Genomic DNA, 70,236 nt, shown 5'->3' with positions numbered 1-70,236 from the left:
TCTTTTTTTGCTGTCTCAGCCCCTGTGTGTGTGCAGGTGTACTAAGTGAAGGATGGAACGGGTCTACTGGGGGGGATGTTCTCCTTCTGTAGTGTTTTTAGTTTTGTTGTTGTTGTTGGATTTGTTTGTTTTCTTGGATGGGTTTGATTATTGCGGTTTATAATTTTAAATTTTGTTTTAATTTTTTAATCATCTCCTCCTGGCAGCTGTGGGCAGAGCTCTGTAGCTGTGTGTGACACTTGTGTGTGGCACAGTGAAGGTGTCCAGGGGGGCCTTGCCCGAGCTGTGTGCAGAGGAATCCCCATCAGGCCAGGCTGGGGGTGCTCCGTGGCCGGTGCCTTGCGTTGACTGGAAGCTGCCATGGAGCGTCTCCAGGGATGGAAGGTTGGGGCTGCCAGGGCTGTGGTGTCACAGACAGGGGAACGCTGGGGCTGCCACAGCTGCCGTGTCCCAGAGAGGGGAATGTTGGGGTGCCCTGCTCCTGGCCCGGCCCCAACAGCTCTGCCAGCTCCTCTCAAGGACACAAAGGCTGAGCCAAAGGGTGAGAATTGCGGGAGGGGCTGAGCTGGGAGGGACCCGGTGGGATTATGGAGTCCAGGGCCCTGCCCTGCACAGACAGCCCAACAAGGGGAGGCTGTGCATCCCTGGGAGAGGTGTCCAAAGGCTCCTGGAGCTGTGCCAGCCTTGCAGCTGGGAGCATTTTTTGGGGATCCTGGTCAGTGATGGAGGATCTTATGGTAGGGGGAAGGAAGGAAGGAAGGAAGGAAGGAAGGAAGGAAGGAAGGAAGGAAGGAAGGAAGGAAGGAAGGAAGGAAGGAAGGAAGGAAGGAAGGAAGGAAGGAAGGAAGGAAGGAAGGAAGGAAGGAAGGAAGGAAGGAAGGAAGGAAGGAAGGAAGGAAGGAAGGAAGGAAGGAAGGAAGGAAGGAAGGAAGGAAGGATTAAGGATTCCAGGAAGGAAGGAAGGAAGGAAGGAAGGATTATGAATATTATTCTACTTATCCAATTTATCAAACAACAAGATTAAATTTAGTAGCAGATTTTTGATAGTAATATTTATAAATTTATACAATCAAAGTATTTGATCTGAATACAATCAAAGTGTAGAATACATATAATTCAGGATATGTAAAATTTAAGTGTAAGTAATTTAGTATAATTGAGGTTCGTATAAAGGCTCGCCCTTCCTCTTGTACCAAAGCATCCAGGCTAACAATCCCACTTATATACTGTAGGCTACAGAAGTTTCTAGAAAACTCCTCCTAGTTTCTATTCCTAAAAATATACATCACTGTGTTGTTTGGTGCATGCTCTACTAATGGTTAGGGGTCTCTCATCCTTTTGAGGGTCTTGTTTCTGATGAAGGCTCATCATCTTCATCAGTGTCTGCTGTGTAACCTTGCAGGTAGCACAAGCACACTAAGCTTGGGTTATATAACTAAGTATAAGTTCCCACAATAAAATTAAGTTCCATGCCTGGAATCATCCCAATTTGACCCATTCAAGGTCAAAACGTTTATTTCTAGATGCTGCTTATCAGACCTACATCCTTCTACAATTCCCTTCCAACCTCCTTCTTCAACTCCCAACATCTGGAAGATGTCCTTTGCCCTGTCTCACCCGTCTCCCCCCTCACTCTGTAGCCATTGTCTTCTATTGATCTAAATACAATTTTGCTAATACAGTTACAATTTAATTAGCACAAATCACATTTATCACAATTCCCCCATTTCTCTTTTTGATCATATTGATTCGTGCTCTAAAAAGTTGTTGCTTGGTATTCTCTATGTTCCTTCTTACTAGCCTCCAATTTTTCTCATATTTCTCGTGGTGCATTCAGCTCTTCACACTCCTTCTCAAATTTTATTAACATTTCTCGTACCAGGGTATTGTCTTTGCATTCAGTCACCATTTTCTCGATCTCTCTCCCTCGAGTGTGAGTGGATTGTGTTTTCAGTACCATCAAGAAATTCAGTTTTCTTCTTGCTGTTGATTCTGGATCCATGGGCATGGCTCTAAGTTGCATTCCTTGAATTACTGAGTGGATTAGTCTAATTAGACAGGGTATCATGCAAGGCAGAAACAATAGTCCTAAACCAGAACATAATAGCATGGATCCCAATTTTTTCCACCACACACCCCCGAAGAGTTTATCCCACCAATCAGCTTTCAGGATAGAATTCAGTTTTTGAACTGGTACATGTGCCACTCTTTTCATTTCATCAGCAAGTTTTGTGATGGCTTCCCCATGATCATCTATTTCCACACAGCACTCAGATTCATTAAACCTCCCACAAACTCCTCCTTCTTCTGCCAGCAGATAATCCAGGGCAATTCTCTTTTGATGTACAAATGCTCACATTTGTGAATGCTGTTTGGCCAACAACTTTAAAGTGTCTGCCCTATGGTTTGAGATGACTTCCACTACTGCCTGGAGCCTTATCAACCAATTTAACTGGTAAATTGGAGTTCTATATCCCCAAGACCCATCCTGAGCCCAAGCAGCAGGTTCATAATGTGCTATAATTCTTTCTGCAGGCCATTCGTCATCTTTCCATTTTTGGTTTCCTCCTGCCATTGGAAAGTCAAGGTTTAGTTCTCTTTTCTTTCTTTCTAAGGTTTCATAAAGTGGTGTTCCTAGTATATTGCCCTTAGACCTTGGTCTGACAAAGAAGGAGGGTCGTAGAACTCCTAAGGTACAAGTTCCTTCCCACTTTTGGGATAGTTCACTGTATGCTCATTGCCCACAAATCCAATATATTCCATCAGGGGCTTTCCATCTGTTTCCTGTGTTTTCTGTTTGTTCCCAATAAGATTTTAAGTCTTTTATGGATTGGGAGGGATTAGCTCCAGGACTGTTATGCCAGCACAAATCAGTTTGGTTATTCCACTCACAATCCATTTCTTTTGCTATTCCCCAATATCCAGTAGGACTCTTGGGTCGCCAGGTCTTTGTGTTATTGTCTGAATTTACTACTAAAGTAGATAGGCAAGGAGTATATCCCACCACTTCAGTGTATTTTCTCCCTTCCCGAGTTATACAAACTGTTCCAATGACTTGATGACTCAGGACCCAGCCTTCAGGCCGTCTTAGGGTCTTAGAAATTTGTGTATGATTTCATTTTAAAAATTGTTCAGGAGCCAAACCCTCACCTCTCCATGGCCATCTTTCAGCCATCCTAAGTCCTCCACAAACAAAACATTTAGATAACCCTAATTCGGTGGCAATTTCTTGCATTAGATCTACAAACAAATATTTGTTTGAAGTTGGCAAGTCCCAGTTGCTATAGTGCTGTTTTAATTGTTTATACAGCTCATCCAGTTCTTCTAACTCTTTCCTTTTGATTATTTCCCTATCCTTCATTGTTTCTTTTTGTTTTCCAATTAGTTTTTTCTTTGGCCCTTTTCCTTTTTCATCCTTTTCAAAACACAAAAAATGTTCGTATCTAGGACCGAGTTGATTATCATTAGGGTAAGGAGCTCGTCCCCTGAATCCCAAATTTTTTCTTACCCAATACAATTTTGAACTTTTTACACAAATTTCTAAGAAGCTGTTATGATCATAACAAGCTGCACTAATATATGGGTGTGCCACAAATACTGATTCCATCTTATTCTTGACCCACATGGAATGATTGCATTTGTCACAGGGATCAGGAAGGGTTCGTGTCTTTATTTCTGCTTCTTGAGTGGTTTGTCATCTTGTAATTTGTTCCTGCATGACCTGTTCTTTTCCATTCCATGCAGTCTTACTGTTCTGGCCAGTTGCTAGAGGTATTATTGTAAGCACCATGAAAAGAATCCTCAGGAATTTTAACTTTCTACCTGTCTCAAGGCCCCTTGGGTTGCAGCCAAGGGCCGAGATGTCCATCTTCTCGGTAGCAAAGTTTTTATCCTGGGATTTATTTTTCTTTGGTACCCTTGGCCTCATAAGGTTCGCACGATCTATTTTAACTTTTTCTGTTCCAAAGATGGCACAAAATATTTATAGTTCTGCAGCACTGCCTTATCTCTTTCCCTAGATTGATTAGCTAATTTTTTTTTTTTTCCCCAATTTACTAAAGCTCCGGAGATATGCCAACCACAACAAAATTACACTATTTCAATTAAATAGTTCTTCTTTTTGGTTTTCTAAACCTTCTTTTCCACCAATAGATATACTCGCGATGCCAATTTGCTGGTGAGACGTATTTACTACGTGGCACATAGACTTCTTCTCCACAGCAATTGCCAGTTATGATACTCTGATTTATAATATTTTGGATTGCTTGTTCTTTAGCCTGCACAAAAGTTAATATGGCAAGGAGTAGTTGGTCCTGATTCTCTATTAGTTGAATTGCGGCATAAAAGGTCCCGTTTTCATGTCTCAATGGTTTTCCATAGAAGTCACTAAAAAATTTTTCTGCTGTTAGCTGATCATGTATACGCTCTGAACAACTGAAACAAAGCAATTGTCTCTCTTTTTCTTTTGCCCTAGTTACTCTCCACCATGAATTAAAACAGCAAGTGCAAAGAATACTAATCCATGGGTGGCATTCTAAGCCATGAATACAACATTGCCAATATTCTAATTGTTTTTGGGCCTCCTCAATAATAGGTGTTACCAGTCTCTTTCTCTTGAGTTGCAGCTCCTCAAATAAATCGGTTAACTTTGGAGGTCGGAAGGTCTGGAGAAACTTTTCAATTTGTCTGGGATTTTCCCACTGATCAAGGAGGCGTCTGATTCTTTTCCATCGGCGCTGTTCAGCTTCTGAACTTAATGGGGTTCCAGTTGGCAGCGAATCCAGGATGTCTAGACTTTAACAATATACTATCTCAAAACAATTTTAATTGCTATTTTAAGCAATAACAACATACAATAATATATTTCTCTCATATATATATATATATATATATATATATATATATCACACCTCCCTTTTGGTCCCCAAATACAATGACTTTATGCCAGTTTCTTATCAATACTGCTTTGTGGTGTCAAGTTTTCCTTTCCGCCTAATCATGAAGTTATTACAATTAATCAGTTTTCAAATTCCCTTTTTAATTTGATTTTTAGGTCTCCTGGTGCTGAAATAATTTTCCATCCTTTGTTTTGTATTGGTCCTTTTACTCTTGAAGCATGAGTCCAGCCTTTTTCTGCTGTTCGGACTGCTGCTTCTGTGGTTAAAAGAACCAGAAATGGTCCCTCCCATTGAGGTTCTAAACTCTCTCCTTTCCAGCATTTTATCAATACATATTGTCCTGGTCTGATGGAATGTATTGGAAAATCCAGAGGAGTGGTTTGAGCTAAAATGCCTTTCTCTCTTAATTCCCTCAAATTGTTTGCGATGGTTGTAAGATCCCCCTGAATGGTTTTGTCCCCAACCAGGGAGGGATCCATTGTCATGCCTTGGGGGTAAGGCAATCCATATAACATCTCATATGGTGAGATCCCAGTTTCAGAGTCGGGCTTGGTTCTTATATTTAACAGGGCTAAAGGAAGGCATCTGGTCCATGGTAATTTAGTTTCTATCACTTATTTAGTTTGTTGTTGTTTAATAGTTTGATTCATTCTTTCAACACGTCCAGAGCTTTCAGGATGCCATGGGGTATGGTATTCCCAGGCAATTCCTAGTGCTTGACTTAAATTGTTAATTATTTCGAGGTAAAATGAGTGCCCTGATCTGAATCAATAACTTGCACTAATCCAAATCTTGGAATAATATGCTCCAATAAAATTTTAGCTACTGTTTGAGCTGTGGCTCTAGCTGCAGGAAATGCTTCTACCCACTGAGTCAACTGATCTACTATAACCAGCAGATATTTCCACCTGCCTACTTTAGGTAATTCAGTAAAGTCAACTTGGATCTATTTGAATGGCCAATAGGCTGTCTGAGGGCCTCCAGAGGGAGGACTCCTCAACACCTTTTTGTTCATCTTCTGACATGTGAGACATCCTTGAGTAATTTGTTTCCCAATTTCGAATATTCCCATACACCCTTAAAATTTTAAAAAGCAGTCACAAAGTGCTCTTGTGTCCCAGTGAGTTCTTCGATGTAAATTGCCCAGGATCTGTTGGGCTATGGGTTTTGGGACTACTTTTCTACCATCAGGTAGAATCCATTCTCCTTCCTTCAGGGTTGGCCGTAGTTTCTTTATAGTTTCTATTTCTGTTAAAGAAAAGTATGGTGTTTCAGTTTGTGCTCCTGTCTCTTTAAAAGTCATAATTATACTGTTGTTTTCCCTTAGGGCAGCTCTTTTTGCTTCATCATCTGCCAAATTGTTTCCTCTTGTTTTAATGTCTCTCCCCCTCTGGTGTCCTTTTACGTGTACAACTGCTATCTTTTTTGGACCTTTTAAAGCCTCAAGTATTTCACTGACTAATCTTTGGTGTATTAATCCTTTCCCTTGAGTGTTTACAAATCCCCTTTCTTTCCAGATTTTTCCAAAGGTATGCACAATCCCATAAGCATACTTCGAGTCCGTGAATATCATTCCCTCTTGATCTTTTAATAGCAACAATGCACGGAGTAATGCATAAAGTTCACAGGCTTGTGCTGACCAGGATGAGCTAAGAGGACCAGATTCTTTTACTTCCAATTTTTCTCCACTAATTATGGCATATCCAGATTTTCTTTTCCCATTTACCACTTGAGATGATCCATCAAGAAATAATTTTTCTCCTGTTCGTAGTTCCTGTTCCCTTAAATCTGGACATATTTTTGTTTGTAATTCTATGACTTCTATGCAATCATGTATTAATTTTTCCCCTGGGACCCCGTACAGAAACTGGGCTGGGCTTTGTACATTTGTTACTTTCAATTCTAATTCTGGAGAGGTTATTAAAATAGCCTCATACTTTAATATTCGACTGTCTGTTAACCATTTTTCAGCCTTTTGAGCAAGAATTCCTCTAATATTATGGGGAGTATATACTTCCAGTGGTGCCCCAAAAGTTATTTTTTGGGCTTCTTCTACTAACAATGCTGTTGCTACCAGAGCTTGTAAACATGTTGGCCAGCCCTTGCTAACTGGATCAAGCAACTTGGAATAATATCCCACTGGTTTTTGACTTCCTGCCCAATCCTGAGTCAATACTCCATAAGCTGTTTGATAGGTTGTATTAACAAATAATTGAAATGGCCTGTCTAAATCAGGAAGGCTTAAGACAGGAGCTTGCAGCAGAGCCTCTTTAACTTGCTCAAAATTTTCCTGATCCTTTTCAGTCCATTTCAAGTGATTTGTAGTCAATTTTTCATATAAGAATTTTACTTTCCCACTAAATCCCTCTATCCACTGCCTACAATAACCCAGAAGACCCCAAAACTCTCTTATTTCTCTTTTAGACTTCAGGGGTCCCATATTCAATATTCCTGAAACCCTTTTCAGGGGGTCTTGTTTTTTCCTTCCCTTACTGATCCAGTGACCTAAATAACGTACTTCTGACTCCATGAATTGTAACTTTGACCTGGATATTTTAACCCATTTTCTCCCAGAAAATTTAAAAGATTTATAGTACCCTTCCTAGTTTCTTCTTCAGTTTCTCCAGCTAGTAACAAATCATCTACATACTGTAACAACTTAATCCCTCTAGGTAACTCAAAAGACTTCAAGAGATCTTCTAATGCTCCCCAAAAAGGTTTGGTGACTCAGTGAAACCTTGGGGTGTTACCGTCCACCTAAGCTGTTCTCTTCTGCCTGTGTCTGGGCCCTCCCACTCAAAGGCAAAATAGTCCCGGCTACTCTCATCCAGAGGGCAAGTCCAAAAAGCATCTTTTAAATCCACTGCACTATACCAAGTATAATGAGGGGCCAATTGGCTTAGTAAAGTCCATGGATTGGCCACCACTGGAAAACGAGTAATGGTGCTTTGATTGACTGCCCTGAGATCCTGAACTGGTCGGTAACTGCCATCAGGCTTCTTTACCGGCACAATGGGGCTGTTATGTGCTGACATGCAAGGAATACAGAGCCCAGCCAGAAATCCCCCCTGAGCCAGCAGCTCTGCAGTGGTGGCCACCAGGCTGGCTTGCCCAGGAGGCTTCTGGCCATGGCCTGCAGGGAGCTGCTGCTGCCAAGGTGCCTTTGGTGCCTCAGGCTCTGCCTGGCACAGGTCCCACCACGGCTCTCTGCTCTTGTGCCCGAGCCCTTCCCTGTGCTGGGGCTGGCCTGGGGCTTTTCCTGCAGCGGGACCTGGGCTGGCCATGGCACAGGAAAGGCAATTCCTGCTGGAGCAGGAGGCTCTGCCTGGAATGGGCTCAAACAACTCCAGCAAGGCCCTGTTTGCAAAGCCCCAGAGGGAAATGAAGAGGGGGAATCACGCTGGTTTTGGGGTGAATAATGCTGAAACCAGCCTGCCTCCTCCATCCCAAAGTTCAACATCCTGAGAGGGAGCTGGAGCTGTGGCAGAGCTGGTAAAATCCCCAGAGAAAGGAACAACCAAGTGACACCACTGAGAACTTGTGCAGAGCTGCTGAGCTGGCACAGCCTGGGCACATCTGACTGACAGGGCAGCACTTCAGACTGGAAAAGCCCCATCCCAAATTCTACTGGCAGCATCTCCTGACATTTCCCTTCTTGGGTGGGTGCAGAGATTCCTCCCTGCAGTGGAGACACCCCTCAGGGTCACTGCTTGAGGCTGAGCTAAAGGACCCTGAGCCCAGGGTCGTTGGTCTGGGGGAGTGACACCCATCTCTACTTAGTTCTGCTTTGATACAATTGCTACAAGTGCTGCAATTTCTAGAGCACTACATTAAAATAGATGTTACAGCTCCTGTACTGTGGAGTAAATAAAAATTATTAAGATCTTTATGTCTAATCATGATCATAATCAATCATATTTCTATGTATATAAATACTTCTGGTTTTCCATTCTTAATGTTGAGGGACAAAGTTGTACAAAAGTTCAATTCCACCTGTATAATCCTTTACACATAAATCCTTGACAAAGTCTGGGGCTGGGATTGGATCCAGGCACTCCCAGGCTCCTCTCACAGAAGGAGTTTAGAAAGCCTGGGGGTCCTGATTTGGGGGAGCTTGGGGGTGTAATTGGGGTGTTGGGGGTCCTTTCTGCACCCAACAGGAGCTTCTCTGATGAACTTTGCCTGAAGCTCCCACTGTGCCCATGACAGGAGCCCCTGTGAGTGTCTGTGACAAATTGTCTCTTTGGCAGCCTGGGCACTCCTGGGGTGTCACCCTGGAACCCCTGTGAGTGTCTGTGCCCTCACTGTTCTTTAGGAGCACAGGAATGTCCCCACTGCACTCCTGCCACTGCCTGTTCATTTATTGCCAGCAAACCAAAAGCAGGCACAGCTCCATAAAAAACAGAATTCCAGCCCAAGGAGTGCTGGGCAATGGAGCCACATCCAGGGGTGTCCTCAGGGCTCAGGACTGGGGCCAGGGCAGTGAAATCTCTTTCTTGCTGATGTGGACGAGGGCATGGAGGGCACCCTGAGTCAGTGTCCAGGTGAGGCCAAGCTGGGTGGGAGTGTGGCTGTGCTGCAGGGCAGGAAGCTCTGCAGAGGGATCTGGACAGGCTGGAGCCATGGGCCCAGGACAATTGGATGAGGTTCACCAAGGCCAAGGGCTGGCTCCTGCCCTGGGCTCACAACCACCCCAAATCCCTGGCCATGCCCTTTCCTGGTCCCCACTGCCTCATCAGGTTTCTGTGCTTTGGGGTCAGGAACTGGTAGGACTTGAGAGGCTGGGAAAGGTTTCTCTTCATTGCTAACATAAAAATGTAAACATCATAAAATTTAATAAACATTGAAACTTTTCTCTCAACAATGAGAGACATCCCAGCAGCATCTGAGAGGTCCACCATCCATAGGGGATTTCTCTACAAAGTTGATTTTAGGCACAGATGATGCTGTGATAGATATAAAAACAATCAAGGTGTTGTATCAGAATGCTCTGCTTGGAGTGGGGTTAAAAAAGCTTGAAAAAAATCTTCTACATGCAAAAGTTTCAAGGTTGATGGAGCAAGGGAATTCAGGCTGTGTTTTGTGTTGTGGAAATACTGAAACCAGCCTGACTCATTTAAACTCCTGTCCTTGCTGGCATGAGGAGCCCCTCAGCCTTCCCTGCTCCAGGCTGGACAAGCCCAGCTCCCTCAGCCTCTCCTCACAGCCAAAGGGCTCCAGCCCCACCTTGGAGGCCCTTCCCTCACCCTGCTCCAGCTGCCAGACATCTTTCCTGCCCTGTGCAACCCAAACCAGGCCCCAGTGACCTGGATAATCCACGTCCTTGATGTCCTGGTCACACAGCCCTGGCCCCTTGTCCCCGTGTCAGGCTCTGGGGTTGATTTGTGGAACATCCTTGGGGGAGGCTGTGGCTCCAGGTGGAGCAGGGGGATCCCGGGGGACAGGGGACCCTGCTGGGCATGAACAGCATTGGACTTGTCTGGGGAAACTGTGAGGGGGGGCTGGGGCAGAGTGACCAACCCAGTGACCTCACACAGCCCTGCTGTGATGTCACACAGCCCCTCCTGTGATGTCACAGCCTGCCATGTGATGTCACACCTCTGTCCTGTGATGTCACAGTCAGCTCTGTGATGTCACAGGGACAGCCCGTGATGCTCAATGGCCTCGCATACCTCACTCTGTGATGTCATAGCCCACTCTGTGACCTCATGTTACCAGATGATAAATTGCCCATCCCAGCTGAGCTAACACAATTCCTGTTCTCCAAAACCACTGGCCTCTGGAAACTTCACAATGCTCATTGTGTGAGAAAGAGAACTGGAAGTTCCCCAGCCTCAGTGTCCTGCCAGCTCAGCCAGGCTGAACTGGAACATTGGGGCCCACGACCACCAGGGACCACCAGAGAGATGCCCCAGGACAGAAGAACCCATGGGTAAAGGAAAGGGAAAATATGTTCATGATTTTGGGGAAATGATTAACATATGTGTGTTTAGTCCAGGACAGTCAATGAATAAGTTTGCAAAGTACAGAATATAAACAGAAACTTTCCTGTACTTGGCTTTGGGAGGAGCTGTCCCCTGTGTATGCAGCCAAATAAAGAATGCTGCTTTTTAATGCTATATTGGTGTTTGGGAGTTTTTTATTTTACTGAATTTTTGGTAACACTCCCACTGCCCAGGAAAGCTCTGTCTCCTGCTGTTCACAAACAGAGAAGGGTTGGTGGGAGATGTGGTGGTCAGAGGCTGTTTGGGGTACAGTGACCCTGAAATTATTGAGTTCTTAAATATTCTGTGAAAGAAGGAGGGGCATCAACACAATTTCTACACTGCCCTTACAGAGAGCAGAATTCAGCCTATCCAGGATACGGATTTGGGGATAACTGACTTTTTCAAGGGAAACAGTCCTTAAAAACAAAGCATTCCAAGAAGGATGGAGACACTTGAGGAAAGAAATCATGAATGAGAAGGAGGAGCATGTCCCAGTGTGCCAGAAGTCAGCTAGTGAGGAAAATGACTGGCCAGGCTGTATATGGAGCTTTTTCCAGGCACTCAGGGAGAAAATAGGGTGCATCACCTTTGGACAGATGTGCAGGCAACTCAGGAAGTGTTTAAGGATGTTATTAGGTAATGCAGAAAAAAAATGAGAGAAGTGAAAACTCAGTTAAGACTTAACCTAGACACTTTTGTGAAAAATAAGAGAAAATATTTCTATAAATAAGTTATTAGCAAACCATGGGATAAGGAGAATCTCAGCTTTTTATTGGATGCTGTGGGGAATAGAGAAACTGAAGATGAGAAAAAGGCTGAGCTACTTAACCCATTCTTTGCGTCAGTTTTGAACAATAAGCCAGGATGTCCTCAGGACAAGTGTTCTCCTGAGCTGGGAGATGGGGACAGGGAGCAGAACAGACCCCTGTAATCCAGGAGGAAGCAGCTGGGGACCTGCTGAGCCACTCAGATGCTCACAGGTGTCTCTGGCACCAGATGGGATCCATCCTAGGGGGATGAGGGAGCTGCTGGATGAGCTCCCCAAGCTGCTCTCCATCATTTCTCATCAGTGCTGGCTCAGCAGGGAGGTGCCAGAGGACTGGAGGTGCCAATGTGAGCCCATCCCCAAGAAGGGCTGGAAGGAGGATGTGGGGAACTGCAGGCCTGTCAGCCTGACCTGGGTGCCTGGTGAGGTGATGGAACAGATCACCTTGAGTGCCATCACAGGGCACCTACAGGATGGCTGAGGGATCAGAGCCAGCCAGCGTGGATTTCAATATCTGCACTGATGATCTGGATGAGGGCATTGAGTGCACCATCAGCAAATGTGCAGATGGCACCAGGCTGGGTGTGAGTGTGGATGTGCTGGAGGGTTGGAGGACTCTGCAGAGGGACCTGGCCTGGATCAGGAATGGTGTGGCCAGCAGAACCCGGGCAGTGATTCTTCCCCTGTGCTCGGCACTGTTAAGGCTGTGCCACAAGTGATGTGTCCAGTTCTGGACTCCCAGTTTAGGAAGGACATTGACACTTGTGATACCAAACCAACTTGGTGTCACCACAGTCTCATTAGGCCCTAGAATATCGTCATTATCTCCATGATTCCTTGAGGCCTTCCAGTGTCACAATGTCCCTTTGTTCCATGGGAGCCCTTGGTGTCACAAATTTCCTTGGAACTTTGGGCTTCATTGTGTCACAATGGTCGCCTTGGCTCCACAGGCACTTGCAGTGTCACAATGACCCCCTGGTTCCATGAGACCCTGTAGTGTCATAACGATCTCCTTGGCTATGCAGGGTCACAGTTGGACTCCTGGTCACATGAGACCCCAAAGTGTCACAATGGATCCTTGTTTCCATAAATTCTCACTGTGTCATGATATTCTCATCTGTTCAATCAGGCCCCACAGTGTCCCAATGTCCCGCTTGGCCTTGCAGCTTTAAAATTCCCCTTCCACGCTCAGGGCATATTTCTGAATTCCTCCTCTGTAACTTGTCCTCACTTCCACCTCCTGGTCGTTGTGCTGTGGCTCATGCCTGTCATTTGTCCCTGAGGCAGCACAGCCCCCCTGGCCAGCACAGGCCCCACATCCCCTCATCAGACACGGCACAGCACAGGGAGTGTTTTGGGTGGGCAAATGTTCCCCACCAGAGTGTCCACTCCACACCTCAGTGTCCAGTCCCAGAACACACATCCCGTGACAGGGATGACAGAGAGCCCTGCTCTGGGCTCTGCCAAAGGCTGGGTGAGGAGGGAGCCAGGGCAGGGCTGATGCTGCCCCTAGAGCAGTGCTGAAATGGGCAGGAGGAAGGAGATAAGCACAGAACAAATAGACCAAGAAACTGGGGTGAGTGCCCAGGTCTGGAAGTGGCTGATGGAAGAGGCTGGAGGGATGCTCAAAGCCCTGGGGCACCTTCTCACACTGGCCATGCCACCAAGGCCACAGACCAAGCTCCTCAGTGCTGCCCCTGCCTGTCTGAGATCCCTGCCAGGGGACTGGCACAGCAGCACACACCTGCTGGAACGTGTCCTGGCCCTGCAGAGTCACACAGCTCAGCTGACACCAGTGGGTTTTATCTCCTGGGCACTTCCCAGTCTAGCCCAGCTTCTGCCCAGCTCTGCCCACCTCCCCTGCCCTCACCCCAGCCCAGCCCATTCTGGGTGAGCCCCATGGCAGTGCCCGCTCTGGGGTGCTGCAGCATTGGGGGCACTCACCCCACAGCCCTGGCCCCCTTGAAGGGCTCGGCAGCTGCTGAGGGGCAGAGAGGGAGCTCAGCCTCCACAGCAGCCCCAGGGCTGGAGCTCCCCATGGCAGGGGAAATGGAGCTCAGGGACAGTGCAGAACTGCTGGTCCTGGCTCCAGGAGATGCCCAGCACAGGCTGCCTCTGCCTGCTCAGTGCCAGCCCCTGTCTCTCCCCAGGCCAGCACAGCAGCCCTGGGCAGGGGACTGAGGGGCCTGGCCAGAGCTGGTGCCTGCAGCAGCAGCTTCCTCTGCATTCCTCCCTGCAGGCACAGAAACGCTCCCTTGCTCCTCTCCCTGCACATCCCTTTCCCCAGCTGAGCGTGTCCTGCCTGGCCAGGCTGGCTTGTCCTGCTGGCCCAGCCCCTGCTCCCCACAGGGCCCTGAGCTGGCCGGGACACACCAGGTTCTGCTGCTGTCCATGGCCGGGGCTGCAGGGAAGCAGCAGCTCCAGGGGGAAGGTTGCAGAAAGGCTCTGGGCAGGGAGGCTGAAAGGGACACCCCAGGGTCTGCAAGGTCTCTGTGTGGGAGCTGAGCCTGTGACCCCTTGAGCCCTCCCAAGAGCTGGGGCTGCACCTGCAGCTCCAGAGGAGATGTGACAGATGGGAGCAGAGATAAATGATTCCTGCTGGATTCTTTAGTGTGTTTGCTTCTACAGGTGACCTAGATCCATAGGTACAGGAGGGAGGTGTTCTGTGTCAGATAACACTGCTAGAGTGATAAGAATAATAATTTTTAGATGAAAATAATATTTAATTCATAATACACAATGAGAAATAAAAGACATATGATCAGAAGAGCATCTGAGTTTTTCAGAGGATGAGAGACTCATTGAGTTCCAGTAGTCAAAGCTGTTCAAATACTTTCCTCAGGGCTTTTTGAGATGAGAGGTGACCACCAGGAGCCAAACCCTTCCAGAGCTCTCTGTCCTGTCCTGGCAGCCTTAGTCTGGGAAAACCGTTGCATATAGGGAATTTTTCAGGGGGAGTATGAATTCTGACTGTTGGTACCTGGAAGGACAGACAGTTCTTTTCCAGTAAGAGAGAAAGCACAGGGCCCCTGTGCTCCAGGGGATGATGAGAGGCAGCCCTATGACATTCCAAGATTAGCCAGACAGGTGAGGTGGCCCCCAGGAAGTGAAGCCAGCCAGACCTGTTCCATCTCCCCTTGGTTCCACAAGGCCCCAGAGTTTCACAATGTTCTCCTTGCTTCTGCAGTGTCACAGTGGCCCCTTGCTGCCATGAGGCCCTGCAGGGTCACAATGGCCCTTTGGTTCCCCACAATGTCACAATGGTCTCCATGATTCCATGGGGCCTTGCAATGCCACAATGGTCTCCATGAATCCACGGTGCCCTGCAGGATCACAATGGCCCTTGGGCTGCACCAGGCCCTGTAATGCAGCAATGGCCTCTTGGTTCCACAAGGCCCTGCTGCTTCACACCGGCCCCTTGGCACCCTGCAGCCCAGCAGTGCCACAATGATGTCCTTGGTTCCACAGGGTCCACACAATTTCACAATGGTCCCTTAAGTTCAGAAGGCCCCACAGTGTCACCATGGTCTCCACAGGAAGGAAATCACAGAGCCCAGTGTTTCAGGGGCTGATGGACTGCAGCCACCAGAGGCCAAGGTCAGACAAACATCTCTGTCCTGGAAGGTTTATCTGGGAGCAACTCTTGGATAGTCGAAATTTTGAATGTTGAATCCCAATTTCCGCCATTTTTCCCTGGAAGAGAAGGCAAGTTCTTTTCCATAGTTAGGAAAGCACACAGCCCCAGTGTTTGGAAGGCAGGTGAGAGCTGGCCCTCAAAAGGCCAAGGCCAGCCAGACCTGTCTGTAATGGCAGCTTTTGTGTAGGAGTAATCCTTGGATCTAGGACTTTTGGAGGTGGAATCCCAATTTCGGCCATGGGCACCTGGGACGAAGGATGGTTCTTTTCCATACAAAGGAAGACACGGAGCCCCAGTGTTTCAGGGCAGAATAGAGGTGACCAGCAGAGGCCAAGGCCAGCCAGAGCTGTCTGTCCTGACAGCTTTTGTCGGGGAGAAAACCTTACGGATAGGAATTTTGGAGGAAAAGTACCAATTTTTTGGCCATGGGTGCCTCTGGAGGAGGGATGATTCTGTTCCATATGAAGGAATGCACTGAGACCCAGGGTTTGAAGGCAGATGATAGCCAGCTCTCAGGAATACAGGTGCAGCAAAACTTGTTGGAAATGGCAGCTTTTTTCCAGTAGCAGTCCCTGGATATTGGAAATTTTGGAGGAGGAATCCCATTTTGGCCATGGATGCTTGAATGAGAAGGACGGTTCTTTTCCATTGAAAGGAAAGCCCAGAGCCTCAGTGTTTCAGGGACACACTAGAAGAGACTCTTGAAAGGCCAAAGGTAGTTGGACCAGTCAGGCCAAGCCAACCAGACCTGTTACCTGTTCCCTTGGATCCCTGGGGCCCCGCAGTGTCACAGTGGTTGTGTCATATTGGATCCTTGGTGCCATGAGGCCCAGATGTGTCACACTGGCCTCTTGTTTCCAAGGGGTTCCACAGTGTCACAATGGTCTCTTGTTTCCATGAGGCCTTGCAATGTCACAGGGATCTCCTTGTTGCTGCAGTATTCCAAAGGTCCCTTGGTTCCATGGAGACTCACAATGGCAGAAGGGTCTCCTTGGTTCCACAAGGTACTGCAGAACCCCTTGATTCAAGGAGGCCTCAAAGTGTCACAAGGATTCCATGAGGCCCTGCAATATCACATTTAACCTTTGTTTCTATGGGATGCTGCATTATTCCATGAATCCTTAGTTCCATGGGGCCCCGTAGTGTCACAAGGGACTCCTTGGTTCCATGGGGCCACACAGTGTCACAACAGTCTCCATGGTTCCATGAGTCCCTGCAGTGCCACAATGGTCCTTTGGTTCCACGAGGCCTCAAAGTGTCATCATGGTCTCCAGGGTTCCATGAAGCCCTGCTGTGTCACAACGGCCTCCTTTGTTCCATGATGCCTGGTACTGTAACAAAGTTCTCCTTGATTCCATGGTGTCAGAATGGCCCCTTTGTCCCATGGAGCCCCACACTGTCACTGTGGTCCCCTTGATTCCATGAGGCCCTGCCGTGCTACAATGGCCCCAATGGCTACAATGGTCTCCACTGAGACTCTCTACAACCACCTGAACAGAGGCTGTAGTCAGGTGGGGGTCGGTCTTTTCTCTCAGGCAGCCACTGACAGAACAAGAGGACACAGTCTGAAGATGAGCCAGGGGTAGGATATGTTTGACATCAGGAAAAAATTCTTCACTGAAAGAGTGATTGGGCACTGAAATCTTCTGCCAAGGGAGGTGGTGGAGTCACCATCCCTGGAGGTATTTAAAGAAAGACTGGACGTGGCACTCAGAGTCATGGTTTAGTTGATGAGGTGATGTTAAGTCATAGGTTGGACTTGATGATTTCAAAGATCTTTTCCTACCTCATTCAATCTGTGATTGTTTCATAATAGTCTCCATTGTTCCATGAGGCCCTGCAGTATCACAAGGGATCTTTGGTTTCATGAGACCCACAGTGTAACAATGGCCCCGTGGTTCCATGTGGCCCCTCTGCCGCAATGGATTTTAGTTCCATGAGTTCCCACAGTACCAAAAATCCCCTTTGTACCTTCAGATTCCGTAGTGTCACAGTTGACACTTTGGTACTGTGAGGTCCTGCTGTCACCAAATCTCCAAAACATCAAAATAAGACTCCTTAACACTAATTTGGTGCAGGGCATGGACACCGTAGGACAGCCTGGGCTGCAGAGGCCACAGGGATGGGCAGCAGCTGAAAGGCCCTGACAGAGCCAACTCCTGCAGCACTTGGGCCATGCAGGCTGGCCCTGGGCCTGAGGCCAGCAGGGGACAAGTGAGCCTTGCTGTGCTGGGGCCTCATTGCCTCCTTGTCCCTGCTCAGCAGCCTGGCAGGGGCCGCCCCATGGTGCTGCCCTTGGCATTGCACATGGCCAGAGCCCAGTGGCCCGGGAAGAGCCCTGAGCAATGAGGGAGGGACAGGATCTGCCTTGCCAGGGGCTGGGGCTCAGCCCTTGGCCCTTGGCATTCCTGAAACACATCCAGGTGTGCTCAGCATCAGAGACACCTTTCCCTTGTTTGTCCCCACCTGTCATCACTGCCTCCAGTGTTCTGCTCTAACTGGAACCTGGGTGTTGGAATTCCAACTGCAAGGAATTCTCAGAACACTGGGTCTGTAAGGCAAAGCTTAGAATTAAGCATAGTTGTGTGACAAACGTTATTCGTGCTAATTAAATTGTAACTATATTAACAAAATTGTATTTAGATCAATAGAAGACAATTGTTAACAGAGTGAGGGGGGAGATGGGTGTGATGGGGCAAAGGACATTTTCCAGATGTTGGGAGTTGAAGAAGGAGGTTGGAAGAAAGTCAAACAAGAATAGTAGAAGGATGTAGGTCTGACAATCAGCATGTAGAAATAGAAAGTTTTGATCTTGAAATGGGCCACAATGGGATGATTCCAAGCATGGGACTCAATTAAAGTCTTGTTATGGAAAACATCTGCTCAGTCACACAGGGCGCCTGCGCTACCTGCAGGTCACACCTCAATCACTGATGAAGATGATGAGCCTTCATCGGAAATAAGACCCTCAAAAGGATGAGAGACCCCCTAACCCATTATAGAGCATGCACCATACACACAGTGACATAGATTTTAGGAATAGAAACTGGGAGGAGTTTTCTAGAAACTTCTGTAGCCTACAGTATATAAGTGGGATTGTTAGCCTGGATGTTTTGGTACGTGAGGAATGGGAGCCACTCCCCGTATCCCCGGTCGGAGGGGGGCCCCTCCCCAGTCAGTTTTGCTTATGCTTTATACGAACCTCAATTATACTAAATTACTTACTGCCAAATTTTGTATATTCTTGCATATATGCACTTTGATTGTTTCATCTCCAATACTTTGTCATCTCCAATACTTTGATGGTATTCATTTTGTTACTATTAAAAATCTACTATTAAATTTAATCGTGTTGCTTGATAAATTGGAAAAATAGAACATCATTCATAACAGTTGAGTTGAGATTGGTTTAGCTTTAGAATTTAAGATATAGAAAGGAAAAAGTTAGTTACAATGGTAACAAGTTTTAGAGTGCAGCAATGTACGTTTCTATGTTATGATATAATTGGCTACGAAAGTTCACACTGTAGTATGACTCAATAGGACAAAATATTTTAGTATTGAATTAGAAGCATAAATATCTCTGTTGACAGTGTTTTATTGGATAATAAATCCTGAAAAGCCATTGTAAACATAAGTGTTTTGACTTCTAAGTCATGCTGTGAACATCTGTAAGACCACCGTAACTTTTCTGCCTGTATAGAAAATTAAAAAAACAAGCTACACTTTCCAAAGCAACTCAGAAGTCCCATCTCTCTGCTTCATTCAGAAAAAGAAAAAATCCCCACGAGAATTGTAACATAAAAACAGTAAGCCCACACTTAAAAAATACATCGTAAAAAAAATAAACATACACTTTAAAAATATAATGTAAAAAGAATAAACCTGCACCTGGGGACACTATGTCAGTCATGTCCCTCAGTGGGACCCATTAGAACTTCAGGAAACTTTGAACTTTGAATCTGACTTGGAATTCTTGAGAGGTTTCTTTTCCTCCTTTACCCTATTTTTTCCAACCTGACATTATTGTCATCAATTTTCTGCTCTAATTCAGCCCTTGGGAAACATTCTCCTTCATGTTTATCCGTGGGACTCACTAAAAGTAAGAGAAACCTTGGAGTTTGAATCTGACTTTGAATTCATGAAAGGTTTCTTCAACTCCCTCTCAGGGACTGATGTTCAGGGACTCAGCCCCAACCCCGAGAGGGTCATTAAAGTCCTTGTCTGTGTCTGTGCTGCTGAGCTGGGCCGGGCTCCTGGCAAAGGCAGCACTGCAGAGAGAGAGCCAATATTTCCAAAATATTATTTGGAGCTGCTTGGCAGCGCCAAATGCACCACGGCTCATTGGGATCAAGCAAGTCCTGACAAACCATGGCTCTGCCTTGATTTCCATCTGGTCTGGTGCAGTTCATTAGGAAGGTTTTCAACTCCAGTTATGGGGAAATATTTCAAAGAGCTTCTTAGAAATATCCATTCCTATATTCAAGGGTGTATTTTATTACTGTTCTCTTTAGAGCAGAGGTGATTGCAGCATTCTGTGATTGATATGGATCCAGGCTCTCTCCTCAGGAGGTCTGGCAAAGAGGGGTTTTCTTCTTTTTCTTTTTTTTTTCTTTTTTTTTTTTTTTTTGAAGCAATCTAAGACTCCTAATGTTCCCCACTGCAAACAGACACACTCCTCAGGTGTGTGCCAGCCCAAGGTAACACCAAAACCACTGCAGAGCTGCCCTGGGCCAGCTGTGAGGGTGGATCATCATCCCAACCTGCCCTGGGCCACTGCCAGGGGCTGTGGCCATGGACACTGCACTGACCCCACTGCTGGGTTTGGGTGCCACGGGAACCGGGAGAAGTTCAAGTTTCCTTGGAAACACTGGGGAGCACTGGGATATACTGGAGAACACTGGGAATGCTGTGGGAGACAATGGGACACACTCAGAGTGATACTGGGGAGGACTTGAACATAGTGGGGAACACTGGGAATGCTGAGAGGGAATCTGGGTGGGCTGGGATGGAATGTGGGGATACACAGAGACACACTGGGATATACTGGGGAACACTGGGACAAGATGGGAAGATGGGACGTGAAGAGGGGGAATCTGGATGGACTGGGATGGACTGTGGGCTGCACTTAAAAATACAGGGATATCCTGGGACATCCTGGGATTGACAGAGACTGACTGGATATGGGACTACAATGACTCTCATGCCCTGCACCCCACAGAACCCCGGTATCCGTCCCCCACATGTCCCTTAAGTGTCCCCCAGACCCTCCAGGATTCTGAAGTGCCTCCTCAGTACTCGAGCACACTCCTCAGCACACTCCAGACCCCCTAAAAGTGTCCCCAGATCCTCTGAATGCTCCCAACCCCACAGATTCCCGTTACAGTCACTTCTGGGAATTCATCTCCTGTAATCCCCTACGGCCTCAGAGTCTCTCATAACACAGTTCCTACCTAAAAATCCTGCTGTGCCCTGTGCCCTAAAGAGCCCGGTTAGAGCTCCCCAAGCTCCCCCCAAGTGCTCCTGAACTGTTCACATTCCCTCCTGAGCACCTCAAGTGACAGCTCGGACGCAAAAGTGTCCCCCAGGTGCCCTCCCGGACCCCCAAACGCCTCAGCTGAGCCACTTCCGGGACTACAGCTCCCATCATGCTCCGTGGTTCCCATAGAGTGCTATTGCAGCCATGACTTCACCTCCCATCATGCACCGCGCCCCACCGAGAGACATTGTAGCTGCACCTACAACTCCCATGATGCTCTGCGGCCCCATTGAACTGTGTTATACCTGTGCCTACAACTCCCATCACCCCCCGCGCCCCGGAGAGCCCCGTTAGAGCCCCCCAAGTGCCCGCCCGAACCCCAAATGGCCCCAGATTCTCCTCCTTGACCCTCAAGTGCCTCCCTGGACCCCCAAGACCTCCCCCGGACTCTGAAGTTTCTCTCAGAATCCTTAAATGACCACCCGGCTCCCTGAAGTGTCCTCCAGACCCTCAAGTTCTCTCTAAATTCCCTCCCCAGACCCAAAACTTCCTGAAATGTACCCCAGAAATGTCTTCATGGATCCCAAAGTGGCCCCATTTTATCCTGTCTGTGAAAATTATTACAAAGATGAGAAAGAGATTAAAATAGGACTAATTGTCATAAACAGGGAGAAATCAATGGCCGATTGTGGTCAATTAATTCACGAAGGGAATCGTGTTACTTAGAACCAATGACCATTAATTTTTCTGGTTGCTAAAATTGTATCGATTTTTTCATATAAATATAAAAATCAGGTATAAAAAAGAATAATAGCATTATAAAAATAAAAGCATCATTATATTTTAATTATTTAATTAAATTACAATAGTAATAATAAATTGATAGGGGGTTTTTATGTTTTAGGATGTCAATCCCAGAGAGGCAATGTCAGACATGGTGAGGCTGGGGGTGAGGAGCAGGTTGTCCAAATAGGATTGGCCAGCAAGGGGCTCATTCGTCTGCATGCCCAGACTTCCTAAGGAGACATTCAGCATCAAGATCACTTAAGGAATGCTTCAGTCAGCCCTTCCTTCAACTGAAAAATAAAAATAATATGCCCTTGATTAAAACCTAAATTCCTTCTCTTCCCACTCGCAAGGAAAGCTCAGTCTCCTGCTGTTCACAAACAGAGAAGGGCTGGAGGGAGATGTGGTGCTCAGAGGCTGTTTGGGGTACACTGACCATGAAATAATGCAGGTTTTTAATATTCTGTGAACGAAGGTGGAGAATCAACAAAACTTCTACACTGGACCTACAGAGAGCAAATTTTGGCCTATTTAGAATGTAGATTAAGGAAAAAGGAACTGATTTTTTTACAGGAAACAGCTCTTAAAGGATTCCAGGAAGAATGGAGGCACTTCAAGAAAAGAACTTTGAAGGAGCAGAAGCAGCATGTCTCTCACTTTCCTCAGAGAGGAAAGTGTGCTAGGGAGGAAAATAACTGGCCTGGCTAGGCAAGGAGCTTTTACCAGGAACTCAGGGAGAAAATAAGGTGTATTACCTTTGGACAGAGAGACAGGCAACTTAGGAAACGTTTAAAGAAGTTGTTAGGTCATGCAGAAAGAAAATCAGACATGAAAGCTGAAATTAGGAGTTAACCTGGCTGCTTCTGTGAAGGATAACAAAAATGATTTTATAAACTCATTAATGGCAAAAAGAGGGACAAGGAAAATCTCCATTCCTTATTGGGGGGGTGGATATGGTTACCAAAGATGAGGAAAAAGCTAAAGTATTCAACCTCTTTGTTGCCGTAGTTTTCAACAATAAGACAGGTTTTCCTCAGGACAAGTGTTCTTCTGAGCTGGGAGATGGGGACAGGGAGCAGAACAGACCCCTCTATTCCAGGAGGAAGCAGCTGGGGACCTGCTGAGCCACTCAGATGCTCACAGGTGTCTCTGGCACCAGATGGGATCCATCCAAGGGGGATGAGGGAGCTGCTGGATGAGCTCCCCAAGCTGCTCTCCATCATTTCTCATCAGTGCTGGCTCAGCAGGGAGGTGCCAGAGGACTGGAGGTGCCAATGGGAGCCCATCCCCAAGAAGGGCTGGAAGGAGGATGTGGGGAACTGCAGGCCTGTCAGCCTGACCTGGGTGCCTGGTGAGGTGATGGAACAGATCACCCTGAGTGCCATCACAGGGCACCTACAGGATGGCTGAGGGATCAGAGGCAGCCAGCGTGGATTTCAATATCTGCATTGATGATCTGGATGAGGGCATTGAGTGCAGCATCAGCAAATGTGCAGATGGCACCAAGCTGGGTGTGAGTGTGGATGTGCTGGAGGGTAGGAGGGCTCTGCAGAGGGACTCAGACACCACTGTGACACTGACATTGCAGGGTGTCATGGCACCAAGAATCCATTGTGACACTGCAGGATCTTGTGTCACCAGGGGTCCATTTTGACACCGTGCAAACAAAGAGTCCATTGTGTCACTGTGGAGCTTTATGGAATTCGGGGGCCCCTGTGACTCCATGGGGCCTCATGAAATCAAGAAGACAGTTGTGACACTTTTTGTCCTTGTGGAAACAAGGAGACCACTGTGACACTGCTGGACCTTATATAACCAAGAGGCCATTGTGACACTGCAGGGCCTTGGGGTGACCAAGGTGCCATTGTGACACCTTGGGGCACAAGGATCTAAGAGACTTTGTGACACCCAGGGGTTCCATGAAACCAAAGGGACATTGTGACACTGGGAGCCCTCATGAAATTGTGACACCCTAGGGCCTTATGGAACTGTGCTGACATTAAGCTGGGTGTGAGTGTGGATCTTCTGGAAGGTAGGAGGGCTCTGTACACAGGCCTGGACAGGCTGGATCCAGGGCCCAAATCCAACAAGGTGAGGTTTAACAAGACCAAGTGCTGGGTCCTGAACTTTGGTCACATCAACCCCTGCAGTGCTCCAGGCTGGGGACAGAGTGACTGGACAGCAGCCAGGCAGAAAGGGACCTGGGGGCACTGATGGACAGCAGGCTGGACATGAGCCAGCAGTGTGCCCAGGTGGCCAAGAAGGCCAATGGCAGCTGGCCTGAATCAGGAATGGTGTGGCCAGCAGGAGCAGGGCAGTGATTCTTCCCCTGTGCTCAGCACTGGTTGGGCAGCACCTCGAGTGCTGTGTCCAGTTCTGGGTCCCTCAATATAGGAAGGACATGGAGGGTCTGGAGCGTGTCCAGAGAAGGGCAACAAGACTGGTGAGGGGTCTGGATCACAAGTTTTGTGAGGAGTGGCTGAGGGAGCTGAGGTTGTTGATCATGGAGTAGAGGAGGCTCAGGGAGTCATGGTAGTGTCAGGGCACAGGGTGGACTTGATGATCTCCAAGGACTTTTCCAGCCCAGGTGATTCTGTGATTCTCTGAAACCAACCCTGGAGCAGTTGCAGGATGAGCCCGGGGCCTCCTCTTCACATGGTCCAGCAGCCCTGGTCCCTCAGCTTCTCCACACTGGCCCCAAAGCCCATCGTGTCAGTCCTGCAGAGCCTCTCCAGCCCCTCCTGATTGCCCACAACAGGGAGCCCCACACCCAGACACAGCAGCCCAGATGTGCCCCCCTGGCCTGTGGTGCCTCTGGCAAGGGAGCAGCACGAGGCCCTGCAGGACCCTGCAGACAATTCCTGAAGCACTTGGAGGATGATCCTGCTCCCCAAGGGATGTTCCCATGGTTGCAAAAAAAAGATTCCCAGGGGAATGGGGATGCCATGATGGGCAGTTGCTGGGTGGGCCCGTGGGTGTCAGCTCCTGCTCTGGGTGCCTCTGATTTTGGGGTGACCCAGGGCCTCATGCAGCCTCCCTTGGATGTTCATTTCCTGGGCAGGCATCACATGAGGGTCCTGGGTAGCTCTGCCTCTGTGTCCTCCCCTGCCCTTGAATTTTCCTCTCTTTATTTCTCTGTTTTCCTCATTTTCCTCCCTTTTGTGCCATGCTCCCTCATCTCCAGTTCCTGGCTCAGAAATCCTGGGGAGCACCTGGGCAGGGAACGGGTTGGGGGGACCCCAGGGAAAGAGAAAAAAGGGGGTGGAGGGTCTGTATGGAGGGGTGGGGAGGCTGTGGGGGATGGGGGTGTCCGGCTGAGCCCCCCCAACGCTTTCCCTTTCTCTCTCCTGCAGCAGAAGGAAGAGGCCGTTTGTGCTGAGAGTCACACGGGGGCGGGTTCTGTCCTGGGGGGCACATCCAGGGGGTCCTGCCTGAGGGGATCCTGTTCTGGGGGTGACACGTTCTGGGTGGATTTTGTCCCAGTGGTGACACATCCCAGCAGGGGAGATCCTGTCCTGGGGGATGGGGGTGCTGGGCAGGGTCCCTGGGCACATTCCCTGAGAAAGTCCCTGTCCAGGGTAGGGCACATCCTGCAGACCCGTGTCCCGGGTGGGTGGGGGGCCCTGGCGACCCCCTCTGTCCTCAGTGGGGCACTGTGACCTCTGTGACCTCTGGGGTGCCCCAATTGGGGGTGTGACCCGCCCACTCTACATCCCCTCATTGGCTGCCCCCGCCCATCTGGGAGCCCTCCATCCCCATTTGGGACCCCTCACAGGTGCAGCACCTCGGCCCCATTGCACAGCCCACCAGGATCATTCTGTGGGGGAAAAACCCCAGCGGGGCTGACTGGGGAGGGGGATGGACATGGGCTGGTGTCAGTCAGGGGGGGCACAGACACCCCAAAAACACCCAAAGCCACCCCCACACCCAAAAGCCCTGCAGGGCCTCAGTGCTGGCAACCAGGAGAAGGATGAGACCCTGCACATGAAACACTTGAGAAGCTCTTGGGGGGCTTCCCCCTCCCTCTCATGCTCCCCATAATCCCCCCACGGGGTTTCTGTCCTGAGGGGTTGGGACACTTTGGGATTAATGGGATTTGGGAGAAATCCTGTTCCACACTTCTCCATTTTCCCTCATCCCCTGCAGGATCTGAGCTGGCAAGAGCAGCTCGGGAATGGAGCCCCAGGCAGGAAGAAGCTCCCAAACTGCTCCTCCTTGAAGCCAGTGGCCATCCAAGTGTGGGGCCCAGCCATGGCCCAGCCCCACTGCACAGGGATGGGCATTGGCCAGCCCTGCTCTGGCCAGCCCCAGCTGGCAGCCAGGACCTGAGGCTCCCCCCGCCCCCTTGGCTTTGATTCTCGCAGCTCTCGAGCTGCTGCAAAGGTGACAATTCTGGGGGGGAAAAAGGCGTGGCTGTGGTTTGCTCAGCTCTGCAAGAAGCACAAAACCCAGGGTGAGCCCAAGCAGTGGCTCTGCGAGGGCCTTTGATGGTTTTCAGAGCAGGGCTGGCTGGAAACCCTCCCTGCAGGGGCAGCTGCAAGGGAACCAGTGCGGAAATGCAGCAATTGATCATTTGGTCCCTGTGCCCAAGGCACTGAGAGAGCCCCAGAACTGCTGCAAATCCCACAAGGATCTGCTCAACGACCTGACCGGGACCCTCCTCCTTGAACAAAACCTGAAGCCCTCTGGAACCTGCCAGAAAGAATGTTTGTGTTCTGGATGTGGACAGCAGAAGAGAGGGAAAAGTGTGGAAATATCGAGCAGGGGCTCCACCCGTGGCTCTGGGGCACAGGGGTGTCACAGCAGGAGCAGGGAGTGCCCAGGCAGGGGAATTGAGGGCAGGCTGCAGTGGATTTACCAGGGAATCAGACCCTGAGGGACACACGGGCATTGCCACAGATTGCTGTGCCCTGCTCAAAGGATGGACAGAGTTCCTCCCTGCTTGGGAGCAGAATCCATGGGAAGTAAATCAAGTTTGAGAGTGGGAATGAGAAAAATGGGAAGAGTTCCTGACTATGGCCCAAGGAAAGCCTTCCTTAGGGCTGGGTTGGTGCCCAGCAGGCAGGGAACAATCCCATGGAGCTGTTGGACACTCAGGGACATTCCACCCTCTGTGTTATCCACAAGGAAATGCTGCTGTGGGATGGCACCAATGGGCTCCTAAAGGGAACCAACAAATCTCATTGCTTTGTGATTTGTTTGTGTTTGTATTGTGAGCGACTTCTGGGGAGATCAATGATTCAAAGGTTTCTATAAACCAGATCATTTTATAGCTTGTCCAATTCATTTTTGCTGAGTTCATTTTTGATTGGGGAAAAAATGGTGAGGGAAAAGATTTTTGCCTTTATTCGATGGATTTATAATTTTGTCTCCAAGAACTGGGCATCCGGGAATTCAAGCAAATGTATCCTGGGATTTCCCATCATCAAGGCAAGGTTGTATCCCGTGTCCCTTTAAGTTTGGGTGCCCCAGAGGTTCCGGGGCCCCACGGGGGACAGCAGGAATGCTCAGGTCCCCCAGGACAGAGGCGCCCAGGATGTGCCACCTCTGGGACAGGAATCCCTAAGGACAGGGCACCCCAATTCCCCTGGGAACCCAAACATGGGAATCCCCATCCGTCATGTCTTCCCTTCCTTGGCACCCCCATCCCTGGGATCCATCCCATGATCACAAATCCCAGGAGGCCACGTTGTTCTGGGACCCTCATCCCTGAGTCTGAACCCACCCAACCCTTAGGACCCCCATTCCCATGGAACACCATCCCTGGCACCCCAATCCCCTGGACACCCAATCCTTGTTCCCCTGCACCACCTCAGCCTCCAAATTCTGGAAACATCCTGTCCCCACCATCACCCTCATGTGTCACTAGGTCCCCATCCTCTGCACACCCTGCCCCCACCAGAGGCCACCAACACGTGAGGACGAGACGTGACCTCGCTTCCTGTCCCTTCATGGGAAGAGCCACCAGCCAGGGGACAGGTGGCCACAGCAGCGAGTGACAGCCAGTGCCCATGGCCGGGGACAGCGGGATGGCCGGGAAGGTGGCGCTGCTCCTGTGGGGTGAGTGCCCCGGGCACGGGCCTGACGCCCCGGGGATGGGCCCCGGTGAGGCAGAGAGCGGTGGGGAGGGGGCACAGGGGGGCTGCGGGGTCCCCTGAGGTCCCCAAGGCCAGCAGAGCCAGGGCATGGGCATGGACCCCAGTGTGACCAGAGTCGTGGGGTGGCCCTGGGGACAGGAACAGGGGAACTGGGATGTGGGGATGGGAACAGGGGGATCGAGATGGGGGGACAAGGATGTGGCAACAGGAACCTTGGGGCTGGGGCAGCTGTAGGGACAGGGAGACAGGGATGCAGGGACAGGGACAAGGGCCACGTCCCATGCACATGGGCCATGGGCACAGGGGCCATGGGAATGGGATCACGGGCACAGGGCCATGGGGATGTGGCCGTGGGGACAGGTGTTCTAGGGCTGGGGGAGGTGACCTGTGCACATATGGGGTGTCCACAGTGTCCCCATGTCCTGCCTCAGGCCAGGGTGACCGAGGTGTCCCTGTGCTCAAACCCTCCGTGCTAGACCAGTGTTCCCGTGGGGACAGTTTGGGGACAGACACCACACCAGGTGCCCCAGGTGCTGCTGTCCCTGCAGGGCCACCCCCAGCCATCCCTGTCCCTTCTCCCTTCCAGCCCAGACCCTCGGCCTCGCTGGTGAGTCCTCGGGGGATGCCATGTCCCTGCCCCGCTGTCCCCAGCCCCGTGGTGGCCCTGCCAGGCTGGTGTCCCCTGTCACCCGCAGGTGCCCAGAGCCCCCAGCTCCTGGTGGAGCCCCCCTGGACGTCGGCGGTGCTGTGGGACCGGGTGACACTGACCTGCCAGGGCTCGGGGACCGCCGGAGACACCACCTGGTACAAGGACGGGCAGAGATGGGGACAGGAGAGACGCGACAGCTTCCGTGTGACCGTGAGCGGCACCTACCAGTGTGAGAGACCCGGGACCAGGTTCAGCCCCCGAGTGACAGTCTCAGATGGTGAGGGGGGTTTGGGTGTCCCCAGCCTGGAACCCGCGGGGACCCCGAGGGCTCAGGGTGGGCTCAGCTCCATGGGTCACCCCTGGTGTGACCAGAGTCTGTCCCCTGCTCTGGGGACATCCCAGAGCATCCCAGTGCAGGGGGATCCCCGTGCTGGAATTGGGGACCCCTGCTGTGACCCAATGGGAGGGTCCGGGTGACACCGGGTGTGACAGGTCCCCCCCTGTCCCACAGACTGGCTGGTGCTGCAGGTGCCGGCGCGGGTGCTGCTGGAGGGGGACAAGGTGACACTGCGCTGCCGGGGCTGGCAGGACAATTCGGTCACCTCGGTGTCCTTCTACCGCAACGGGAACAAACTGGGGACGCTCCGCGATGGCACCGAGCTGTCCCTGTCCCCTCTGCAGCTGAACCACAGCGGCCGCTACCACTGCAGGGGCTGGATGGGGAGCTGGGGTAGGTGGAAGAATTCGGCGCAGGTGACAGTGACAGTGCAGGGTGAGCACCCCACAGCCCCACCCCGACACCCCCACAGCCCCTCCCCACAGACTCGGGCTCATAAATGCCCCTCCGATCTCCACAGAGTTCAAGCCTGTCTTGGTGCTGGAGGGTCCCCCGGAGCTCCCCGAGGGGTCCCCCCTCAGTCTCAGCTGCCTCAGCACCCCCAGCCACCTGCGGCCTCCAGCCCCTCTCCTGTACCGCTTCTACCGGCACGGGCAGTTGGTGGGGGGCCCGCAGGGGTCACCGCAGCTCCTGGTGCCCGCCGTGGGGGTCTCCCACTCGGGGAATTACAGCTGCGAGGTGCGCTCCGAGGCGGGGGCCGTGTGGAAGAGCAGCGCCCGGCTCGGCGTCACGGTGCGCAGTGAGTGCGGGGATGGGCACGGGGAGCCCCCACAGCCCCCACGGGACCCCTCAGCCCTCCCTGGGAAACCCCCTGCCAGTGCCCGGTCAGCGATGGTGACAGCGTGGCCGAGAGCCCCGCATTGAACTGTCCTGGGTGAGCGGGACCTTCGGGCTGAGGGTGACCCCACCCACGGCATCCCCTATTCCACACATTCCCATTCCACCTCATCACCCCACACCAGCCCCAGCCCAGCCCAGCTCACAGCCCCCACCACTGGGTGTCACAGACCAGGGCAACTGGGACCGTCTGGCTCCAGGAATCCCCACCCAGCACATCCAAGCCCTGCATCCCTAAGCCCAGCTGTCACATCCCCCACTGCACACCAGGTCACATTCACCCTGCTGAGCGTGACCCTCCCAGGGCACTGGGACCCTTGGCATTGGGGTGATGTCCCCGTTGATGGGCTCATGGCACCCATCACATCCCACCCATGCCATTCCGTGCCCCCCACCAGGTGACGGCCATCCCTGCCCTTGGACACAGCATCCCTCATCCCACCCTCACCTCACCCTCATCCCATCCGCATCCCCCACCCCTCACCCATCACATGCCCTCATCCCACACCACATGATGACCCCCAGCACCACGGGGTCACTGTCCTGGGAGAAGGAGACCCTCTGTCCCCAGGTGCCACCATGCAGACTCCCTCATCCCCCCACACCGGGTGCCAGCCCCTCCCCCCGGCCTCAGCCCTGTCTGTGTCCCTGCAGTGCCCGTGGCCAATGCCACCATCACCCCCGGACCCCCGGCACTCCAGGTGCGCCCAGGTGACCCCGTGACCCTGCGCTGCTCGGTGCAGGTGGGCTCAGCCCCTGTCACCTTCACCTGGCTGCATCACGGGCACGAGGTGGCCCGGGGTCCCCTCCTGGAGCTTGGGGCTGTCGATGTGGGACATTCGGGCACCTACCAGTGCGTGGCCACCAACCAGCTGGGACAGGACGGGCACCGCGTGTTCCGGGCACTCAGCCCAGAGCTGGCCCTGGAGGTGACACCACAGGGACACTGGATCACAGGTGGGGTCACACGGGGTCACTGGGATTGCAGGAGCCCCGCAGTGACAGGTGACCCTGATGTGTCCCTTCTGTCCCCAGCAGTGGCCGCTGGCCTTGGCGGGTCCCTCCTCTTCCTGATCCTGCTCCTGGCTGGAGCTGTGGGCTGGCACCGGTGCCACAACAGGGGTGGGTGACAATGGGGACAATGGGGACCCTGGGGAGCTGGGGGAACACGTAAATGTGGGGGTGATGGGGCGGCACACAGAGCTCCTGACTTGGGCAGTGCTGAGAGCTCAGGACCTTTGCTCAGGGTCCTGAAGAATTTGGGGTGGTGTTGAAGGGACTTGCAGGGATTTTGGGGGGTCTTTCAGTGATCCCAGGGGAATTTGGAGGGTCCCCCTCCCTGTCAGGTTTCAGCTTCTGAGTGCTCAGGGGGTTGAGAGCACTGGGGTGGTTCAGGGTTTCTGGGGGGCACCAGAAATGCTCAGAGGTCCTGGGGGAAATTGAGGGTGCAGTGGGGTTTGAGGATTCCTGAGAGGGGTCGGGGCCATGGGGACCCCACAGTTACCCCTCCCCTCTTTCCTTTGCAGCTGCCAGGAAGCAGCAGGAAAGGTGAGTGGGGGGCTCAAACCACACTCTCCCCTTTCACCCCAACCCCCAAGACCTCCCATCCACCCACACATCCCCATGATTCCCTCAGGGCCCCCCCGGAGCCCCCGGCCCCCCCAGAGGAGGGGGAGGTGCTGTACACCCACGTCGTGATCACCAAGCAGACGGGGGGTGAGTCCGGGCTGGGACACAGGGACACGTCACCCATGGGTGTCCCCGTGCCCAGATGCCACAGCCAGTGTCTCTCGCAGTGTCCCCCTGTGCCACCACACTCCAGGATCCCAAGGTGACCTACACAGAGCTGGCAGCAACCCATGGGCGACCACGGGAATGCGGGGACATCTACGGGAATGTGCTGTGACACTCGGGGCACGGCTAGGAAGTGGGGGAACTGGTGGGAATGGGGATACTGGGTGAACTGCGGGCACTGGGGGACCCCACCCATGGGCAACCACCTGTGTGTGTCCCCCCCCCACTGCTCCCATGGGTTCCCCACATTCACGGGTCGGTCGGCACAAGTGAGGGGTCACCAGGGCACCCAAAGCTCCCCATGGCTCCTGAACCCCCAAGGGCCTCCCCACCCCCCTTCCACTGCCCCCAGTGCCTCCCCATTCCACATCCAAGTGCTCCCAGTACCCTCAGAGATTTCCCCATTCCCTCCCCACAGTGCTCCCAGTACCCCCAAGCGCTCCCTGTTTCCCCTCCCAGTGCCTCTTCATTGCTCCCAGTCGATGCACGTGGTTCCCATTCTCTCTCCCAGTACCCCTGTACTCCCAGTGCCTCTGCAATGCCCCTCTCGCACTCCCAGTACACCCACGGCTCCTCATCCCTCCTCCCAGTGCCCGGGGAACACAGGACTCGTTTCCCTCTTTTTGGCATCAAAATGCAGCTTTTTGGTTCAACTGGCAGAGATGGTGTTTCTTTGTTCAGCTCTGTGGCGCTTTAGGAATGGGATTCTCCAATTTTGGGCTGCCACTCTAAACCAGTGCTCTGGATTCTCTTCTGCCCTGTCTCAATCCCCTCCTGTGCCCTGTTCCCCACACCATGAGGTCACAAAGGCCCTGGGGGGGTTCCGCAGCCTCCCCCTTTCCCAGGGCAATGGGGAGCAGGCCATGGCACAGGGTGGGGTGTCAGGGGCAGGAAACGTTGGATGTCTCGAGACATTTTGGGACACCTGTGTGTGACAGGGCTGGGTCAGGCCTTGCTGTTGGTGACACAGGGCCCCGTGTGTCAGTCAGTCTGTCAGCCATGGCACTCTGGGGACAGAGTGACGCTCTGCCAAACCCAGCTACTGAGTGACCGAGGGACCAGGAGTCCCCCCTTGGCAGAGGGACCTTGGTGGCCCAAGGGCTTCAAAGGCAGAGCATGAGGTGGCCAAGTGTCTGAGCCGGTCTGCTCTTGGAGTGTCTGCCCCATTCATACTGGATCCCAGGAGCTGGAAACTGTCTTGGTTTAAAAGAGAAACGTCTGCCAAGGAAAGCAGGAACCTTCCTGGAATGGAAGGAGGAGCCGTCCCTCCAAATTGTTATAACTGTGAAAATTATGGGGCTTGCAGGCAAAAATGTAAGAAAAGGAATAACAGCTCATTGCTGGGAAATTTATAGAACAGAACAGAACAAACAACAACACGAGAACAGAAATTTCCAACCCGCTCAGTGCTGTTTGTTCATCTTTGGTGCAGTTCTGGCCACGGCCAGCAGGGGGCGGTGCAGGGAGCACTCCCGGCCAGCAGGGGGCGGTGCAGGAAGCAATCCCGGCCAGCAGGGGGCGGTGCAGGGAGCACTCCCGGCCAGCAGGGGGCGGTGCAGGAAGCACTCCCGGCCAGCAGGGGGCGGTGCAGGAAGCACTCCCGGCCAGCAGGGGGCGCTGCACGGAACAATCCCGGCCAGCAGGGGGCGCCCCGGTGCCGCTCGAACCCCTCAGGGGCCATGGCGGCCTCGGGCGGGAGGGACCAGGGGAAATCGCTCCTTTTGCAAACTCACGCTTTGCACCAATCGCTCCCGGCACCAGCACCGGCAGCGCCCGGGCAGAAGAGACCAAGGCAGCAGCTTGGATCCCAGTGCCCAGGGGCAGCGCAGCAGTGTCCCGGGGCCAGGCACACACCCTGCGCAACACCCGCCACCGCTCACCCTGATCCCCAACGCAAGGAAGGCACCACCCAACCCCAGGCAGCTCTCAGCTCCACAACAGCACCTCTCGGGCCTTTCCAGCACAACTCCTGAAAACCCTCAGCCTTTCACTGCCTTTTCCTCCTTCAGCCCTGGCACAGCAGCTTTGGGAATGCTGAATTCCCCTGGGATGTTGAGGAAAGCAGGTGTTCCTTGCTGACACTGCCAGGGCTCCTCAGGGGCTCCACAGCTCGTTTGGAGCTGCTGCTCTTCCTGGGCCACTGCTGGTCCCAACACAGCAGCCACAGTGGGAGGAGGAGGAGAAGGAGGTGGAGCAGACTCTTAACGAGCTGTTGGAATTTGGGCAGGGGGTCCTGAAGTTCAGCTGTGCTGCTAAAACATCCCTGTGCACAAACACTCGGCTCTGCTGCCTCTCCCAGGGATTTTGGACTACTGTGGCAGCATTGGACACATTTAGGGGATCACAGGGTCCCAGCTCTGCCAACAAGAATTTTTTTGGCTCCCGGGAAGGTTTTGTGGAGCTCCTCACCTTGGCCACTGCACAGGGATGGGCATTGGCCAGCCCTGCTCTGGCCAGCCCCAGCTGGCAGCCAGGACCTGAGGCTCCCCCCGCCCCCTTGGCTTTGATTCTCGCAGCTCTCGAGCTGCTGCAAAGGTGACAATTCTGGGGGGAAAAGGCGTGGCTGTGGTTTGCTCAGCTCTGCAAGAAGCACAAAACCCAGGGTGAGCCCAAGCAGTGGCTCTGCGAGGGCCTTTGATGGTTTTCAGAGCAGGGCTGGCTGGAAACCCCCCCTGCAGGGGCAGCTGCAAGGGAACCAGTGCGGAAATGCAGCAATTGATCATTTGGTCCCTGTGCCCAAGGCACTGAGAGTGCCCCAGAACTGCTGCAAATCCCACAAGGATCTGCTCAATGACCTGACCGGGACCCTCCTCCTTCATGAGCTGAGCAGGCACAGCTGAACAAACCAAAACCATTTCTGCTGCTTTAATCCAAAAGCTGCGTTTGTGTCCAATAAGAGGGACAAGGGTCCTGTGCCCCCTGGCACTGGGGGAGGGAATGGGGAGCCCTGGGGGTACTGGGAGCACTGGGAGCATTGGAACGGGGAGCTCTGGGCAGCCCCACATGGGACCCCCCAGTCGTGGCTACCTCCTGGGCACGGTGGGCAACCACAGGAGCCGAGGGGGTGTGGGACACAAGAGGTGTGCCCTCGGTTAGGGAACTCCAGTGTCCCCATTGTCCCCAGTGCTCCCAGTGCTCCCAGTGTCCCCAGTGTCCCCAGTGTCCCCAGTGCCCCCATTGTCCCCATTGTCCCCAGTGCCCCCAGTCTCCCCAGTGTCCCCAGTGTCCCCAGTGTCCTCAGTGTCACTGCTCGTTCTCGTAGCTGTCCCTGCGGTGCCGCTGTCGCCCGTGGGGTCCCGGCAGCTCCTCGTGGTCCCCTGGGGCTGTGGAGTGTCCTGAGTGAGGCTCCGGGATTGGGGACCTGGGTGGGGGTGACACCCGTGGGTGACGTGTCCCTGTGCCCCCATGTACTCACCCCCTGCCCTCTCGGTGCCCACGATGTGCGGGTCCAGCGCCCTCCTCCGTTGGGGCCGAGGGCTCCTGGGGAGGCCTGCGGGGATAAGGGGGGGTCTGTGGGGGTGCGGGGCTTCCTGAGCTGAGGGTAAAATGGGGGGTCAGACCTGGAGCCCCCCACTCACCTTTCCTGCTCCTTCCTGAGGGCTGCAAAGGAAAGGGGGGAGGGGTGACTGTGTGGGCCTCAGGGCCCTTGAACACCCAGGAGACCCCTGACTGCCCGGTGAGCCCCCAGACTCCCCCAAAACCCCTGACAGAACCCCCAATATCCCTGCACGACCCTCCAGGACCTCCCCAAATCCCCCAGGAGCCCCAGCTGAGGTCTCTGGGGGCTCAGCTTCACCCAAGTCAGGAGCTGTTGGTGACACCCTATGGCCCCCACACGCTGGGGGCTTCACCCCAATCCCTGGGACCCCCATGTCCCCCCATTGTCACCCACCCCGGCGGTGCCACCAGCGACAGCCCCCGATGACAGCCAGGAGCAGGAGCAGGTACAGGAGGGTCCTGCCGACATTCACAGCCACTGCCGGGGACAGAGGGGGACACAGCGGGGTCACCCTGAGCCCCGGGGGTCCTGAACAGCCCAGTGAGCCCGTGTGACCCCACCTGTGATCCAGTGTCCCTGTGGTGTCACCTCCAGGGCCAGCTCTGGGCTGAGTGCCCGGAACACGCGGTGCCCGTCCTGTCCCAGCTGGTTGGTGGCCACGCACTGGTAGGTGCCCGAATGTCCCACATCGACGGCCCCAAGCTCCAGGAGGGGACCCCGGGCCACCTCGTGCCCATCGTGCAGCCAGGTGAAGGTGACAGGGGCTGAGCCCACCTGCACCGAGCAGCGCAGGGTCACGGGGTCACCTGGGCGCACCTGGAGTGCCGGGGGTCCGGGGGTGATGGTGGCATTGGCCACGGGCACTGCGGGGACACAGACAGGGCTGAGGCCGGGGGGAGGGGCTGGCACCCGGTGTGGGGGGAGGGGGGGACGGGAGGGATGGGTTTGATGGGGAAATGTGGATGGGGTCACCCCATGGGGGGTGAGGGGACACAGAGAGCGATGAGGGGACACAGGGCAGAGGCGGGGTGCACAGGAGAGATTTCAGGGGGTCAGGGATGTAGCCAGGTGGGGGTCCCGTGGGGGCTGTGGGGGCTCCCCGTGCCCATCCCCGCACTCACTGCGCACCGTGACGCCGAGCCGGGCGCTGCTCTTCCACACTGCCCCCTCTTTGGAGCGCACCTCGCAGCTGTAATTCCCCGAGTGGGAGACCCCCACGGCGGGCACCAGGAGCTGCGGTGACCCCTGCGGGCCCCCCACCAACTGCCCGTGCCGGTAGAAGCGGTACAGGAGGGGGGCTGGAGGCCGCAGGTGGCTGGGGGTGCTGAGGCAGCTGAGATTGAGGGGGGACCCCTCGGGGAGCTCGGGGGGACCCTCCAGCACCAAGACAGGCTTGAGCTCTGTGGAGATGGGAGGGGGATTTGTGAGCCCGAGTCTGTGGGGAGGGGCTGTGGGGGTGTCGGGGTGGGGCTGTGGGGTGCTCACCCTGCACTGTCACTGTCACCTGCGCCGAATTCTTCCACCTACCCCAGCTCTCCATCCAGCCCCTGCAGTGGTAGCGGCCGCTGTGGTTCAGCTGCAGAGGGGACAGGGACAGCTCGGTGCCATCGCGGAGCGTCCCCAGTTTGTTCCCGTTGCGGTAGAAGGACACCGAGGTGACCGAATTGTCCTGCCAACCTCGGCAGCGCAGTGTCACCTTGTCCCCCTCCAGCAGCACCCGCGCCGGCACCTGCAGCACCAGCCAGTCTGTGGGACAGGGGGGGACCTGTCACACCCGGTGTCACCCGGACCCTCCCATTGGGTCACAGCAGGGGTCCCCAATTCCAGCACGGGGATCCCCCTGCACTGGGATGCTCTGGGATGTCCCCAGAGCAGGGGACAGACTCTGGTCACACCAGGGGTGACCCATGGAGCTGAGCCCACCCTGAGCCCTCGGGGTCCCCGCGGGTGCCAGGGTGGGGACACCCAAACCCCCCTCACCATTTGAGACTGTCACTCGGGGGCTGAACCTGGTCCCGGGTCTCTCACACTGGTAGGTGCCGCTCACGGTCACACGGAAGCTGTCGCGTCTCTCCTGTCCCCATCTCTGCCCGTCCTTGTACCAGGTGGTGTCTCCGGCGGTCCCCGAGCCCTGGCAGGTCAGTGTCACCCGGTCCCACAGCACCGCCGACGTCCAGGGGGGCTCCACCAGGAGCTGGGGGCTCTGGGCACCTGCGGGTGACAGGGGACACCAGCCTGGCAGGGCCACCACGGGGCTGGGGACAGCGGGGCAGGGACATGGCATCCCCCGAGGACTCACCAGCGAGGCCGAGGGTCTGGGCTGGAAGGGAGAAGGGACAGGGATGGCTGGGGGTGGCCCTGCAGGGACAGCAGCACCTGGGGCACCTGGTGTGGTGTCTGTCCCCAAACTGTCCCCACGGGAACACTGGTCTAGCACGGAGGGTTTGAGCACAGGGACACCTCGGTCACCCTGGCCTGAGGCAGGACATGGGGACACTGTGGACACCCCATATGTGCACAGGTCACCTCCCCCAGCCCTAGAACACCTGTCCCCACGGCCACATCCCCATGGCCCTGTGCCCGTGATCCCATTCCCATGGCCCCTGTGCCCATGGCCCATGTGCATGGGACGTGGCCCTTGTCCCTGTCCCTGCATCCCTGTCTCCCTGTCCCTACAGCTGCCCCAGCCCCAAGGTTCCTGTTGCCACATCCTTGTCCCCCCATCTCGATCCCCCTGTTCCCATCCCCACATCCCAGTTCCCCTCTTCCTGTCCCCCTGTTCCTGTCCCCAGGGCCACCCCACGACTCTGGTCACACTGGGGTCCATGCCCATGCCCTGGCTCTGCTGGCCTTGGGGACCTCAGGGGACCCCGCAGCCCCCCTGTGCCCCCTCCCCACCGCTCTCTGCCTCACCGGGGCCCATCCCCGGGGCGTCAGGCCCGTGCCCGGGGCACTCACCCCACAGGAGCAGCGCCACCTTCCCGGCCATCCCGCTGTCCCCGGCCATGGGCACTGGCTGTCACTCGCTGCTGTGGCCACCTGTCCCCTGGCTGGCGGCTCTTCCCATGAAGGGACAGGAAGCGAGGTCACGTCTCGTCCTCACGTGTTGGTGGCCTCTGGTGGGGGCAGGGTGTGCAGAGGATGGGGACCTAGTGACACATGAGGGTGATGGTGGGGACAGGATGTTTCCAGAATTTGGAGGCTGAGGTGGTGCAGGGGAACAAGGATTGGGTGTCCAGGGGATTGGGGTGCCAGGGATGGTGTTCCATGGGAATGGGGGTCCTAAGGGTTGGGTGGGTTCAGACTCAGGGATGAGGGTCCCAGAACAACGTGGCCTCCTGGGATTTGTGATCATGGGATGGATCCCAGGGATGGGGGTGCCAAGGAAGGGAAGACATGACGGATGGGGATTCCCATGTTTGGGTTCCCAGGGGAATTGGGGTGCCCTGTCCTTAGGGATTCCTGTCCCAGAGGTGGCACATCCTGGGCGCCTCTGTCCTGGGGGACCTGAGCATTCCTGCTGTCCCCCGTGGGGCCCCGGAACCTCTGGGGCACCCAAACTTAAAGGGACACGGGATACAACCTTGCCTTGATGATGGGAAATCCCAGGATACATTTGCTTGAATTCCCGGATGCCCAGTTCTTGGAGACAAAATTATAAATCCATCGAATAAAGGCAAAAATCTTTTCCCTCACCATTTTTTCCCCAATCAAAAATGAACTCAGCAAAAATGAATTGGACAAGCTATAAAATGATCTGGTTTATAGAAACCTTTGAATCATTGCTCTCCCAACAATTCGCTCACAATACAAACACAAACAAATCACAAAGCAATGAGATTTGTTGGTTCCCTTTAGGAGCCCATTGATGCCATCCCACAGCAGCATTTCCTTGTGGATAACACAGAGAGTGGAATGTCCCTGAGTGTCCAACAGCTCCATGGGATTGTTCCCTGCCTGCTGGGCACCAACCCAGCCCTAAGGAAGGCTTTCCTTGGGCCATAGTCAGGAACTCTTCCCATTTTTCTCATTCCCACTCTCAAACTTGATTTACTTCCCATGGATTCTGCTCCCAAGCAGGGAGGAACTCTGTCCATCCTTGGAGCAGGGCACAGCAATCTGTGGCAATGCCCGTGTGTCCCTCAGGATCTGATTCCCTGGTAAATCCACTGCAGCCTGCCCTCAATTCCCCTGCCTGGGCACTCCCTGCTCCTGCTGTGACACCCCTGTGCCCCAGAGCCACGGGTGGAGCCCCTGCTCGATATTTCCACACTTTTCCCTCTCTTCTGCTGTCCACATCCAGAACACAAACATTCTTTCTGGCAGGTTCCAGAGGGCTTCAGGTTTTGTTCAAGGAGGAGGGTCCCGGTCAGGTCGCTGAGCAGATCCTTGTGGGATTTGCAGCAGTTCTGGGGCACTCTCAGTGCCTTGGGCACAGGGACCAAATGATCAATTGCTGCATTTCCGCACTGGTTCCCTTGCAGCTGCCCCTGCAGGGGGGGTTTCCAGCCAGCCCTGCTCTGAAAACCATCAAAGGCCCTCGCAGAGCCACTGCTTGGGCTCACCCTGGGTTTTGTGCTTCTTGCAGAGCTGAGCAAACCACAGCCACGCCTTTTCCCCCCCAGAATTGTCACCTTTGCAGCAGCTCGAGAGCTGCGAGAATCAAAGCCAAGGGGGCGGGGGGAGCCTCAGGTCCTGGCTGCCAGCTGGGGCTGGCCAGAGCAGGGCTGGCCAATGCCCATCCCTGTGCAGTGGCCAAGGTGAGGAGCTCCACAAAACCTTCCCGGGAGCCAAAAAAATTCTTGTTGGCAGAGCTGGGACCCTGTGATCCCCTAAATGTGTCCAATGCTGCCACAGTAGTCCAAAATCCCTGGGAGAGGCAGCAGAGCCGAGTGTTTGTGCACAGGGATGTTTTAGCAGCACAGCTGAACTTCAGGACCCCCTGCCCAAATTCCAACAGCTCGTTAAGAGTCTGCTCCACCTCCTTCTCCTCCTCCTCCCACTGTGGCTGCTGTGTTGGGACCAGCAGTGGCCCAGGAAGAGCAGCAGCTCCAAACGAGCTGTGGAGCCCCTGAGGAGCCCTGGCAGTGTCAGCAAGGAACACCTGCTTTCCTCAACATCCCAGGGGAATTCAGCATTCCCAAAGCTGCTGTGCCAGGGCTGAAGGAGGAAAAGGCAGTGAAAGGCTGAGGGTTTTCAGGAGTTGTGCTGGAAAGGCCCGAGAGGTGCTGTTGTGGAGCTGAGAGCTGCCTGGGGTTGGGTGGTGCCTTCCTTGCGTTGGGGATCAGGGAGAGCGGTGGCGGGTGTTGCGCAGGGTGTGTGCCTGGCCCCGGGACACTGCTGCGCTGCCCCTGGGCACTGGGATCCAAGCTGCTGCCTTGGTCTCTTCTGCCCGGGCGCTGCCGGTGCTGGTGCCGGGAGCGATTGGTGCAAAGCGTGAGTTTGCAAAAGGAGCGATTTCCCCTGGTCCCTCCCGCCCGAGGCCGCCATGGCCCCTGAGGGGTTCGAGCGGCACCGGGGCGCCCCCTGCTGGCCGGGATTGTTCCGTGCAGCGCCCCCTGCTGGCCGGGATTGTTCCGTGCAGCGCCCCCTGCTGGCCGGGAGTGCTTCCTGCACCGCCCCCTGCTGGCCGGGAGTGCTTCCTGCACCGCCCCCTGCTGGCCGGGAGTGCTCCCTGCACCGCCCCCTGCTGGCCATGGCCAGAACTGCACCAAAGATGAACAAACAGCACTGAGCGGGTTGGAAATTTCTGTTCTCGTGTTGTTGTTTGTTCTGTTCTGTTCTATAAATTTCCCAGCAATGAGCTGTTATTCCTTTTCTTACATTTTTGCCTGCAAGCCCCATAATTTTCACAGTTATAACAATTTGGAGGGACACCTCCTCTTTCCATTCCAGGAAGTTTCCTGCTTTCCTTGGCAGACGTTTCTCTTTTAAACCAAGACAGTTTCCAGCTCCTGGGATCCAGTATGAATGGGGCAGACACTCCAAGAGCAGACCGGCTCAGACACTTGGCCACCTCATGCTCTGCCTTTGAAGCCCTTGGGCCACCAAGGTCCCTCTGCCAAGGGGGGACTCCTGGTCCCTCGGTCACTCAGTAGCTGGGTTTGGCAGAGCGTCACTCTGTCCCCAGAGTGCCATGGCTGACAGACTGACTGACACACGGGGCCCTGTGTCACCAACAGCAAGGCCTGACCCAGCCCTGTCACACACAGGTGTCCCAAAATGTCTCGAGACATCCAACGTTTCCTGCCCCTGACACCCCACCCTGTGCCATGGCCTGCTCCCCATTGCCCTGGGAAAGGGGGAGGCTGCGGAACCCCCCCAGGGCCTTTGTGACCTCATGGTGTGGGGAACACGGCACAGGAGGGGTTTGAGACAGGGCAGAAGGGAATCCAGAGCTCTGGTTTAGAGTGGCAGCCCAAAATTGGAGAATCCCATTCCTAAAGCGCCACAGAGCTGAACAAAGAAACACCATCTCTGCCAGTTGAACCAAAAAGCTGCATTTTGGTGCCAAAAAGAGGGAAACGAGTCCTGTGTTCCCCGGGCACTGGGAGGAGGGATGAGGAGCCGTGGGTGTACTGGGAGTGCGAGAGGGGCATTGCAGAGGCACTGGGAGTACAGGGGTACTGGGAGAGAGAATGGGAACCACCTGGATCGACTGGGAGCAATGGAGAGGCACTGGGAGGGGAAACAGGGAGCCCTTGGGGGTACTGGGAGCACTGTGGGGAGGGAATGGGGAAATCTCTGAGGGTACTGGGAGCACTTGGATGTGGAATGGGGAGGCACTGGGGGCAGTGGAAGGGGGGTGGGGAGGCCCTTGGGGGTTCAGGAGCCATGGGGAGCTCTGGGTGCCCTGGTGACCCCTCACTTGTGCCGACTGACCCGTGAATGTTGGGCACCCATGGGAGCAGTGGGGGGGGGGACACACACGGGTGGTTGCCCATGGGTGGGATCCCCCAGTGTCCCCAGTCTCCGCCAGTTCCCAGTCGTGCCCCGGAGTGTCACAGCACATTCCCGTAGATGTCCCTGCATTCCCGTGGTCGCCCATGGGTTGCTGCCAGCTCTGTGTAGGTCACCTCGGGATCCTGGAGTGTGGTGGCACAGGGGGACACTGCGAGAGACACTGACTGTGGCATCTGGGCACGGGGACACCCATGGGTGACGTGTCCCTGTGTCCCAGCCCAGACTCACCCCCCGTCTGCTTGGTGATCACGACGTGGGTGTACAGCACCTCCCCCGCCTCTGGGGGGGCCGGGGGCTCCGGGGGGGCCCTGAGGGAATCAAGGAGATGTGTGGGTGGATGGGAGGTCTTGGGGGTTGGGGTGAAAGGGGAGAGTGTGGTTTGAGCCCCCCACTCACCTTTCCTGCTGCTTCCTTGCAGCTGCAAAGGAAAGAGGGGAGGGGTAACTGTGGGGTCCCCATGGCCCCGACCCCTCTCAGGAATCCTCAAACCCCACTGAACCCTCAATTTCCCCCAGGAACCTTGGGCATCCCTGGGGAGCCCCCAGAACCCCTGAACCACCCCAGTGTTCAGGACCTCCTGAGTCTCCAGAAGCTCAAGCCTGACAGGGAAGAGCAACCTCCAAATTCCCCTGGGATCACAAAAAGAACCCTCAAAATACCTGCAAGACCCTCTGACACCACCCCAAATCCTTCAGGATCCTGAGCAAAGGTCCTGAGTGCTCAGCGCTGCCCAAGTCAAGGGCTGTGGGTGCCACCCCACACTTAGGTGGTCCCTCAGCTCCCCAGGGCCCCCATATTCCCCATTGTCACCGACCCATGTAGTTCCACCTGTGCCAGCCCACAAGACCAGGAAGAGGAGGGACCAACCAAGCCCAGCGGCCACTGCTGGGGACAGAAGTCATCAGGGTCACCTCTCACTCTGAGGATCCTGCAATCCCAATGACCCCGTGTGACCTCACCTGTGATCCAGTGTCCCTGTGGTGTCACCTCCAAGAGCAGCTCTGGGCTGAGTGCCCGGAACACACGGTGCCTGTCCTGTCCCAGGTGGTTGGTTGTCACATGTAACGGCTTTCTCCCGGCCTATACAGAGTCTTTCACCCTCCACCGGTCTAGCTCAGGTGTTAGGGTGATATTCCTCTGGGCCTTAGCCACAGAGACGTAGATAAGATATCAAAAGAGGCTCTTTCCCCTGATAAAGTTACAGGTTTATTTCTCGTGGGTAGTGAGTGGAAAGGGAAGGGAAAAGAGAACGGGGGAAGAGAAAAAGGGGGAAAAAGGGAGAGCAGGATAAGAGATCTGGGGGAAAAAGAGATGCGGGAAAAGAGAGGGGGGGAAAAAAGAGAGAACGGGATAAGAGAGAGTGGGGGAAAAAAGAGAACGGGGCAAGAGAGAGTGGGGAAAAAAGAGAACGGGGCAAGAGAGGGGGAAAAAGTGCGGGAAAGAGAGCGAGGTCAGCGGGTCCTGACCTTTTCTAGGGTCTGGAAAGGGGGGGCGGGGAGAAATTGGATCCCAGCCAGCTCTGTGTGGCCAGGAAGGGAGAGGGACCAAGATACAGGGCACAGCAGGGGTCACGGGATGTACCATTTACAATGTATCTAGGAAACACAACATCTCCCCGTTTTTTGTTTAACAAAGTTGAAAGAAGGATATTGGTATCATTCAAATTACGATTTTGCCCACCACTTGTAGCTGGCGGGAGGGTTAGATTGTTTCAAGTCTTTCATTTCTATGTGATTGACTACTGAGGTAGAGGGAATGAGACTCTGAATAGCCTTGAAAACCAAGTGACGTAGGATCCCGAATGCCATTATTACAAGGAAAAGAATAACAAGAATTAACACAATTGTTTTGACTATAGATGTCCACCACCCTGTGAGTCCCCAGCCTTTGAACAGTCCATTGAACCAATCTTCAGGTTCTTGCTTTACTTGTCCGATTAAGTTGTTCATGTTTCGGAGGGCAGCATGGATGTTAGGAGCTCTCGAGGTCAGGTCTATACAGCAAAGTCCTTCAAATTCCTGGCACTCATGTCCGTGCAGTAGCAAGAGAAAATCTATTTTCTTGTTGGAGCGTCTGTGCCAGGGTCACCCAGATGTTCTGACGTGGCTGAGGGACAATCCATGCAGCTGCTAGACTGTTCAGTGTTAGCAGGAAGACAGCTTGGATGGGGTTCATCACGGGACTGAGAGAAGAGAAGGTTTTCTCTAGAAGGAAAAACAAACATTATAAAACCTATTAAAAGTCTCTATTTGCCGGAATGCCACCTTCTATGAGGATTTCTTTTCCTTTTTTCCGTCGGTGTCTTCTTTTTGAAGCCACTGCTACTTGCTCCTCGTTCTCCTCAGTTGGAGCAGGATGTTTGGGAACAAATGGTTTCACCCACTTTTGGGGAATCCACCGAGGGCCTGAGGGAGTGGATACACACGCATAGCCACGCCCCCAGGTAACAAGTTCATAGGGACCTTTGATTTCCCAGGTTTCTGGGTCCCTAATCAAAACTGGAGCATGTTGGGATAACTTGAATTGTTTGCTACTGTTAAAGTGACGTACCACAGGTGGACTCATGTTTTCAAATGAACAATTTAGGAAATTGATAGTAAACATGGCTTTGCAGAGCTTCTGCTGTGGAGACATCCACACAGTTGAACTGCTCTGTTTAGCCAAAACCTGCTTGAGCGTCTGATTGGCTCGCTCCACTATACCTTGGCCTGTGGGGGAGCGGGAGGTGCCAGTTTTATGTTCCACTCCCCACTGCTGGACGAATTCCAGGAACTCCTTGGACTTATACGCTGCGCCCTGATCAGTTTTGATTTCCTTAGGGATCCCCAACACTGAAAAGGCTTGCACTAGGTGTTGTTTGGCATGCATAGCCCTTTCTCCTGCATGGGCAGAGGCATAGACTGCGCCTGAATATGTGTCAATGCTAACATGAACATATTTGAGGCGACCAAAACTAGGAATGTGTGTGATGTCTGTTTGCCATACCTCACAACTGCCAAGACCTCGGGGGTTTACCCCCATGCCTATTGAGGGCATGGTGTGCATCTGACAGTTGGGACAGGTGGCCACAATGGCTCGAGCCTGACTCCGTGTTAGCTGGAACTGACGCATTAGACCTGGTGTATTCTGATGATACTGCTGGTGGCTCAGCTTTGCCTGTTGGAAGATGTCAGGAAGGTGTGCTGGTTCTGCTGGGGTGGCTTGTTCTGCTGGGGTTGCAAGGGAGTCTGCCTGACGGTTCCCTTCTGCAATTTCGCCTGGCAAATCTGTGTGTGATCTCACATGCATCACATAGAACGGATGTTCTCTATGAGAAATCAAATAAATTAGTTTGGAAAGCAACCTGAAAAGCTGCTCATTTTCGATGTTTCTGAGCACTGCCTGCTCTGCCCTGGACACTATCCCCGCTACATAGGCTGAGTCTGTTACCAAGTTTATTGGCTCTGAGAACTTTTCAAAGGCTCTCATGACTGCTGCCAGTTCAGCTACCTGGGGTGACCCTTCCACAAACTCAACATCAGCTTCCCAATGCTGAGTCTGAGGATCTCTCCAAGTCATCACCGACTTGTGGGATGCCCCAGATGCATCTGTGAACACTGTGAGAGCTTTGAGTGGTCTCCTACTCCTCTTCTCACGAGGAATGAGGTGGAATTCCTCATTAAACAGCTTGTGAGACGGGGCATGGACTGATATTTGTCCTTTGTAGCTGTCCAGGGCTAATTGGAGACTGGCATTGCTCTGGAGCAAATGCTCAAACATCTCTTTAGTCAATTTGTCAGGAGAGTTCTTTCCCTCCTCAGACAATTTAACCGGGAGGTGAATACATGTGAAGTCACAGCCAGCCAGTTCATGCAGTCTGATCCTTGCTTTCCGAATCAGTTGTGCTATTAACTCTTGTGGCTTAGTGATAGTTTTGGATCTCTGGTGGGAGAGAAAGACCCACTCTATGATTAAGAGTGACTCTTTCTGCTCCTTGATCCATTGGAATATTAACCCGTGTAAGTGTGGCAGTTTTCCTAGGATAATGAATTTGAAGGGCAGCTCGGGCTGGTAACGGTGAGCTTGCCTCTCTCCTAAGGTCTTTTGTACCTTTTCAATTGCAGTCTTTGCCTCTGGGGTCAGTTCCCTGGGAGAAAGCAGCTCTCTGTCCCCTTTCAATAAATTGAAGAGAGGTTCTAGGTCCTCATTAGTGAGGCCTAGCCAGGGCCTAACCCAATTCAATGACCCACACAGGGAATGGAGATCTGCTAAGGTTTTTGGATTACAATTAATTTCCAATTTCTGCGGAACAATGGTCCGTGCAGTGATTTCCAGGCCCAGGTACTTCCAAGGTGGCATCCTTTGGACTTTGTCCTCCTGCAATTCAAATCCAGCAGAGGTTAAAACTTTAACCACTAGGTCAAGTGTGTCCTGGAGTAGAGAGTTATTGGGTGCACACACTAGCACATCATCCATGTAATGAAGGATGATGGCCTCCCCTCTCTGGGCACGCAACTGGGACAGCAATGAAGCCACATACCACTGGCAGATGGAGGGACTACATTTCATTCCCTGTGGCAGAACTCTCCAGTGGTAGCGCTTCATTGGGGCCTCTCGATTGATGGTAGGAACCGAGAAGGCAAACCATGGGGCATCCTCTGGGTGTAGGGGTATATGGAAGAAACAATCCTTGATGTCTAGAACAGCCAATTGCCAATCTCTGGGAAGCATCGTTGGAGAAGGCATTCCAGGTTGGAGAGAACCCATGTCTTCAATTACTTTGTTTATTTCCCGGAGGTCGTGGAGCAGCCTCCACTTGTCTTTCCCTGGTTTCTTTACCACAAAAATCGGGAAATTCCATGCACTTGTGGTCTCTTCTATGTGGCCTTTAGCCAATTGTTCCTCCACAAGCTCCTCAAGCGCCCTGAGCTTCTCCTTACTCATGGGCCACTGTGCTACCCACTTTGGGGTATCATCTAGCCATTTCAACTTTTGGGTAGGGCGCCCCACAGTGGCCGCTTCTAAAAATCCCGAGGAGTTTTAGGGATAATTAATTTTACCCCCCACTGTGACATGGTGTCTCTCCCCCATAGAGGGCATTTATAATCTGTAACAAATGGACGGATGCTAGCCAATTTTCCATCCGGCCCCTCAATTTGTACTATGCTTTTTGATATTTTTGCCAATTTTACTCCTCCTACACCCTGGATTCTGCCTGCCACAGGCTGAAGTTCCCAATGTGACGGCCACATCCTTTCAGGTATGATAGTCACATCAGCACCCGTGTCCAATACCCCCTCCACATGGAGGTGATCTGATCCACGGGTTAGGTTGCATGCCAGAGAGGGCTTGTCCTCACCCACCACTTCTGCCCAGTAGATTTCAGGTGATTTTCCATCTACTGGGACCTCCTGTGGAACAGGAATGGCCTGGGCAAGGATTTGTCCCTCAGCCAGGTAATATGGTGGTAGAGGACATCGTGCCAGGAGAATGAGGCTAGTTATGCTTCCCTTGATGGTCATGGGAACCACCTCAATCTCTAGGGGTGTGTGTGCTGTGTCACCGACAACAAAGTACTCACTGTCCAGTTTCATGTGGTTTAACGTCACGTCCTGTGTACTGTTAGGTAAGTCCACTGTTATGACTGTCCAATCAGGTGACCTGAAATGAAAACCTCTGGTAGTCACAAGCCTAAAACGGCCTAGTGGCTTCCAAACCTTGTTAACTGAACCTTTGATATTTTCATTGACATACATCCCCACACCCCCTATCCCATCCTCCCCCTTTTTGTTTATGAAGAGAGAGTCTTTTGCGAGTGTGGAGCCCGCAGTATTTATAGCCGAGCACGCTATGGTGTTAATGGCGGGTACGCGCTGTACAGTTAGTTTTTTTGTTTGTTGGTTTTCTTTTGTTTCTGGTTGTGTGGACAGTCCCTGGCGAAGTGTCCTGGCTGCTTGCACTGGAAGCAGATGATGTGCTGCAGTTGCTCTGGTGACACTGGTTGCTTCTTGGCTTCCGGTGTTACAGCTGCTACGGTCCTTGGGTGTGCCAGTCCTGGATTTCTTTCGTGTCCACTGAGCAGTTCTGCTTTTCTGGCGCAGGCTTCAATCATTTGTGCTAAGCTAGGTGCTGGCTCCAGGGGAAGGCCAAGGATAACCCTACGGCAGGTTTCATTAGCATTCCTCTGAGCCATTTCTTTAATTAATTCAGCTTGTAATACTGGATCAGACACTTGTCTTTCTACTTGCATACGAAGGCGGTCCACAAACTGTAAGAAACTCTCAGAGGTAAACTGTTTAATGTTAATATAACTGCCTTTAGTATCTACTGTTGGTAATTGATTAAAGGCTTTTTCTGCAGCATTGCATATCTTATCTAGGACAGACTTAGATAGTACTCTAGTTTGGTTTTCAGGGCAATGCCAATCTTTCTCCCCACATAGGTGCTCATATGTCATATCATTATTATCAGCATCTTTTGCATTATCTGAGCTTTTTAAAAGCTCTTGTAAAAGCACTTTTAAAGATCTTTTCCATAGGCTTTCCCATAGATCATATTCGGAAGGAGTTAACAGACACCGGAAAAGCTCTTTGATATCATATGGAACCAGTTCGTTTGAATTAAAAGTGGCTCTCATTATGCCTTTAAAGATTTCACTATTCCTACCAAATTCTCTTTGTACTTTACAAATTTCTTTTTTATCTTGGTAGGACAAAGGTTGATAACTTCTTTTTCCGTTTTTCTTACCAAGATAGACTACAGGAGCAACTGATGGTACATACTCTTTCTCCTGGTGCTGACTTTCAGGTTTGGGCATCCCCCCCCCACCCGGCCCAGGAGGCTGCCCCCCCCCCCCCCCCACCACGGGAGCCCCATCCATCCCCCAGGGGCTGTGGGCTGATCCTTCCCCACCCCCACCCCCTCCGGTACTGAACCCAGCAGGGGCTACATTGACTTCCCCCACCCTGCAGCAGGTTGGAGGGAAGGAATGTGAAACCGGAGAGGGGGAGGGGTGGTGGAATTCAGGATTGCAACACCTGTGGGCGGGGTCGCCAGGTACCAGGCAGGACAGGGTCTTGGAGGGGGGAGGGGGCGGTGGAGCCGAGGGCAGGGAGGAGTTATGGGAGGGGACAGGCTTAGGGGCTGGGACCAGAGGGTAAAGGGGGTTGGGGGATGAAGGAGGAGACACGTGGCTGCCACCATATCGGCCCTCCCCCACTCCCTGAACCGCATGTCCAATGCTATCTGGGACCCCAATCTGTCCAGATACGGCCACGTGTTCGTGGCCCGCGGGGGAAGGGAACAAGGAAGGAGAGCTGATAATTTTAGAAAAATCGTCAGAACCAGGATACTGGGGAGGATTTGGGGTTTCAGCACAGTTACAGCCGTGCTGAGCATGCTGCATTTTCAAGGGAGACCCTGGGGTGCTTTCCAGGTTATGGTTATAGGGATTTTTGGAAAGGGAAGGTGAGCTTGAATCATTTTGCTGCTGCTGTCTGTTGTTTTCTGTCTGAATTAAAACTTTCCGAATTTGTAAGAATATCGGAAGGAATACAGAGGCAGTTTTATCTCCATTTTCTACTTTTGAAGTCAATAAATCCCCTATTTCATCCCAAAATGAAATCGAATTTACATTTTGCAATTCAAGGTCCGATATTTCAACAGACAGCCAGCTGGCAAAACGGGCTAGTTTTTTATTAGATATTAAAACATTTCCTGAACTTAGTATTTCTTTGAGTTGTTTTGTTATACTCTTTTGTAAAGCAGATTGCTGTATCCCCATAGTGTTAGCAATTTGCACTATATCTACCCCACTACCGTTAAAACACAGGAAAGGAGTTAGTTGTTAAGACGTACACCACGGTTTTCAGGCTTTATTAGATGCGGAACCGATGTTAATTTCGCCGTGTTTTTGTCAGCAAACCCTACGTGTGGCGCCTGCGCCGCTGTAGGGACCGCCCCCGCGCCACAAACACCCGTAAAAACCGTAAAAACGTAAAAAAACCCCCCTGTGCCGCAGCTTTGAAACCGATCAAAGCTGCCTGCCTGCTGCGCCGCGCCTGGGGTGGCCGCGTCCAGCCCCCCCCAGCCCCGCGCCGCACCACGTGGCCGAGGGCTTCCAAGCCCCGCGCACGCTGCAAACACACCCGCGCCTTCTCTGCTCCCGAGAACAGCGCCGGGCCGGCAAAATGCCACCGGTGAGACCCCCCCGCGGAGCTCCGGGAACCCCCCGCCGCAAAGGGACGCTTAACTCACCTTTTTTCTTGCAGGCAGACACGTCTGTGTACACGGTAGTGGATCCACATCGTGAACCGACCTGTCTGGGACTGACAGGCTGCCGGTTCGTGCTGAAAAGTCTTCGAACTGCACAAAATGCAGCTTAAAGAAATTTTAGCTAGTTGATCAGCTCCTATGCTGGTCGAATCCTGAAATTAGGGATCACAGCGAAACGTGGGTGCTTTAAAGAAATCACGCACGTGGGGCGCCAACTGTTACGGCTTTTTCCCGGCCTATACAGAGTCTCTCACCTTCCACCGGTCTAGCTCAGGTGTTAGGGTGATATTCCTCTGGGCCTTAGCCACAGAGACGTAGATAAGATATCAAAAGAGGCTCTTTCCCCTGATAAAGTTACAGGTTTATTTCTCGTGGGTAGTGAGTGGAAAGGGAAGGGAAAAGAGAACGGGGGAAGAGAGAGAAAGGAGGGGAAAGGACAAGATAAAAGCGTGGGGGGGGAAAGAAAACGGGGGAAGAGAAAAAAGGGGAAAAAAGAAAGAGCGGGATAAGAGATCTGGGAAAAAAGAGATGCGGGAAAAGAGAGGGGGGAAAAAGAGAGAACGGGATAAGAGAGCGAGGTCAGCGGGTCCTGACCTTTTCTAGGGTCTGGAAAGGGGGGGCGGGGAGAAATTGGATCCCAGCCAGCTCTGTGTGGCCAGGAGGAGAGAGGGACCAAGATACAGGGCACAGCAGGGGTCACGGGATGTACCATTTACAATGTATCTAGGGAACGCAACAGAGAGTCATTTTCCTCACTAGCTCACTTCTGGCACACTGGGAAAGGCTCCTCCTTCTCATTCATGATTTCTTTCTTGAACTGTCTCCCTCCTTCTTGGAATGCTTTGTTTTTAAGTCCTTAAAACTTTTCTTGTTTCCTTTAAAAAAGTCAGTTATCCCCAAATCTGTATCCTGAATAGGCTGAATTCTGCTCTCTGTAAGGCCAGTGTACAAATTTTGTTGATGCCCCTCCTTCTTTCATAGAATATTTAAAAACTCAATAATTTCATGGTCACTGTACCCCAAACAGCCTCTGACCACCACATCTCCCACCAAGCCTTCTCTGTTTGTGAACAGCTGGAGACAGAGCTTTCCTGGGCAGATGGAGTGTTACCAAAAATTCAGTAAAATAAAAAACTCCTGAACACCAATACAGCACTAAAAAGCAGCATTCTTTATTTGGCTGCATACACAGGGGACACCTCCTCCCAAAGCCGTGCATGCTGAGTACAGGAAATTTCTGTTTATATTCTGTACTTTGCAAACTTATTCATTGATTGTCCTGGACTAAACACACATATGATAATCATTTCCCCAAAATAATTAACATATTTCCCCTGCCCTTTACCCATGAGTTCTTCTGTCCTGGGGGTCTCTCTGGTGGTCCCTGGTGGTCGTGGACCCCAATGTTCAGTTAGCCTGGCTGAGTTGGGAGGACACTGAGTCTGGGGAACTTGCAGTTCTCCTTCTTACACAACGGGAATTGCGCAGGGTCCAGCAGCCAGTGGTTTTGGAGAACAAGAATTGTGTTAGCTCAGCTGGGATGGGCAATTTATCATCTGGTAACATGAGGTCACAGAGTGGGCTGTGACATCACAGAGTGAGGTATGTGAGGCCATTGAGCATCACAGGCTGTCCCTGTGACATCATAGAGCTGACTGTGACATCACAGGACAGAGGTCTGACATCACAGGGCAGGCTGTGACATCACAGGAGGGGTTGTGTGACATCCCAGCAGGGCTGTGTGAGGTCACTGGGTTGGTCACTCTGCCCCAGCCCCCCCTCACAGTTTCCCCAGACAAGTCCAATGCTGTTCATGCCCAGCAGGGTCCCCTGTCCCCCGGGATCCCCCTGCTCCACCTGGAGCCACAGCCTCCCCCAAGGATGTTCCACAAATCAACCCCAGAGTCTGACACGGGGACAAGGGGCCAGGGCTGTGTGACCAGGACATCAAGGACGTGGATTATCCAGGTCACTGGGGCCTGGTTTGGGTTGCCCAGGGCAGGAAAGATGTCTGGCAGCTGGAGCAGGGTGAGGGAAGGGCCTCCAAGGTGGGGCTGGAGCCCTTTGGCTGTGAGGAGAGGCTGAGGGAGCTGGGCTTGTCCAGCCCGGAGCAGGGAAGGCTGAGGGGCTCCTCATGCCAGCCTGGCAGTGCCAGCCAGGAGCCGATGGAGAACACAGAGCCAGGCTCTGCACTGGGGGGGCTGGAGGGGACAAAAGTCAATGGGTGGAAAGGGGCAGGAAAGGAGATCAGCCAGGACAGGAGGAGTTAAAATGAGTCAGGTTGGTTTCAGCATTTCTTCAGCATTAAAATTAGCTTGACTCGTCCATCAACCAGTGACAGCCTTGAAAACAGGGCATTGTTGGAGGTGTTTAACCCCCACTCCAAGCAGAGCATCCTGATACAATCCTCGGCTTTGCTATGCCTGGAGGATCGCTGAAACACGACGTGTCCTGGGCCCATACCCTCACTGCTCAAGGCCCCATCCTTCGGCCAGTGGGAGATGCAAAAACATCTGAAGTGAGGATTTCACTGAGCTCTGGGGGGAATTTTTCACAGGTACCTTGCTTGCACTGACTGTTCCTGTCTGTGTGTGTGCCCCTGCACATATGCTATAACAAATCTGGGGGAAATACTGCTTTCCTAGATGTGGAAGTACCTTGGATATCTAAGTTAGGCCTGTAAGCAAGGTTCAGTTATAGTCATGAACTTTCTTAAATGCTGTTAAGTGTTAAATGTTTTGCTAAGTTTTTAAATGTAAGTCATAAGTAAGTGTTGTTTTTCTATTAAATTACTAAGTACAATATGGAAGTTATAGCTATAACTTTGGTTAAATGTTGTTAAGTGTTACTGCTCTGTTGAATTGTTAAGTTATAAGTTAAGTTAGGTATTAGTTCAGTGTTGTACCTCTGTTGGATTGCTGGGGCTAAGGTATAAGTGACAAATTAAGGGAGAAGTTAAACTACTGCTTAGTGTTGATTAGTTTTTAGGCCATATTCCTTTTAATCCTTGCCTGCACTGTTTTGTCCCATGCACGTAAACACAGCACACACCCACGCACACTCCCCTAGGGAGTTCTCAGTTCACTTCTGTTTTGGTTCCGTGGATTTTTTTTTTGTTTTGTTGTTGCTTCTTTTCCCTTGTTGTGCCTTAGCTGACCTGTAGGCAGTAGAGTGAATCTTGCCAACAAACTTGTGTTTGTCGCTTAATATTACATCTGACTTTTGTTCATGCCCTTGTATCTTGGTTTTGATTTGCCAATTTAAATAAACTCATTTTTCTGTTGTGAGACAGAACCAGGAGCAAAAGAGCAAGGCAGGCCTAAAACTTAAGAGAGTATAAAAAAAAAAATTATTAACTACACAAACAAAGAGGGGGGTTGGGAAATAAATTCAGAATAAGATTTTTCTCAGACCACTCCTTCCTTCCCTCTCCCAACCTTCATAACAGCAAAACAAACATACAACAACTACTTTGGTCAGTTCCCAATTTAGTCTTTTTCAGTTCACTTCTGGAGAGAGAAGCCTCCTCTTGGTAAAGCTGTAGGGATTTTTTTCCACAAGAAGGAAGAAAACAGTCCTCTCATGGTTTCATTTTTCACGATTTGCATCCGCCCAGGGACCTGCAATCGTGACATTCCTCCCAACTCCACAGCCTTCCCAAAGCTGTAGATGTGGGCCATCTCTGTCTTATGGGGTATTACTTTTAAGGATGAAATGTTCTACAGCAAAGGTTCTCTTCGTTTATTTTCTCTCTGCTCATGCTTCATCCTCAGAAAACCAAGATCCCCTTCTTTCCTCGGGGCAAAAGATTCTCAACACAGGTGCTTTTTGGTCAAAACATCCATCAACTGGAACATCTCCATCCCCCCATGTCTTTCTCCATGGTTTATAGGAATATTCAGTACATCAGTTCATTCCTACAATCTTACCAAAGGATTTTCAGACATCTCAGCATCTCCACATTCTCCTTCCATCTAAAAAACTTATCTCTTATGTCACTGACTTCAGAAATCTTCTTATTTCCTTTCATATTCAAAGGAAAGGCTGGAGGCTTTGCAAATCTTATCTGAGCACTAAAGAGTTAAAGTTTAACACAACTACAAGAGTTGGGCCAGGCTCAGGCCGCGCTGGGGGGTGGCTGAGGTGTCAATCAGCCTTTCTGGGGCTGGGCTGCAGCCCCACACGGCTCATGGCCACCCGGGCAGGCCCGGCCCGTCCGACAGCAGCAAGAGTCGGCCTCCCCCCACGCCAGAGCCTCAGGCCCATGGAGGAGGAAGCCGTGAAGGTCTTAGCACACAACTTTTTCTGCCCCCGGCCATCAGGTCCCCCTTGTTGGCAAACGGGGCCCAAGCGGCCTCCCGAGCCTCCCCCCCGCATGGGGGAGGGAGAAGCTCGGGTTGATGTTACCTGCTCAGCCACTGGAAAGACAAAGAGACTCAGTTCTGGATTACCTCCTTCAAAATGTGTGTGCACGGAGTGAACTAACTTCCTCCTATTGGCTGTTGAAGTTGTCCCAACCCTCACAGAGGAAGCTCCCTTAGAGAGAACTTCTCTCTGAGTTTCTTCTTCCCAAGTCAACCCATCACAACAGCAGACACACATATTACAGGCACCTCTGTGAGAGGCAGGGGGACCAATGGGAGAAAGGGTATTGGTTAAATCTCCCTTCTCCTCAATCGACCTGGAGGCATGGGAAAACGTTGATAAAAATTATCACAGTGATCCAGTTAGCACAGCTAACCATCTGTGATATATAATAAAACAACATAATCCAGATTGGAACGATATGCAATTATTATTGGATGCACTGACCGAGACGGAAAGACTATTAAAACCAGCAGGGGATTTGGCAGAAGATTATCATAAAATCCAACAATCAGATGTTAAAGATTATTTCCCACTCCAAAATCCACAGTGGGACCCAAACAAATCAGCAGAATTAAAAAAGTTGGAAAGCTATCAGGAGTGGGTAGTAAAGGGGATGGAAAAGGCCATTCCCAAACTATAAATTGGTCAGCATTGCATGAAATTAAGCAAGGGCCCTCTGAGCCACCATCCGAATTCCTTGATCGATGAAGGGATGCAATGCACTGCCACACACCCCTGGAGCCTGGGTCTGACACAGGGACACAGCAGCCAGTCAGTTTATTCCTGGGGCAACCTACGGGGGACATAAGATGGAAACTTCAAAAGATACGGGGACTGGATGGGAGGCACTCAGAGACTCTGGTGGATGAGGCATGGAGAGTCTTTAGGAACAGGGAAGAAGAAAAGAGGGAGCATGCAGCTGTTATAAGTGAGAGGAAAAAAGAAAGACGTGGACAAAGGGCACCTAGACAAGGCCCAGCCCGGCTGGGCAGAGACCAGTGTGCGATCTATAAAAAATATAGTCACTAAAAAAATCAATGCCCAGAACAAAGACATAGTGGCCCTCAAGAAAAGAAAAAAATAATTACACATGTAAATAAAGAGTAAAAACAACCAGTAGATCATACCCCAAAAGATCCACTGGTTATAAAACTGAAGCTGAGAAAAAAAAAGAAAAAAACTAGAATTTCTAGTTAACACAAAGGCAATGTATTCAGCTTTAAATAAGACTTTAACACCTATAAAAAAAGATTATGCTACATTAACAGAAGCAACTAGCCAAGCCACAAAAGCATATTTTTGCAAAACAGTAAAATATAGACTTGGAAAACAGTAAGGTATTCATAAATTTCTATACCTGCCCAGGTGCCCAAAACATCTTTTGGAGAAACACCTGTTAGAACAATTACAAGTAACTATTAAATTTAAAAATAGAGAAATTATTCTGAAAGTAAATAATAAACAGTACATAAAGGCATTAAGTTTAATGTTAACAGCCGTTCAAATGGAAGAAAAAATGAGTGAAAAAATAATAAATCAAGTGTTCCCTGGAGTGTGAGCTTCTAATATACCAAAAAAGGCGAAAAATGCACCTCCTATAATAATTAAATTGAAGAAAGGAAAACAACTCGTTAGAATTAAACAGTACCCCTTGAAAAGAAAAGACAGTAAAGGAATTAGCCCAATAGTTAAAATGTTTTTACAATTAGGGTTGTTAAAAAAAGTCAATCTGAGTTCAACACTCCCATCTTACTGGTCCAAAAACCTGATGAGTCGTATCAAATAGTACAGAATCTAAGAGCTGTTAACAGAATAAATGAAGATCTGTATCCCATAGTAGCAAATCCATACACTTTGCTAACGTGCCTAACCCCAAAACTCACTTGGTTTACTGTTCTAGACTTGAAAGATGCCTTCTTTTGCCTCCCTCTCCATGAGGACCGCCAGAAAATCTTTGCATTTGAATGGAAAAACCCTAAAAGCGGGCACAAATCCCAACTCACATGGACGGTGTTGCCTCAAGAATTTAAAAACTCTCCTACCCTGTTTGGGGAACAACTTGCCAAAGATCTGGAATCCTAGGGAGCTCCCCCCAGAAAAGAAAAGCTATTGCAGTATGTAGATGATACCCTCATAGCCACCTGGACCAAAGAGGCATGTGCAGCCTGGACGGTGAGCCTCCTAAGCTTTCTAAAACTTCAAGGATACAGAGTATCAAAGAAAAAGGCCCAGGTAGTGAAGCAAAAGGTAATTTATCTGGGTTATAAAATTAGTGCAAGACAACGGACTCTAGAGCAAGATTGCAAGGAAGAGATCTGCAAAACCCCAAAGCCTCAAACAGCAAAGAAACTGCAAACATTCTTAGGAATGGCAGGGTGTTGTAGCTGTGGATACACAGCTATGGGCTGCTTGCAAAACCTCTGTATGCACTCATTGCAAATGGGAACAGAGAACTCCAGGGGACAAAAGAGGCCACCCGGGCCTTTCACCAGCTGAAGAATGCTCTAATGTCAGCTCTGGCTCTCAGACTCCCAGATGTGAGTAAACCATTCTTTCTGTTTTCCCATGAGAAGCAGGGAATTGCAGCAGTGGTGCTGAATATTCAAGAGGCACGCAAATTCACATTGGGCCAAAAAATGACTCTATTAGTGTCTCACACAGTGTCTGCAGTCCTGGAAGTAAAGGGTGGGCACTGGCTCTCCCCACAAAGGTTCCTAAAATACCAAACCATCATGGTAGAACAAAATGATGTAGAGATAATTGTGACTAACGTTATCAACCCAGCTTCTTTCCTTAGTAGAAATCAAAGGAAGCCAGCACACCACAACTGCCTGGAGACTATCGAAGCCTCCTACTCCAGCTGCCCAGATCTGAAGGACACCCCTTTGGATGACACCCAAACCCAGTTTACTGATGGAAGCAGCTACGTTGTCAGTAGAAAACAACATGCTGGGTAGGCAGTTACCACCTGCAAAGAAGTAATAAAATCTGGACCCTTGCCAATAAATACCTCTGCACAAAAAGCTGAAATAACTGCTTTAACCCGCGCCCTAAAGATCGCAAAAAAAAAAATTATACAGACTCAAGATATGCATTTAGAGTTGTGCGTGCACATGGAGCCATCTGGAAAAAGAAAAGACTGTTAAATCACAAAAGAAAAGTATCAAACACGTGCAAGAAATATTGTGGCTACTAAAAGCAGTTCAGCTCCCTGCGCAAATAGCAATTATGCACATTAAAGCACAACAAAAAGTGAGCTCAAAACTGGAAAAAAGAAACGAGCTTGCAAACAAAGAGGCAAAAGAAGCAGCAAAAGGTGAAATAACGATTAAGGAAGCTTTAATTCCAAATAAACAAATCTCCCTTGAAAGTAAGCCAGTATATACCAAAAAGAATAGAAAACTAATTAAAAATCAAGAAAGAACATATAACCAAGAGATGAGCTGCTACTGCAGAAGGAACAATGGCCACCCCTTCTCACCTGTTATAGTCATTAGTAAAGAAAGAGCACCAAAAAACACACTGGGGAATAGATGCCCTGTATAATTATCTAACTAAAAAAATTACTGCCAAAGGTTTATACTCTACTGTAGTTCAGGTAACCCGACAGTGTGACATTTGCCCCCAAACCAAACCCAGAAATCTTCCCAAGCCAATTTTTCCCAAAAAGAATTTTGTTCCAAGAAAATAGAAGAGGCATTCATTCTAAAAAGGAGAAAAGGAAAATAAAATAAATACGAAATAATAATAATAAAAAAACCCCAACTTGTTGAAAATATTTATTGGTCTGGAAATTGGGTTCACCGGGTGGGACAGGGCTGCTAGAGGCATGCAGCTCCGGGGTGTTTCAGAGCTGTGGAGTTCCCTGGCTCCAGGGTGTTACAAGTGTGAAAATTGATAAAAGATTCGTGTTAATCATAGAAGTTTTGGAGTTTATATAAACCAGAATACTTAGATAAAAACATGGACCTAGAGAAAGGGAAATATATGATTAAAACCATTCTGTATAGATCCACCTGTTAGGAATATTGTGTTTTCTAAATAAATTGTATTTGATACTAATTTGTAAAACAAGGTTTCCACGGCTTGAAAGATTTTGCAAAATCAGATTTCCTGCCTTTGTGTAATCAATTGCAACCTATCTGCTCGGACCAGACTTCCCACTTCTGCTGTTCTTTATCGACCAAGGCCAGATGGTTCCTTGACAAACCATCCAGACAGCGGTGCCATGGATGTTTCTTTGACCACTACTGCTTACTTAGCAGAATGATGACAGCAATAAAAAAACCAACTATTGATTACTACAAGGAAAGCCATACTATAAAATGGAGCTGCAAACCAAGCTCGGTGGAGCGTAGTGTGGGCGGTGACCCCTCACGTTCCCCAGCGCGCTGCTTGCCCTGTCTATATCAAATAAAGCAATCTCAGTTTTGCTGAATATCGAGACTTTTGTTTCTCATTTATAACACGAGGATGCCTCGTCTACCCGGCCCCGGAGCAGCTGCGGGAGGCCAGGTCTACCCGGCTCCGGGGCTGGAGGCGTCCTGGATCGGACAGGTCTGCCCCTCTCCAGCGGGACGGGCAAATTTGGGCAGGGCTGGGTAGACCTGTTGTCCCCACCGGGCTCCGATGTTCACCAGGGGCTCGCTGTTTGTGGCTGCCTCCAGCTGTGCCACGCGGGCGGTCACCGGCGCAAGGAAAGTGCAGCCCACGAGGGGAAGAGTGGCGTGGCTTTGTCCGGGTTCCCGTCCCACCCAGCTTCCTGGGACAGGCGAGCCGAGAGGTGATGCCAGAGCCGCTCCCCGGCCGAGGCGAGGCGAGGCGGGGACAGAGAGAAGCCGCGAGCGTGTCCCGCTCGGGCCCGGCTGCTGCCGGCTTCGTGAAGGGGGGCGGGCGCCCGCTCGCTCCCCCGGGGATGGCGGCGGGCGAGGCGGCGGCGCCTCGTCCCTTTTCTGCCGGGCCTCAAGCCGGGGCCCGCCCGCTCGCCGGGGGCGGCGTTTTCGGCTCTCGGTCTGGTGCGGTGGCCGGCAGCCGGGGCTGGACTGTGGCCAGGGTTGTGTTGTGCCCGCCGAGGCTTTCCCCGGCCGCTTCCCCGAGAGCCCCGAGCATGGCTCGCTCGGCCGAGGTGGCTGCGCCTCCTTTCCCCCTCCCGACCTGTTTGCCGGAGTGTCCGTGTCGGAAGGGCCGCGGGGACGTGCAGTGGGGGCGTGTGGCTCGCCTCGGCCTCGCCCGCTTGCCTGAGGGGCTCGGTGACGGGAGTCGCCCGATGAAGTTTGCGGGCCGGGGTGGCGGCACCGCGTCCCCGCCGTGTGTTGTTGAAGTCGTCCCCCTTCCTCGGCCCTAAGCCGGGGACCCGCTTAGCGGTCGGAATTTTTCAGGATGGAGAAGATTCAGCCAATCAGCGAGAGCAGCTGTGATGACTCACCGGTTGCCGGGCAGACCCGCAGCACCCAGTGTTCCCCACCTGGGCCCCACCCTCCCCGCCCAACCACGATCCCCCCGCGGGGTCCCCCCAAGTCCCTCCCCAGTCTCGCCCCACAATAAACGGGATTGCGGAAAACTGGGAAGATTTATTTGGAACACTGGGAGCAGCTGAGCTGGGGCAGAGTGACTGCGGGGCTGGGGGGGACACACAACACTCCCAAAATCAGCGTGGGGGTGGACTAGGGGGTTCTGGCTGGGCTCGAGGCCACGGGGAGGGGCTGAAGCCGCTGCTGGGTCAGAGAAAAGGGGGTGAAACTGAGCCAGGGGTCCTCAGGGAGAGCACACACACTCCGGGACCCCCCCTCACCTTCTTGCACAGGTAGAAGCCGAGCCCCAGCGCCAGGAAGACAAAGCCCAACAAGGAGACCCTGATCCCCATCACACCTTGCTTTGGGCGGTGTCTGGTGGCATCTCTGGGGGTCCGCAGGGGTCAGGACCCCCCAAAGCCTCTCACAGATACCCAAAGCCCCTCTAATCACATTCTCAATTGCCGCCAGCCAAAGTCAGGATTCCCTGAAACCTCCTCCCAATCTCTTCCCAGCCTACCCAGGATCCACCAAATCCCCTCCTGTCCTCCTCAGGATCCCATAACCCCGTCCCATTTGCCCCCCACCAACCCAAGACCCCCAGTCTTTCTCCCAGTCCCTTCCCAGCCCCACCAGGACTCACCAACACCCTCTCAGTCTCTTTCCAGCACAACCAGCCTCATTCCAACTCATGCTTTCCAATCCCTAATCTTTTCCCAGTCCCACCTAGTTCACTCAAATCCCTCCCAGTTACACCCAACACCCCCAGACTCCCTCCCAGTGCCCACCAGGACCCCTGGAACCCCATCCCACCCTCTACAGCATCCTTTAAACTCCTCAGCCCTTCCAGACCCCTGAACCCTACTCCCAGTTTTAACCAGGCTATCTCAAACTCCCTCCGACATACTCCCAGCACACCCCACTCCCTCTCCCAGCCCCCTCAGTGCCTCCCCCACTCCCCCCGCCCTGTGGGGTCCGGGCCGTGCCCCAGTGCCGGCTCAGGGGGTGCTCCAGGTTGACGTGCTCCACCTGGCAGCTGGAGCTGACCCCGTGCCGGGGGAGGTTTCCAGCTCCTAGTGCTGCTGGAAACCAGGTCGGTGGCCACCACATGCCCTGAGAGCTCCTGCTGGCCCTGGAACCAGCTCGGCTGGATCTCGGCAGGGTAGAAATCCATCCCAGAGCAGAGCAGGCAGCTGGGGCCAGGCTGGGAGTTCGAGGGAACCAGTGAGATGGACTCACTGAGGGGCACTGGGAGAGAGTGGGAACACACTGGGATCAGCTGGGGGGAACTGGGAGAGATGAAAGAGGGCTGGTATGGCACTGAGAGTGACTGGGAATGAAACTGGAGAGCGTGGGGAAACACTGGGAGAGAGTGGAGTGGATTAGGGCAAAGGGAGAGGGTGGTGGTCTGGGATTGGACTGGAAAAGGACTTGGAAAGATTGGGAAGGACTGGGAAGGCATTGGGAGACAGGTTGGAGGTCTGAGAGTGGGGTTAGAAGGAATGGGAGTGGACTGGGAATGGAATGGCTGTGGACTGAGGAATTGGGAGGGATTCTGGTGACAGTGGGAGGGACTATGAGGACACTGAGAGAGACTGGGAAGGACTGGGAGAGCCTCACTCGGGGTGAGGGGGCAGGAGGCCCCGGGGATGAGCACAAGAAGAGCTGACATGTCTCGGGTGATTCCCAGGGAGGTTTTCAGGAGTTCAAGGGTCATTCCCAGGGCAGAGCCCGGGGGGACACGCTCTGCCCCACGCTCACCTCTGTGCTCCATGAGGAACGGGCTGGACAATTTGTAGTTGTGTCGGCAGTGCCTGTCCACCGCAGCCCGTCTGTACTCCATCCATTCCGGGTCGCTGTTCCAGTACCTGGCAGCCTTCTGTCTCAATAAAGAGATGGAGCTGTCACCCCAGTGTCTGGTTGGTACCACCAGCACAGCCCACACGGCACCAGCACTGGCTGAGCTCCATGTCCAGGAGCAGCCATGGATGCCCACGGTGCGGGCAGGCAGGAGCCAGGCAGGGGCTGCTGTGACCAGCGGCGGGGCCCCGAGGGGCTGGGGGAGCCCGTGCTGAGCATCCCTGGGCGGAGGGCACATCTCCTTCAGTGCCATCATCTGGGCCTGGACCTCCTCCAATGGTATGCCCAGGAAAAGAGGGGAGCCATGGAGAGCAGATCCAGAGACACAGCCTGACCAGCAGTGTCAGCAGGCAAAACAAAGGTTTTGCTAAGCAATGGCCCTTTGATGGAGCAAAACATTTACAATCAGGGCAGTCCATTCGTGCAGATGGGGGTACACTCTGGGGCTACAGCTAGGGCCATGAGGTCGCAGCAGGCTCTGGGGTGACAGCAGGCTGAGGTCACAGCAGGCTCTGAGGTCACAGAGGTCCCAGAGCCCCGTGGTTGCACAGCACCACAGCCACCGAGCACTCAGTCCTTGAGCACAACTGCTGCGGCAGCGGCGGCGGCGGCGGCAGCGGTGCTGACATTGGGACAGCGGTGTCAGGACAGCGGGGGCAGCAAGAGCTGCGGGACTGGCACAGGGCAAGGCACCGCGGCCCTTGCTCTGCGCCTCTTCCTCCTGCTCCTCCTGGCACTGGCCCTGCCTGCCAGGGCTGCCCAGGCAGCTCCGTGGCGAGCACAGGGAGCAGGTGAGCCGGCGGCCTGGCTCCCCTTTCCCGGGACAGCGCTCCCTTCTCCCCAGGAAGTGTTGGGGATGGTTTTCCATAGGGCTTTAGGGAGGCTTTCCTCTGTGGGTAGGAGAGAGCCCACAGGGGCCCTGGGCTGCTCCAGCCACCCATCCAGGGATGTTGCACAGGGCGTGGAAAGAGTGTGAAGAGTGACCAGAGTCAGCCCAGAGCTCCCAAGGCCCCTCAGCAGCTTTGGCCAAGTCCATTCACATCTGCCTCCCACAGCCTTACCCGACCCCCTTGCAGTGCCCATTCCCTAAGGCACAAGGAAATCTCAGCACACCATGGAAATGCTTCTGATTTATGCTCCCTTCTAGATTTGGATGGTGACATGGCTTATTTAGAAAAGCTGGTGAATGACAGTATGAAGATTCTAGAGCATGGTGGAGGCAAGTTCTCATTGCACCCTTCCTGACAGAATAATCTGTGTCACTGTGGCAAGAGCTCTCTCCAGTGATGTTTCCTTTACATAATCTCAGGGTTGAGGGATTCTGGAACCCTTGCCCTGCTCCCTTCTGGAGCTCTGAGTGATCCCCCAGGATCACTGTCAGTGGGAGGAAGGAGCATTCCTTCAATCCTCTTCCCAAGTGCAATGCCAGTGTCTCCTTCTGTGTGCTCTGTGCAGCCACAGGGAAGGGAAGGGAAGGGAAGGGAAGGGAAGGGAAGGGAAGGGAAGGGAAGGGAAGGGAAGGGAAGGGAAGGGAAGGGAAGGGAAGGGAAGGGAAGGGAAGGGAAGGGAAGGGAAGGGAAGGGAAGGGAAGGGAAGGGAAGGGAAGGGAAGGGAAGGGAAGGGCCCAGGGCTGTTCCCCAAGGCTGTGCCTTGCACGGCTCTTTTGCCAGCCCCAGGCAGCCTGAGCTGCTCCCGCTGCTGCTGCCAAGCCCTGGCCCTGGCCAGGGCTGGGTTCAGAGCTGCTGGCAGCTCCGGGGAGTCCTTTCTCCCCTGACTGCCCTACAAGGGGCTCCTTCCATCCCAGTGTGGGGCCACTGCAGGTACCTGCTCCCTCTACCCCTGCTCCTGAGTGGAAGGCAGAGATGAGGGAGTGCCTTGGAGCACTCTCTGCACTCACTGCCACTGCAGCCTGAAGGAGAAATGGAACTGCAGTGATCTGCAGAGACGCCGTGGTGGGTGCGTTTTCCTCAGCCTTCTCCTGACATTCAGCAGCCGGGGGCTTTCTCTGCACATCTGGACACGCCGTGCCTGGCACAGAGGGAAGGGATCCATGGCAGCCTCGCTGCCCCACTGCTGCTGTCACAGCCTGCAGGGCTGTTTCCCAGCCTGGCCTGGCTGCAGCTTCTCCCCAGCCTCTGCAGGAAGGCCTTTGGCATCAGCTGACAGGGAGCCCAAAGTGCCCCACGGGCCATGCACACCCTGAGATCCCCTGAAATTTCCTGGTCTCAGAGTAGATCAGAAAGGGCAGCTTTTTGTTTGGAGAAGGAAGGGCCCTGGCCAATCCCAAAAGTTTATATGATGTCCTGATCCTTGTCCATGACTTTGACCAGTATTGGCTTCTGAAGATGGCACCTTTTCAATGGGGAACTGTTCCATCTGATCCAGTTTTCCCTTCCTCCATAAATGAAAGGAAAGACTGTGCTGAAGGCTGAGTTTCCTGGAGGAAGCAGTGGTTCTGTGCCAGCCTCTGCTGCAGGAAGGGAGGCGATGCCAGGCACAGTCACAGGAGGTAATTGCTGTGCCTCTGGGCCTGAGCCCTGCTGAGCCTTGAGCTGCCATCTCTGCTGCTTGGCAGTGCGGGCACAGCCCGGACAAGATGGGCACAGCCCAGAGGAATCATCCCGAGCAGGCTCAGGGCACTCGGGTACTGAGCAATCCTGCTGGGGTCCCTCCGTGGGAGACACCACCCGAAACCTGTGAGGGGCTGCAAGGGGTGACCATGGTGGGGAAAGGGCAGAGGGGGAGAGCAGGGCTCCAGTGTGTCCTGACAGGGCCTGACTCTGTCCCCTTGGGCTGGGGGAGCTGTTCCAGGGGAAAGAGGGATGGAGAGAGAGAGGTAAGAGGTATCCCACAGTAGTAGGGAGAGAGGGAGAGAGGACAGGAGGAAGGTTGGGAGGTGTGGCTGTGGCACTGCATGCTGCAGTTCTCCCCAGTGTTTTAGCAAGACTTTCCACTGTGGGAGTGAGAGACCCCAATGGACCCTGACCTGGTCCAGCCACCACCCAAGGCTGTTGTAGAGCATCTGCAAAGAGTGTGCACCGTGACCAGGAGCCAGCCCAGAGCTCCCCAGGGCCCTCTGCAGCTTTGGCCATGTCCATTCACATCTGGCTCCCACAGCTTTACCCAACTCCCTTACAGTGCCCAGGTCCCTAAGGCAGAAGGGGATCTCAGCAAACCATGGAAATGATTCTGATCTGTGCTCCCTTCTAGACTGGGATCAGGACATGGATTATTTGGAATTGCTGGTGAATGGTGGTTTGAAGACATTCCCAGATGCTCAAGGAAAGTTCTCAATGTCCTTTTCCTGACAGAATAAGCAGTGTCATGGTGGCAAGAGCTCCCTCATGTGCCACTTTCCTTAAGTGTCTGAGGGTTGTTGAATTCTGGAATCCTTGCCCTGCTTCTTTCTGGAGCCCTGAATGATCCCACAGGATCGCTGTCAGTGAGAGGAAGGAGAATTTAGCTGTCAATGCTCTTCCCGTGTGTAATGCCAGTGTTTCCTTCTGTGTGCTCTGTGCAGCCACAGAGAAGATCAGAGAGGGAAAGGAAGGGAAGGGCCCAGGACTGTGCCCCAGGGCTGATCCTTTCATGGCTCCTTTGCAGGCCCCAGGCAGCCTGAGGATCTCCTGCAGTGCTGGGAGCTGTTGTGCTCTGCTTTTCTTTGCAGATGAACCTGTTGGGGAAGGTGATCTGGCTTCCCAACCCACGTTCAGGAATGAGCCTCTGGGAGATGGTGAGGGTAGGTCAAGGCCTTTACCCCTGGGGGAGCTGCCAGCTCAGAGCCCAAAGCTCGGCCAGGGGGCATCGCTGCAGGTGCCAGGACAGAGCCGTGCACGTGTGTGCCCTCGCCCTGTGCAATCCCCTCACTGCTCCTGAGGCTCAGGCCTGGCAGCTGTTTGAGAGTGAGTGCTCTGGCTCTGGCTCAGAAGCCCAGTCGTTTTTTGAACCTTATCCATGACTTTGCCAAGTGTTGCCTCCTGAAGATGCTACCTCTCCACTGGGGAATAGTTCCATCTGATCCAGCTGTACCTTTATCTTTCTCAAGTGATGGACCAAAAGTCTGTGCAGAAGGAGCCACTTTTTGGAGGCAGCAGTGGGCCAGTGCCAGCCTCTGTTGCAGGTGGGGAAGTGATGCCAGACACGGGCACAGGCACAGGAGGTCATTGCTGTGCCAGGCTCAGCCCTGGGCAGGGCTGTGTGGCAGCAGCTCTTCCCCCAGGGCCTGCCCTTGCACAGCCCTGCAGCAGCCAAAGCTGGAGGCGCCTCAGCTTCGAGGCCTCTGGAGCTCGTTCCCAGCTCCTGGGAAACAGGACTCATGCACCAAGGTCCCTCCCACTGCAGCTGCTCCTGGAGCTGCCCTGAGTGCCCAGAGGCCCAAGGCACAGGAGCAGCCCCGAGCGGGAGCCCTGCTGCGAGCCCAGGGCCACAGCCAGCCCTGGCTCCCGACTGGGCAGGGGCTGCACTGGGTCCTGACAGGGCCTGACTCTGTCCCCTTGGGCTGGGGGAGCTGTCACGGGGCAGGGAGCCTCGGGGCTGGCAGTGGCTGCTCAGGGATGGGTTGGGCCGGAAACCTGGAAGCAGCGACTGCCCAAGCAGCTGTGCTGGCCCCGGGCTTTCCTCCCGGCCTCCTGGGCTTTGTTGGGTGGCACAGCCTGTGCCAAGGGTTGCCAAGGTGCCTGCAGGTACCAGCTCTGGGGGAAACAGAGAACATCCTAGCTGTATCCAGCGATTTGTCTGCTCAGCAGTGGAGCACAGCACGGGCTCATGCTCCCCATTGCTCTCACAGAGGCAGCCAGCACCTCAACACGTGTTCCCAATTCCCAGCAGGGCACTGGAAAGGGTTTCTGTCAGGGAACACGCTGCTGGCTAGAGTTAATGGCAGGCCTGGCTATTCTATGGCACGCAGGTGATGGGGACCCCTGTAAGGCTGGCAGATGACTGGGGTCTGTCATGAGGCACATGGGTAGGGTGTGGAGTTTTCCAATAAGATATGTGGGGTTTGGGTTCTTTGTCAGTGGTGCATGTGGCTGGGGCTCCTCCTGAGGTTCTTAGGGGATTTGGGTCCCTTCTATGGCGTGACTGGAGACCTCTGTAAGGTTGGCAGGGGGGTTGAGTTCCTCATGATTTACGTGGCAGTTTAGTGGTTGCCATCAAGGCCTGCAGAGGAGCTGAGTCCATCCTAAGGTGGACAGGGGCTGGATTCTTTTGTGAGGCTCAAAGGGATATTTTGGGCTCTCTGATAGGATTTGCAGGGATCCCTCATGAGGCACAAAGGATATTTATGGTCTTTGCTAAGGTGTGCAGGGATCCCTCATAAGGTGTGCATCAGGGTTAAACTGGACGTGTTTTTTAAGGCTTCTCAGCACAGCAAAGGGACACTGTCGCTCGAGGCAGTGCTAGGTCAGCGGGAAGCTTCCAGCAAAGCCGGGGCCCAGCCCGGGCCCAGCGGGCGGGCGGAGCCCATCCCTTGGGGGCCGGGCGGGGCCTCTGGACCCGCCGCGCCCTGGTCGGGCCGGGTCAGGGCCCCGGCGGGGAAGGGCCGCGGCCCCGGGCTGCGATGGGGCTGCCGAGCTGCGCCGGAGGCACAACAAGGGCCTGGCTACACCCTGGGCCTGTGCTGCAGCCACACACACATTGAGAGCCATGGCCATTGGCCCTGGGCCTGTGCTGCAGCCACACACACATTGAGAGCCATGGCCATTGGCCCTGGGCCTGTGCTGCAGCCACACACACATTGAGAGCCATGGCCATTGGCCCTGGGCCTGTGCTGCAGCCACACACACATTGACAGCCACGGCCATTGGCCCTGGGCCTGCGCTGCAGCCACACACACATTGAGAGCCATGGCCATTGGCCCTGGGCCTGTGCTGCAGCCACACACACATTGACAGCCACGGCCATTGGCCCTGGGCCTGTGCTGCAGCCACACACACATTGAGAGCCATGGCCATTGGCCCTGGGCCTGTGCTGCAGCCACACACACATTGACAGCCACGGCCATTGGCCCTGGGCCTGCGCTGCAGCCACACACACATTGAGAGCCATGGCCATTGGCCCTGGGCCTGTGCTGCAGCCACACACACATTGACAGCCAGGGCTGCTCCCTGGGGCACAGGAGGCACCCGGGGCTATAACTGAGGCCATGGTTTCTCACACTGAAGTGAGGTTGGCTCTGTTCATTCAGGGGGCACAGCTTAGATCCCAGCTACCTTTGTGAACCTGCTGGGAAAGAGTTGAGGGGCAGAGAGTTCCAGCCCTTCTCACTGGGAAGTGTGGCTGATGATGTGGGGCTTTTTTATTATTTGCCCTCTAAATTTATGTCCTGGCAGAGGGTTAAGTTTTCCTGCTTTCAGTAGGGCCCTTTTCTTCTTGGTGCTCAGTTGGGCTGCAATGCAGCCAGGGTTGAAGGAGGATCTCTGGCTGCTTGGGCCATGGTTGTGGGACACCTTGGCTTCATCCTTCTTTTGGCTGTCATTTGTGGTGGTGCTTGTGCAGTCATTTTACAGTAAGAGGCTTCAATTTGTTCATCTTGTCACCAACAATTGGGAATAAACCTCTTGAACAGCACTGTAGTATTAAGAGGCAGGCATGACTTTGTTGAAGTGCTGGATGCACAGGTCATTGGATCACAGGGCCTTCTTGGTGGAGTCTTCAGGCACCCTGGTGGTCATTGAAGAAGGAAGCTGATTCTTCTGGCAAAAAGATTGTTTTCCATGTGTGGAAAAGAATCACCTCTCACTTCCCCATCCATTTCTATACAAAGTTATACAGCCAAGTGCATTCATATGTCTTGATCTGTCTTGTTAAAATATTTTTCTATCAATCTTACTTATCTAGGAAATATTTCTATGTATGGTATTTTGTTAATTTGGAAATTATGACACATCTGTTGAGAGCTGGAAAATAATACCACCCATCTCTGATAGAGCAAAGCTTTGGTTTAGGAGCAGACATGAACTGTGATTTCTTTCTTGCTAGACATATGCTGCCTTGTTTAGATTGACTTTGAATTGAAATCCTGCAAAGCTGGAAAATGACTGGTGGATGTGGTTGTAATATAATTAATAGTCCTTTTTTAATCTTAATTTTTTTCTTCTATGATGGTTGGTAAATGCCTTCCTCCTTAAGCTATGTGCTGGCAATATTTGAGGTAGAAAATAATATAATACTGCATATTTTAGATACTTTATACTTTTCTTGTGAATTTTTATTGGAGTATCTCCTGTATAAAACCCCCTAAAAACCACATCAGCAGGTCAGCTACTGAGCACAACTTACTGCATAGCAGCAGCTCATGTTTCTACAGTGGAAGTGGCTTTTTGTTCTTCTGCACATGTATCAAACACAACAAATTGAAAATCTGCTTACAGAGGAAAGAGCCTTGTTTAGTGTAGCCTGGCCTTTGGAAAGGTGGTTGCTGTTAGATCAATACCCAGCAAACTGCCTAAATTTTTTTTTTTTTTTGGTGGCTGCTCTCTGGTGATTTTGGCCTGGCTTCTTTAGGATGTTTAATTTTCTTTTAGAAATGGCACAAGAACACTCAGTGTGCTCCCGTGGAGCCAGTGCTGTCACAGGACAGATGGACCTGGGATAAATGGCACATTGATTTTGATCTCAACAAGAAGTCACCTGAGCTCCTCATGACAGCAACCCCACAGACTGGTAATGGATCCATTAAAATGAACTCATCACAAAGCTTTTAACTGAAACTCTGACATATGGAGCTTATTCAGTTCTGCCTCCGAGGAAGGGAGTTTGAAGACAAAGAGGTTTAGCAAGGAGATCCATGCACAGCAAAACTGTCCTCTAGCAAATGAAGTCTTAGGATGCAAACCCTCATCCATACTCCGGTTTTACCCCTCCATTTACCCACATTCTTGGTCTTAATTCCTGTGTCAGTAGGAAAATATGACAGGGAAGTGTAGATCCTCCTTTTCTTCTTGAGCTGGGCAGCTTGTAACCTCATCTTCTCCCACAAACAGGAACAGACAAACTGCAATTTTGTTATGAAACTGTACTTTGGAAAGTTTGCCCTGTGTTTATTTTTGCCCAGAAGTATCTGAGATTCACTGGAATATTTACAAGCCATAAATAATTGATTTATTGTTGTTGCTATAATCTTTCCTATTTTACAACTTTTCTGCTGCACAAGAACCTGGCTCTCGCAGAACTCTTATCCCCATGCATTTCTCCAGTGCTTCTTGCAGATAAGTGTGGGAGTCAGCCTGGCTGGGACACACAGTCAGCCAGGTTTCACCAAGAAAGAACCAGGCATTGAGTTCAAGCCCTGGGAAACATTTGTTAACTGTTCTGCCCACAGTCCTTAGTGTTGTTCTGTTAATTGGTTCAAATTCTGTTCCCCTATTGGTTATTCATTCCCCTTATATGCTCATAGTTCCAGAAAGTTCTCCCCCCAGGGTATATATTGTCATGGCCCCCTTTTTCGGGTCCTCGG

General features: G+C 52.5%; 1 protein-coding gene and 3 long non-coding RNA genes across 4 annotated transcripts; 2 read left to right on the top strand and 2 right to left on the bottom strand.

The window, feature by feature from the left end:
- Positions 1-27,515: 27,515 nt before the first annotated feature.
- Positions 27,516-28,489, top strand: LOC148218582 (uncharacterized). The gene is made up of 3 exons (XR_015800322.1): positions 27,516-27,613; positions 28,238-28,258; positions 28,347-28,489. It is a non-coding gene; the product is annotated as an uncharacterized LOC148218582 (long non-coding RNA).
- Positions 28,490-29,017: 528 nt separating this feature from the next.
- LOC148218581 (advanced glycation end product-specific receptor-like) lies at positions 29,018-31,440 on the top strand. Its single transcript, XM_088157830.1, has 6 exons — positions 29,018-29,072; positions 30,189-30,491; positions 30,570-30,656; positions 31,061-31,082; positions 31,171-31,250; positions 31,331-31,440. The coding sequence occupies exons 1-6, from the start codon at positions 29,018-29,020 to the stop codon at positions 31,438-31,440; spliced, it is 657 nt and encodes a 218-aa protein (XP_088013956.1).
- Positions 31,441-34,541: 3,101 nt separating this feature from the next.
- LOC148218580 (uncharacterized) lies at positions 34,542-35,682 on the bottom strand. Its single transcript, XR_015800329.1, has 4 exons — positions 35,388-35,682; positions 35,221-35,304; positions 34,907-34,928; positions 34,542-34,689 (listed from the first exon to the last, which is right to left on the bottom strand). It is a non-coding gene; the product is annotated as an uncharacterized LOC148218580 (long non-coding RNA).
- A 1,213-nt stretch (positions 35,683-36,895) lies between these two features.
- Positions 36,896-37,893, bottom strand: LOC148218579 (uncharacterized). Its single transcript, XR_015800321.1, has 3 exons — positions 37,786-37,893; positions 37,127-37,147; positions 36,896-37,038 (listed from the first exon to the last, which is right to left on the bottom strand). It is a non-coding gene; the product is annotated as an uncharacterized LOC148218579 (long non-coding RNA).
- Positions 37,894-70,236: the final 32,343 nt, after the last annotated feature.

The sequence above is a fragment of the Sturnus vulgaris genome, unplaced genomic scaffold (assembly GCF_052056855.1).
Source record: "Sturnus vulgaris isolate bStuVul1 unplaced genomic scaffold, bStuVul1.hap1 Scaffold_180, whole genome shotgun sequence".
Lineage (NCBI taxonomy): Eukaryota > Metazoa > Chordata > Aves > Passeriformes > Sturnidae > Sturnus > Sturnus vulgaris.
The sequence above is the reverse complement of the archived record's forward strand: the minus strand, read 5'-3'. Positions and strand labels throughout refer to the sequence as shown.

Excerpts from the sequence above, each read along its gene's own strand:
- LOC148218581 (XM_088157830.1), top strand. The coding sequence starts at position 29,018 with ATGGGGAGCTGGGGTAGGTGGAAGAATTCGGCGCAGGTGACAGTGACA. Across the intron at positions 29,073-30,188 it reads GGTGACAGTGACAGTGCAGG|TGCCCGTGGCCAATGCCACC; the intron begins GTGAGCACCCCA and ends GTGTCCCTGCAG. Across the intron at positions 31,251-31,330 it reads GATCACCAAGCAGACGGGGG|TGTCCCCCTGTGCCACCACA; the intron begins GTGAGTCCGGGC and ends TGTCTCTCGCAG.